At 40.3% G+C, this 65,012-nt stretch overlaps 1 protein-coding gene and 1 long non-coding RNA gene across 13 annotated transcripts; both read right to left on the bottom strand.

Annotated features, from left to right (window-relative positions):
- Window positions 1-7,418: 7,418 nt before the first annotated feature.
- Window positions 7,419-41,959, bottom strand: rnf128a (ring finger protein 128a). 2 transcript variants are annotated; one of them, XM_024011798.2, is made up of 7 exons: window positions 41,458-41,959; window positions 17,053-17,300; window positions 13,463-13,534; window positions 9,405-9,487; window positions 9,170-9,266; window positions 8,743-8,917; window positions 7,419-8,176 (listed from the first exon to the last, which is right to left on the bottom strand). In XM_024011798.2, the coding sequence occupies exons 1-7, from the start codon at window positions 41,882-41,884 to the stop codon at window positions 8,067-8,069; spliced, it is 1,212 nt and encodes a 403-aa protein (XP_023867566.1). In that variant the 5' UTR covers window positions 41,885-41,959; the 3' UTR covers window positions 7,419-8,066. The 2 variants fall into 2 exon arrangements, with proteins under 2 accessions (XP_023867566.1, XP_023867567.1); XM_024011799.2 differs by lacking the exon at window positions 41,458-41,959 and adding an exon at window positions 22,167-22,764.
- A 4,014-nt stretch (window positions 41,960-45,973) lies between these two features.
- Window positions 45,974-59,353, bottom strand: LOC111982056 (uncharacterized). 11 transcript variants are annotated; one of them, XR_011481762.1, is made up of 6 exons: window positions 58,086-59,353; window positions 57,742-57,934; window positions 57,478-57,584; window positions 56,809-57,158; window positions 52,709-56,659; window positions 45,974-52,614 (listed from the first exon to the last, which is right to left on the bottom strand). It is a non-coding gene; the product is annotated as an uncharacterized lncRNA (long non-coding RNA). The 11 variants fall into 11 exon arrangements; XR_002879655.2 differs by having other exon boundaries at window positions 52,709-53,019; window positions 56,496-56,659; window positions 56,809-57,584; XR_011481759.1 differs by having other exon boundaries at window positions 52,709-56,362; window positions 56,496-56,659; window positions 56,809-57,584.
- Window positions 59,354-65,012: the final 5,659 nt, after the last annotated feature.

Raw genomic sequence — 65,012 nt, forward strand, 5'->3', positions numbered from 1 at the left:
GTAAAACTGACTATCCTACCGATCCTCGACTTCGGCGACGTCATCTACAAAATAGCTTCCAATACTCTACTCAGCAAACTGGATGCAGTTTATCACAGTGCCATTCGTTTTGTTACTAAAGCACCTTATACGACCCACCACTGCGACCTGTATGCTCTAGTCGGCTGGCCCTCGCTGCATATTCGTCGCCAGACCCACTGGCTCCAGGTCATCTATAAGTCTATGCTAGGTAAAGCTCCACCTTATCTCTTTTCACTGGTCACGATAACAACACCCACCCGTAGCACGCGCTCCAGCAGGTATATCTCACTGGTCATCCCCAAAGCCAACACCTCCTTTGGCCGCCTTTCCTTTCAGTTCTCTGCTGCCAGTGACTGGAATGAATTGCAAAAATCGCTGAAGCTGGAGACTTACATTTCCCTCACTAACTTTAAACATCAGCTGTCTGAGCAGCTAACCGATCGCTGCAGCTGTACATAGCCCATCTGTAAATAGCCCACCCAATCTACCTACCTCATCCCCATATTGTTTTATTTACTTTTCTGTTCTTTTGCACACCAGTATCACTACTTACACACCATCATCTGCTCATCTATCACTCCAGTGTTAATTTGCTAAATTGTAATTACTTCGCTACTATGGCCTATTTATTGCCTTACCTCCTCACGCCATTTGCACACACTGTATATAGACTTTATTTTTTGTCTATTGTGTTATTAACTGTACGCTTATTTATTCTATGTGTAACTCTGTGTTGTTGTTTGTGTCGCACTGCTTTGCTTTATCTTGGCCAGGTCGCAGTTGTAAATGAGAACTTGTTCTCAACTAGCTTACCTGGTTAAATAAAGGTGAATTTTTATTTTATTTTTAACTTCAGCATTCAAGTGTGGCAAGGACAACACAGACACAGCAGCCATGGCAAGTTCTTAAAATGGGTTGATATCAGCTGCATCCCTGAACTTCCAAATCTCCACCCAGAAGCCCAGTGTGTTTTTTGTCTCATTCCATTTACTAAGATGGGTGGCACGCCATTGCTGGACAATCTTGTCTATCTCTGCAGGGGAGTAGCCAAGGAGTTTGGCTATTTTTTAAATATTTCTCCAGGGCTCTTATTGTGCTTTAGAGTTTCCACATTGAAAACTGACATGTACTGCAATGCTTTTATGTTGTCCGGCAGTCTCACCCTCAACTCATTAGTGAGGGAGATGGTGAAGGCTATACTGTTTTCGGACATTGTTTTCATCCTCAGGCGCAAGGTGGAGATCAGCTGCCTTTGACTCAAAAAGGTAACCACGGTACGGTTTGGGACTTATGTATCCATCGATTGGCCCTTTGAGTACATCAACATTTGCCAGTGGATTCAGCACCCTGCTGCTCACAGACTTGATCAGGCTGACCAAGCTGTCAAGTTGCTTCAGAGGATCTACTTGCTCTCCCTCAAAAACCTTGATGGCCAACTGTACCTCACCCAGCACTGACTTCAAAAAAGTCAGATACAATATGTTTTGAGGATCACTTTACATGGAGTATAAAACCTCAGCCATGTAGCAGTGTTCACTGGACTTGGTGACTGCGAAATGCAGCCTAAGCTCCTCCCACTGGTCCAAAATGCGTGAAACCGCGGGTTCAATGGAGAGCCAACGTGTGGCACACACCTTGGTTATCTGTAAAGGTTTCTCCCCACAGTTGATGGTCTCATATATGGCCTTGTAGGCCTCCCTGCGCTTTGGAGACACTGAAAACCAGTTATAAGTCTCTCGTACCAAGTACTCCACACTACGGGGGATGGTGTCATTGGAAGAATGACTTACAGCAAGCTGCAGAGAGTGGCACACACAGTGAATAAGAACCAGATATTTGAGGCCATACTCCTCCTTCAGCACTTTATGGACCCCATTGTTAATCCCCGTCATAACAGAGGCATTGTCAGTCCCTATCCCCAGGAGTTTCTCTTTTTTAAGACAACACTTCTCGAGGAAAGCCACAACAGCATGGGCTGTAGTTTTGGCATCTCCTCCCTCAAACTCAACAAGCCCCAGAAATGTTGATACAATTGTCTGCTTGGTGTCACTAAAGTACCTTATCACAACCCCCAGGTACTTAGAAACACTTACATCTGTGTACTCATCGAGGAGGAGGCTGAAACGCTGGTCACCCACATCTGCGACCAACTTTCTCAGAAAGTATGGTGCTAGAACACCATTAATAATTTCTGTGCACTTTGTCCTGTGCATTTTGAAGTGGGTAGCAGCAGTGGAGTCTGAGAAAGCAGCTCTACATGCTTCTCCAATGTGATCACATGCCAGCATGGAACAGTGTTCAGTGATAGCTAATGCCATTGTGGCCTCTGCCTTTTTTACAGAGTAATTTTTTTTAACCATAAATGGCAGCTTGTTTTGGGTGGAACTGTTATAAGGCTTTGCCTTTTGAGTATGTTTTTGAGTTGTCATGTGTTTTTTTTACATCACTAAGTTTGGCATAGAAATCAGCCTTACAATACAGGCAGTATGCCCATGTATCATCTCCAATAAACTGCTTCAACCAGCCATTGAATTCAGGGTTTGATTCCCACTCCTTTCTGTATTTTTGAGTATACAGTTTAGACTGAGATATGATGAGCAAGCCAGCTAGATGTTTAGCTTATGTCACAGAGAGGCACACACAGTGGATAAGGTGAGTAAGTGACTGAGGCTGTGTGAGTCAAATGCAGTGATTTATTTTTGTGCAGTGATTTATTTTAGACAAAGAACATTTTACATTTACAGGGCGGGATCAGCCAGCGGTGGCTTCCCGCATGCGCGATTCATTTGCAGTCTGGATGTGGAGGGGTGAACATCTCCTGCTCTGACTGCAGCTGGGAGGGACTGCTGCACGAAGACTGGGCCGCCTGTGAGTGCTTTGGGACGGGGGTGGGGCCCACGGCAGCACCCGCTGCTCGTTGAGAAGAGTAAGAACAATACGTGCTTTCACGTCAGAGTCTCCAAAAGTCTCCAATAACCCCGAAAAAGTCGCTATATTTGTCACTAGTCGATTGTTTTTGAAAATGTGTCGCTAGAAGGGTCTGAAAACTCGCTAAATATAGCTACTGAGTCGCTGATTCAGTCAGCGCATAAAACCAAGAACCCCTGACTGCAGTGTGCAGGTCGGGGCGGGGCTCAGTGTGGGCGGAGTCAAACTTTGACCCCGCCCACCGCTTTTTGTTGTTGTTGCAGAGTGCAGTTCGGGGCTGGGCTCAATGTGGGCCGAGTCAAACTTCTGACCCACTGGGAATGTGATAAAAGAAATAAAAGCTGAAATAAATCATTCTCTCTACTATTATTCTGACATTTCACATTCTTAAAATAAAGTGGTGATCCTAACTGACCTAAGACAGGGAATCTTTACTAGGATTAAATGTCAGGAATTGTGAAAAACTGAGTTTAAATGTATTTGGCTAAGGTGTATGTAAACTTCCGACTTCAACTGTAACTATTTGTTCAGCACTTTTGAAATGTACAGCGACAGAATTCAGAACATAGGCCATTCTTACAGTATTCTCTCTGTACACCAAGTCAGAACCGTAGGATAAATAAAGCGGGTGTCACGACCGTTATATGACGAATGAGTGGACCAAGGCGCAGCGTGAAAGAAAGCCATCTTCTTTTAATGACGAAAAACAAACACTTCCTAAACGAACAAAAAAACGTGAAGCTAAAACGAACTAAGTGCACACATGCAACATAGAACATAGACAATTACCCACAATCACCTAAAGCCTATGGCTGCCTTAAATATGGCTCCCAATCAGAGACAACAATAAACAGCTGTCTCTGATTGAGAACCAAACCAGGCAACCATAGACTTTCCTAAACCTCTCTACTGAACACAACCCCATACACTATACAAAACCCCCTAAACAATACACACACCCTAAACTAGACAAAACACACAAACATCCCATGTCACACCCTGACCTAACTAAACTAATAAAGAAAATCAATATAACAGAGGCCAGGGTGTGACAGTGGGCATATAAGCAGACAATGAAAGCTCTTACAATATTCAATGATGACATTTCTCTAAAACAGGCTATAGGCTACATGTGCACCACCAATGGTTGTGAGGGGGAGAGGGACCACATTTTTAGGGTGAGGCACATGGGCTACTAACAGCTTATTACACAACATACACTTAGTATTACTTTCTTATCTCCCTGGCATATTACATAATTTTTGCAGCAGAATACAATACATTTTTAGACTCATCTTGTTGTGCTGGGCTCACTTGAACAGGAAGGTGGTGTGGCGGTCTTTCGTGAGCAAATTTTGTCATCAAACTTTGTCCTCAAAGTCTTGCATTCTCCGGATTTATGGTGCTTTCACGACAACTGGGAACTCGGAAAAAAACAAGGTGGAATCATGACGTTAGTGATCTTCAGGTCGGAGCTCTAGAAAGAGGCCCAAGTTCCCGACTTGGAATTCCGAGTTGGATGACCGTTCATATCGTATTTACCTAGTTGGAGCGAGTTTTTTCTCAAGTTCTCAGTCGTCTTGAACTCATTGAAGTCCGAGATTTCCGAGTTTCCAGTTGTTTTGAAAGCGGCAGAAGTCATGCTGGATTGACAGCATGGCCAATGTTGAATGTTTATCCTTTAAAGCTTGGAAAAGAGACCCTGAAACCCAGACTTGGACCACACATCCACTCCACTGAATAGCAGGCTAGTGATTGCTTTGCAATGCTTGCAGTTAGCCACTGATTCCTTCCAAACCACTCATTGTTGAATTTGAGATTTCCAACTTGTTTTGTAATGTTTATCTCCAATAGCCGATGAGCAACCTATACGTTTTATCTATAATTTCTCTTCGTCATTTCTCTTCATATGACAAGGACTGAAAAGGATTTGCCAGTAGATTGTCGATTTGATTCATGATTATGACTGCTAGCTTGCTAGCTAAGATTTTGAAAGTATGATGTTGACATGATCAGTCCAATCAAAGCTACTGTAGATATAACGTGATTTGACTTCATTTTATCTGTTGCCAATGACCTTGAGCCTTCTTGGATGGGCACTTCCAATGCAACCCTATGGCAGCACCCAAGTGGCTTGAATTTTCTAGCTCTCCCCATAGATTTTGTGGTGACGTAGTGTCCCCATGAGTGACAGAACACTGAGCCAATCATGGCGCAACTAGAGAACATTACCAACCCCTACGCTCTGTATTTTCCGCTGTCTGCCCCACCACAGAAAGTGCTGAGCTAGGCTGAAACACCTACATTTTGGAGCTGCCTTACTCAAGAAAGCAAAAAAGAGACAATTTTTGTATGCGGCTTTATTAACTCAATGATTATATATATTTTTTACATTGTTTTCAAACTGATATGTGACACATATTAATGCCAAAATAACATTCAAAACAGGCCTGAATGACGAGTCGCCACTGTGTCAGTTCCACGTTAAATGCAGCGTTTCACACAAGTTAATTTCAAAGATAGCTAATAGCAAGCGCGCTGCAATAAAAAACACAGTTCCACTCACCAGATGATCATCATTTGAAACTTAACTTCTTGATTAAATTTATTCTTGAAAAGGGAGAAGCTAACAAATTAGCAACAACATCCTATTTGATAACACCTACTGCAACTGCTGCAAACTAGCCGACAACAAAAGCTAGCTAGCTAAACCGTGGGAAAACTACTGCTCGCTATTGCGCAGTGACCTGTTGGCCTTCAAGGCAGAAGTTTCCATACATTTTTGTAAAAACGGTCCCACCCATTAAGTCAAAATATGATTGGTTGATTCCAATGTCACTCTAAAATTTTGTACTAATAAAGTTGAATGGCAGATGCCTTTATCTAGCTTCTGATGGCCTAGCCAATGGCTGACTTAGCTAGCTAGATTTATCTCTCCAGAGACCAGCAAAGAAAAATCCTGATTGGATATTTTCTCTTCAGTGTTAACCCTTTCTAACAAAAACAGAAGAGATTAAATCAGATCATTGAAAATAATTTTTAAATAAACCCTTAGCCCTTCTCTGAGGTAGCAGGCCCATTGTTCCTCACTGTTTGGGTTAGTAAGAATTTGTAGAGTGGCTCTGTTGTCCCTCAGCAAGCATTGTTTTCCTATTCTGAATGTCCAAAGAATCCATGTTGTTCTGAAATATGAACACAAATACTGGACATTTTGAATTATTGTGGCGATTTGACAAATAATTCCAATCATGGTCTTGAAATGGACTCGTATTTTTCTGGTCTCGGTCTTGACTCGATTTGCTCCAGTCGTTGTCTTGAATCCATCTCGCTTTAGGTGGTCTCAAACACAACACTGACAAATATGTAGTCTGTCTACGGTGAAGTGCAGCTGATATAATTGACTGACACTATGAATATTAATAATGTCCCTAATTTTTGCATTATAATTAGAAAAATTTAATAACAGCCTACAGGGCAGCCTTACAGCAAATACCACAAAAATTCCATTACCCTTCCCTGTCCATTTGCCCAATTAACTTTTTTTCACAGAATTCCAGAGGTCTCACTGAGGTGAGCATGGCCTTTTCTAACAATTAATTGCATCACTAGTGAATGAAGATCAGATTTTTTTTATCCCCTTTACAAACAAAATGAACAAATTAGCACCAAGCAATATTTTGATCAAACAAATGTATTTACAATAAGTATTTTATTAATATATACCAGTTTAGTACATTTCCCACATAACTGAGTAAAATAAAATTAACCTTTGTCCCTTATTTAAGCAAAAATACTTAGACATTTACTCTGGAAAGGCTGAACAAGGTTAAGACCAGTTTTTTTGTTGTTGTTTAAAACCTGAGACATGTATTGACATTAAATGAACTAATTAATGTGAAGTGCATGCACAATCTAGTTGAAAATACACAGTGAACTCTATGCATTTTTCTATTAAAAGTAGGATGGCATGGAATATATCTTTCACTGCTGAATCATTTTAAGGCACACACCCAAAAAGCACAGGTAGTTACTGAAACATATGTACAAATATTTGCATGAAGCCAGGGGGTTTAAATAGATGCTCTTACTCCCATACCCAGACTCAGTATTTCCAAGTTAAAATACCACTCCTAACATGCATCAAACCCATAAGACCAAAAATTTAATAAAAAGACATGTAGCTACAGGTACAGATCAGGAAGTGCTGGGCAGGGGTGTGTGCCAGGGCACCTAAGTAATTGTAATGTCACAAGCATACAGAAGGAGGAAGCAGTCCCTCATTTTGGGATTTACCTCAAACAAGTGGCAAACCAAATTCACATGTACATTCAATTAGCAACAATGAGACAAATCTATATTTCGAAAGTGGAATGTTCCTCACATCTTATGCTCTCCTCTGCTAAGACAAGGCAAACCAAGGTATGTTCGAGACACTAACATCCTATGCTTATGATTGAAATAAAATCAATGCTTAGACACATACATACCAGAGGTAAAACTAAGCTTTGTATAGCAGTGTGCTTGCTGTCAAAGTAATTTGCCATGCAGAAAATAGCAGAATTTTCAAAGCTGTAAATCTTATCAGAAAATGCCTTACACTAACTACTGCATTATTGTACGTTTCTAAATGTAAGGGTCTTTGAAACTGAATTAGCATATCACCTCAAACTTTCATTGTCATGAGAACTGTCACCTATAATACCCCATTAACAGACACATGGAGAGTAGTCTAATCCCAGTAAACTGTGGGTGTGAAATTAGCTATAAAAAAAATGTAACTAACTGATCCATTGACTGAAGGAATTAAACCTCAAGAAACGTAATCAAATAAATCATTAAAAAGTACAATTAAATTCAAATCGGCATTAAACTGGACTTGAACAAGAGTGAAAATGACAATTTCCTAACTTAGTGGTAAGTGCATCGAAGAATTGCCTCATCAATTTAATGTTAAAATGAAATGCATAGGTAGGTTGAGGCCTCTTTTCCTATGAATAATCTCAGGCCCACATTCCTGGTTTCACTTGCTTCATGACCACAGGAAACATATTTGAATGTAATTGATTGTGGTGCTAGTCCCATTAGCCATGCTTCAGTGCTTGGAGTGAGCATGCTGTTCATGTCCGGGGTTCCAGTTGGTTTTGTGAGTCGCCCTCAAAGGCCAGGTTGTCATAATGGGGCTGGATGGCCACCTGGACTGACCCAGGGTCAGGATAGTGCTCCAACGCTGTAACACAAACATGATTACAGTCAGTCAAGCCTCATAAGTGCTGCTAGCAAACCATACAAGAACCAACCTGCTGGTCAATATTTATTTTGGCACAATGGCTCATACAGAGGTCAATGGATAAGCAAGCTAAAGAGGAGGGAAACTGAGAGGCACTTCAGCACCAGACAGTAACAATACTGGTTGTTTGATCAGGAATAGATTTTGTAGTGGACTCGTTGATATCTACTTGCAGCAATCAAACTAACTAGACAAAAAAAGTATCTGAAATTAATTAACGGGAATATCTAACCACTAGAATTTTAAAAAACATGGGTGGCAAAATTCACACTGTCTTGAGCAGGGTTGCATAGGGTTGTGGCTTCAACACATCACAGTAATGTGAAAGCCTGCATCTTCTAAAGAACATGCCCAAAGTAGTACCACTTCCAACTGAACTACAGTAGTCCCCCTTATGTCTATAGACAATGCTTATGTGAAAAAGCTCTCAAAGCTATTTGTGATGTTATAAGACTTCATCACTTCATCAAAATAATTTGCCTCCGAATGTGAATGCTGTGTCTTACTCTCAAATGTGTGGGTCTCGTCTGCTGGGCTGCTGTACTTCTCTGTGCCCTGTACGGAGGCATAGCCTGAGGAGGCTGTCTCACTGCGGGTGTCATCTGGGACGGGGACGCTAGGGTAGGACCTCATGTCTGGAGGCATGGTTACTTGATGACTGGGATGCTCCTCCTCCGGCTGCTGCTCAGGGGGATACAGGTGGACTGACTAGCATCACTTTCATAAAAACATAGCCATTTCTGGTCCCACTACAGGCGTTTCAACTTGCAATCTAGCATGTTTGCCTATTCTCCTTAAACAATGGCACTAGCAGTGTAAATATTGTTTAATCTACAACAGTATTTCAATCAAGAACTTCAGTGAATGACAAGCAAAGGTTATTTCAAAGTACAGGGTAATGCAGAGGACATGATGCAAGATACAGTTGCCTACCTCTACTCCCAAGGCCTTGAGGATGTCACATTTACACATGGGGCATGTCCTGTGCTCTAATAGCCAGGGCTCAATGCAGGTCTTGTGGAAGAAATGACTGGAAAGAAAAAACAAACAAGAATCATGATGACATCACAAAATTAAGGGAATTGTAATAGCAGGCAGGGGGGTAGGCCTACTGTACTCCATGTGACAATATTAAACTAGCAACAAACCCCTGCAGTTAGGCACTTACTTGCAGGTGAGGATGGTCAGCACGTCGCCAGACTTGTAAGCATCAATACACACTGCACAGGTGTCAGCATCAGGCCCAGTCTCCTGAAAAACATGTTCAAAAATATATTGTAGTGACTAGGGCTGTGGCGGTCATGACATTTTGTCAGCTGGTTATTGTCATGCAAAAGACTGCCGGTCTCACGGTTAAATGACCATTAATTAAACAAAGAAGTTTAGCATCTCCAGGCCTTCACGCATACAAGCTGCATTCAAGCCACTGATGTGCACCTTTGGAACAACTACATTTAAAACGTCTAATAAATCAATTTAATATACACGTTCACAATAAATCGATTACTTATTTTAGCCAGGTCTAAAGAAACATTAAGATATGAATAAAATGTATTTTAGAAGAACAGAATATAAGTTGATCTACTGCATGTTGGTATCTGTCTATGCTCCATGCCATAGGCTGTAGGTTTGTTCATTTAGCTGACAAGATATGCTTGTAAGTCCCATGCCATTATTTTATGATTTTATAGTAAGTATATAATTGAATTTAGCTGAATTAAATAGAAAGGATATTCTGGCGCAAGTGCGCATATGAAGTGGCTATGTTGAGCATAAAAGTATTCATTTGAAACAGGTCCTATATACTGCATTTAGAGTTACTTGGCAACTTTAGTTGTGAATCATACAAACCTTAGAAATCAAAACATGTATGGGCTGAATGATGCGACTATCGGCTATTGATGATTTGAGAAAGTCAGAAAAAAAGCTTTCGCTCCGTTCCATTACCTCAGGATGCACAGTTGTTCTCATCAAGTGATACTATTTTCAGCCATCAAACTATTCTCAGTTTAATCTCGCCTTTACTAATATGTTAAATTCGTTTTGGTTTACAATAGCCCATTATCAAATGGGCAGGAACAGGGGCAGGGGAAAAAGACATGTCATCCATATGCACTGGAATAGTGAATGGTGGCTGCGCTTGGTTTTATGTGCTTAATAGGAGCAGCAGAGAACTAAAACAAGAACACTTATTTCACTCCACACGTTAAACAATATTCGAGGAGCTATTACTGGGCTATTCAAAATCATATACAAATTCACTAGAATTGTAAGACACCTTGCAAAATCAATGAACCAACAGCCTCGCCTAGGGCTATACTTTCTCTCCCAGACTCATGGATAGAAAGTTTGGAGCATAGCATAAGGTAACCAGTCCATCCAGTATCGATAATAATACAGTCCACACTCATAGGTAATTTCTAACATTTGGTCTAGCCTATACTCCCAAAATTAAACAATGTGCCAAAGACATCTTAAATCAGTTTTATTTTGTGTTTTTCCTGCCATTTGTAATGGGCTATGTATTGTGTAACAGCACAATTTGGGCTCATAAGCCTATGCATAAGCTCCAATATGCATATGGGTGTTTTGAATGAATCACCACCTTAGAAAGTGTTGTCCATTTTGTAAACAGCACTGCATCCCCCACAGCAACTCGCCCAAGCCTTCCCCATTTCTCCTTCTCCAAAATCCAGTCAGCTGATGTTCTGAAAGAGCTGCAAAATCTGGACCCCTACAAATGCAGACCGGGCTAGACAGACAATCTGGACCCTTTTCTAAAATTATCTGCCGAAATTGTTGCAACCCCTATTACTAGCCTGTTCAACCTCTTTCGTGTCGTCTGAGATTCCCAAAGATTGGAAAGCAGCTGGGCGTCATCCCCTCTTTCAAAGGGGAGACGAACTCTAGACCCAAACTGCTACAGACCTATATCTATCCTACCCTGCCTTTCTAAGGTCTTCGAAAGCCAAGTCAACAAACAGATTACCGACCATTCGAATCCCACCATACCTTCTCCGCTATGCAATCTTGTTTCAGAGCTGGTCATGGGTGTACCTCAGCCACGCTCAAGGTCCTAAACGATATCCTAACCGCCATCGATAAGAAACAATACTGTGCACCGTATTCATTTGACTGCCAAGGCTTTCAACTCTGTCAAATCACCACATCCTCATCGGCAGACTTGATAGCCTGGGTTCTCAAATGATTGCCTCGCCTGGTTCACCAACTACTTCTCTGATAGAGTTCAGTGTGTCAAATCGGAGGGCCTGTTGTCCGGGTCTCTGGCAGTCTCTATGGGGGTGTCACAGGGTTCAATTCTTGGACCGACTCTCTTCTCTGTATACATCAATGATGTCGCTCTTGCTGCTGGTGAGTCTCTGATCCACCTCTACGCAGATGACACCATTCTGTATATTCTGGCCCTTCTTTGGACACTGTGTTAACAACCCTCCAGACGAGCTTCAATGCCAATACAACTCTCCTTCCGTGGCCTCCAATTGCTCTTAAATACAAAGTAAAACTAAATTGCATGCTCTCAACCGATCGCTTGCTGCACCTGCCGCCCGTCCAACATCACTACTCTGGACGGGTTTGACTTGGTATTTGTAGTTGTCCACATATTCTTAAGGTGTCTGGTTAGACTGTAACTCTTCCTTCCAGACTCACATCAAACATCTCCAGTCCCAAAGTTAAATCTAGAATTGGCTTCTATTTCGCAACAAAGCATCCTTCACTCATGCTGCAAACATACCCTTGTAAAACTGACCATCCTACCGATCCTCGATGATGTAATTGAAAAAATAGCCTCCAATACCTACTCAATAAATTGGATGCAGTCTATCACAGTGCCATCCGTTTTGTCACCAAAGCCCATATACTATCCACCACTGTGACCTGTACGCTCTCGTTGGCTGGCCCTCGCTTCATACTCGTCGCCAAACCCACTGGCTTCCAGGTCATCTACAAGACCCTGCTAGGTAAAGTCCCCCCTTATCTCAGCTCGCTGGTCACATAGCAGCACCCACCTGTAGCACGCGCACGCGCACGCGCACCAGCAGGTATATCTCTGGTCACCCCAAAACCAATTTCTTCCTTTGGCCACTCTTCCTTCCAGTTCTCTGCTGCCAATGACTGGAATGAACTACAAAAATCTCTGAAACTGAAAACACTTATCTCCCTCCCTAGCTTTAAGCACCAGCTGTCAGAGCAGCTCACAGATTACTGCACCTGTACATAGCCCATCTATAATTTAGCCAAACAACTACCTCTCCCCTACTGTATTTATTTTGCTCCTTTGCAACCGTCCATTATTTCTATCTCTACTTTGCACATTCTTCCACTGCAAATCTACCATTCCAGTGTTTTACTTGCTATATTGTATTTACTTCGCCACCATGGCCTTTTTTTGCCTTTACCTCCCTTATCTCACCTCATTTGCTCACATTGTATATAGACTTATTTTTCTACTGTATTATTGACTGTATGTTTGTTTTACTCCATGTGTAACTCTGTTGTTGTATGTGTCGAACTGCTTTGCTTTATCTTGGCCTAGTCGCAATTGTAAATGAGAACTTGTTCTCAACTTGCCTACCTGGTTAAATAAAGGTGAAAAAAAATGAAAAAAGTGTTTGGTGTGATTTTTGATCGATTTTGCATTGATGTCAGAGTGGTTAGAGGGACAATAGAGCCCTGAGTACCAGGCCATTAGGACATGATGGTCATTAGGGTACTACCAACGCATGTCCTGAGTGCATAAGAGGAGATTACCGTGACTCAATGGTCACGTGGTAATTTACTGCGGTCAAGACTGCCGGTTTGACGGTAATACATCACCCCAACAGCCCTAGTGGTAACACTGAGCATACATGTATGTAGTCTTCATAAGAGCCTGTGGTCCGAGGCAACCATTGAATTTTTCAAGAACTGAACATTGCATTTGATACTGATCACCATGGTTTTGGGGGGGGAACAAACAGACAGTCACTTCCCCATATATAGACCAACAAAGCAAAATTGTTTAAATGTGCAGTAGTCTGAGTAATGGGTTAAAACAGAAGCTTACAATACTCTGCATGTCCTCAGAACAAGAACCATACAACACACATCATTCAAAATTGCATATGCCATATGTTACCAGTTTGAAACAACCATATTTTTCAAATGATCCTCAAAGTGATGCATAATAACCATCAACACATCCGTATTGTACTTGAACATGTTTACCTCATCTCCCCGTTTCACAGTCCGGACTTGCAGCTGACCAATGGCTTTCTTGGCCTCTGCCTTGAGACGTTTCTGTTGGAGAGAAGGTGTTCAGTATTAGAACGTGAGCATGCTACTGTTTAAATTACATTCATCTGCTTCCTCTGACAATTAATTTACTTCAAACACGTTCAGCAACCCACTAAGTGGGTGGACAACAAAAACATCACTATGTAATAACTAGAATGCAACAACAAAGCAAACATTTTGCACCAACAATTAATTATTTTATTTCCTATACTGTGACCAGAAATGACTGAAATAAGAAGGAGCAGGAGAACCGTATGCGACGAGGTCATGTTAGAGAACATGGGTGATCTGGGAGAAGCAGAGCGTTCATTAGAGGAGCCCCTGCCTGTGTCATTAAGCCGTTCCTCTGAGAACATGTATTGGAAACGTTACATCAGCTTGCATATAGGATGGCAAAACAGCAGATTTACGTAGATCAGGGACTTTTCGTATTAGGCATAAATAATCCTGGAGGGACAGTCTGGCAGATTCAATTCTAAAACTAATTTGGAAAATACAATAAAAATCATGCTTTGAACATATTGTACATACACAATTAAAGACTACTCTGTGCTCATGCAGCCTCCCCATGGCAACAAGACAAAATGTGCACAATGGCACACAGGAAGAATCAACGTTATGTAAGGGGATTTAGGAGACACAGGATGAGTCAGGGACAATATTGGCTTTGAGGATTCTCTGGAAAATGTCATCATTATGTAGATGTTTTCTGTGATATACACTGAACAAAAATATACTGAGTTCCAGTTCCTAAGTAAATCAGTCAATTCATTAGGCCCATAATCTATAGATTTCACGACTGGGACTACAGATATGCATCTGTTGGTTACAGATACAAAAAAAATATAAAGTAGGGACGTGGACCCGAAAATCAGTCAGTTTCTGGTGTGAGCAACATTTGCCTCATGATCAACTCTCCTTCGCAGAGAGTTGATCAGGATGTTGATTGTGGCCTGTGGAATGTTGTCCCACTCCTCTTCAATGGCTGTAATAAGTTGCTGGATATTTGCGGGAACTGGAACACGAGGTAGTACACGTCGATCCAGAGCATCCCAAACATGCTCAATGGGTGATACAGCTTATGCCTGCCCATACCATAACCCACCACCACAGGGCACTCTGTTCACAATGTTGACATCAGCAAACCGCTCACCCACACAACACCATAAAACGCTGTCTGCCATCTGCCCGGCACAGTTAAAACCATCCACGAAGAGCACACTTCGATGGCCACTGGCACGCTGGAGGTGAGCATTTGCCCACTTAAGTTAGTTATGACGCCAAACTGCAGTCAGGTCAAGACCCTGGTGAGGACGACAAGCACGCAGATGAGCTTCCCTGAGACAGTTTCGGCAAAAATTCTTCAGTTGTGCAAACCCAGTTTTATCAGCTGTCCAGGTGGCTGGTCTCAGACGATCCCCCAGGTGTAGAAGCCGGATGTGGAGGTCCTAGGCTGGCGTGGTTACACGTTATCTGCTGTTGTGAGGCCGGTTGGACATACTGCTACATTCTCTAAAACGATGTTGGCGGCAGTTTATGGTATAGAAATGAACATTCAATTCTCTGGCAACAGCTTCGGTGAACATTCCTGCAGTCAGCATGCCAATTGCACACTCCCTCAAAACTTGAGACATCTTTGGCATTGTGTTGTGTGACAACTTTTATTGTCCCTAGCACAAGGTGTACCTGTGTAATGATCATGCTGTTTAATCAGCTTATTGATATGCCACAGCTGTCAGGTGGATGGATTATCTTGGCAAATAAGAAATGCTCACTAACAGGGATGTAAACAAATTTGTGCACAAAATGAGTAATAAGCTTTTTGTGAGTATGGAACATTTCTGAGATCTTTTATTTCAGCTGATGAAACACTGGGCCAACATTCGCAACATGAAGTGTTTTTGTTCAGCATAGAAAGAGTTTGGTTTTGGATATCAAAGACTAACATGTCACAGACGGTTTTGATGCTTGACAACATTCTTCATAATCCTTAAAGGGGCAGATATTAAAGTGAATACTGTTGCATGTTCACTTGACCGATTTGTAGATTTGAGGGACGCATGTTGCGGTCAATCTAGTTCACAGGGCGAGCACGAAGCTGGAGTTTTGCATATGATTACAGCCTGAACAATGGTGCCCTGTGCCCTCTGAGCATAAGGTCCTAGCTCAGTGGGCAAAGTCAGCTCTGCTCTAACTGCTCAGCTACCCACTCAAAAATACACTTCTCTGTATCAGTCTGTCTACCCAGTCTCCCTGCAGAATGCATTGGATAATCAGCCACATGTGAACAGACGCCCCTTAGACCACCGGGTGCTTCAGACAACACACAGCTTCACTGCTTCTGGGAGTGATCATGAAGCAAGGACAATATGTGGTACACTGCTAATAAGTTAAGAGCCTGCAAGCAAGCACTTGAGACCAGTCAGTCTTCAAAGTCAAGGTTACCCCCTATATGCAGGAGTAAACAGTGCTGAAAAAAAGTACTGTAACTTTGAAAATCATGGGCCTGTTCACGTGAGTGGTTTCACCTTGCATAACAGCCCAGATCCAATCAGATGAAGTGGAAATACTTGTTGCGCAGCAGCAGGTTCAAAGGTTTTTTATAAACGCTACCATTGAGCATTCTTCCCATAGTAAACTTTTCTCCACCATATAAGCCTGACAGTTCAGTTACACTCAGTGAATACAATCTGACAAAACCTTTGGACAAAGAAACTTTTCCTTTTTCCTGCAGGGTTCTTGTGTTAAAAGAATATAAAGAGACAATTAAACAAACTGTTTGGGACAGACACCTGCAGACAAAGAACGTGTGCAAAGCTGTAAGGGCAAAGAACTGTAAAAGACAAAACAAGGTGTGATCTGTCACCATCTGAAAGAAAACCAGTACAAGTCAGGACTCCTACCATTCCTTTCAGAAGGGAAACTCACTGCCGCTCTATCCCAACAACACAGATTTCAGAAAGAAGCTCAAGCACAAGATCCCAAAGGCAGAAAACAGGAAAACAACATCAAATATTATAATATACATTGCTGACCAGGGGTTCTCTGGTTGGCTGGATCCGTGTCATGCAACAATCAAGTGATTAACAGTATAGATGAATCACCTCTACATAGATGAGCAGTCAGACACTGACTCAACAGGAAATGTTCTCTTTATTTTAGTTTCACCTGACTCTCTCTGTGTGGGTGAGGAATGCTGACACACCCCAAACTGTGTAGCCCAACTAAGTGTTCCATAATGTTTACAGTTCGTTGAAACACACGCATAAGAGAAGGTATGTTTGACGCAGGAAAGGAAAACAACTGTTTCCAGTGGAATTTCCCCAGTCATATTGTTCTACAGATCAAAAGGCGATAGTGCTGCAGTATTCCGTATCATCACAAACCACTGAATTGTTTTATTTTACCTTTATTTAAACAGGGAGTAACCATTGAGACCAGAGTCTCTTTCATAAGGGAACCCTGCATATATAATTCAGGGTAAATAATTGTCATCATTGTTGGGGAGACTGGAGACTGACCTGTTTGCGGTTTTGTAGACGAACGCTGTTGAGGCGGCGAGCTGAGTAGAAGATGAAGTAGCCCACAGTGGCTGCTGTTACCACGAAGAAGGAGATGGAGACAAAGAAGACCGAGTAGTGGCTCATCCAGGGACCATGCTGCTTGCCCACTTCAATAGTCATCGAGACCGGAATCCCTTGCCTGATTAGCTCAACAATCTCCATGCCCCGTCGGTGACCAATCATGATAGCAACCATACCTTCTGTTCCTGTAACCAGGGGGAAAACAAAGTATGAGGAAACATCACACTATCCTCAGACACATATACAGGCTGGGCCTTAAATATGCCCCCAAGTGCCCTCAACCAAATTCCACTATAGGCCTAATGTGTCTATCAAAAATATTTAAAGAGAAATGTAAGAATATGGTGTAATTTAATGTGAAAACATATCTATTGTCTAACATCTTGGCCATGTTCTGTTATAATCTCCACCCGGCACAGCCAGAAGAGGACTGGCCACCCCTCATAGCCTGGTTCCTCTCTAGGTTTCTTCCTAGGTTTTGGCCTTTCTAGGGAGTTTTTCCCAGCCATCGTGCTTCTACACCTGCATTGCTTGCTGTTTGGGGTTTTAGGCTGTGTTTCTGTACAGCACTTCGAGATATTAGCTGATGTACGAAGGGCTATATAAAATAAACTTGATTTGAAAAAAATTAAATAAACTTGATATTGCAAAGTATCCGTGTTTCCCATAGTATTTTTTCACCCAGCAGTGGTGGCAAGGGTGGGGGGTACATTGCTTCTAGCGCAATGACATGCTAGCTGTTCCCATTGACTTCCAGTCATTGAGCAAATGACTATCCATTTAAACCCCTGTAAGTCTAAGCCCATAGCTCACAATATCTACTAAGCTAACATGGCAAATTGATACATTTTATGACCATTAGATTTTGAATTTTAGGACCCCTGTAGGCACAAAAAAAATATAACATTATATATATATATATATATATATATATATAATATATATATATATATATATATACAGTTGAAGTCAGAAGTTTACATACACCTTAGACAAATACATTTAATCCTAGTAGAAATTCCCTGTCTTAGGTCAGTTAGTCACCACTTTATTTTAAGAATGTGAAATGTCAGAATAATAGTAGAGAATGATTTCTTTCAGCTTTTATTTCTTTCATCACATTCCCAGTGGGTCAGAAGTTTAAATACACATTGCCTTTAAATTGTTTAACTTGGGTCAAACGTTTTGGGTAGCCTTCCACAAGCTTCCCATAATAAGTTGGGTGAATTTTGGCCCATTCCTCCCTGACAAGAGCTTGGTGTTAAACTGAGTCAGGTTTGTAGGCCTCCTTGCTCGCACACGCTTTTTCAGTTCTGCACACAAATGTTCTATAGGATTGAGGTCAGGGCTTTGTGATGGCCACTCCAATACCTTGATTGTTGTCCTTACGCCATTTTGCCACAACTTTGGAAGTATGCTTGGGGTCATTGTCCATTTAGAAGGCCCATTTACAACCAAGCTTTAACTTCCCCCACAACATGATGCTGCCACTCCGTGCTTCACGGTTGAGATGGTGTTCTTCGGCTTGCAAGCATCCCCCTTTTTCCTCCAAACATAACAATGTTCATTATGGCCAAACGTTCTATATTTGTTTCATCAGACCAGAGGACAATTCTCCAAAAAGTATGATCTTTGTCCCCATGTGCAGTTGCAAACCGTAGTCTGGCTTTTTTATGGTGGTTTTGGAGCAGTGGCTTCTTCCTTGCTGAGCGGCCTTTCAGGTTATGTCGATATAGGACTTGTTTTACTGTGGATATAGATACTTTTGTACCTGTTTCCTCCAGCATCTTCACAAGGTCCTTTGCTGTTGTTCTGGGATTGATAACACAGTTTTCGCACCAAAGTACATTCATCTCTAGGAGACAGAACACGTCTCCTTCCTGAGCGGTATGACGGCTGCGTGGTGCCATGGTGTTTATATTTGCGTACTATTGTTTGTATAGATGAATGTGGTACCTTCAGGTGTTTGGAAATTGCTCCCAAGGATGAACCAGACTTGTGGAGGTCTACAATTTTTTTCTGTGGTCTTGGCTGATTTCTTTTGATTTTCCCATGATGTCAAGCAAAGAGGCACTGAATTTGAAGGTAGGCCTTGAAATACATCCACAGGTACACCTACAATTGACTCAAATGATGTCAATTAGCCCATCAGAAACTTCTAAAGCCATGACATCATTTTCTGGAATGTTTAAAGGCAAGGTCAACCTAGTGTATGTAAACCTCTGACCCACTGGAATTGTGATACAGTGAATTAATCCGTCTGTAAACAATTGTTGGAAAAATGACTTGTGTCATGCACAAAGTAGATGTCCTAACCGACTTGCCAAAACTATAGTTTGTTAACAATAAGTTTGTGGAGTGGTTGAAAAACAAGTTTTAATGACTCCAACCTAAGTGTGTAAACTTCTGACTTCAACTGTGTGTGTGTCTATGTATATATATATATAAAAATGTATTTGATGAAACATTGAATTTGGCCTTCCTGTATAATTTGTTTTAATGAATCATAAGTTAAATAAAAAATATATATAAAATAAGGATAAGGTTTTGAAGTGTCTGTCCTATATCCATGAGATAAGAAAACTCAGGGGGAAAAAAATACATATTTTAGAACCATGTTTGGTCATGGTATTTGTGGCACATTTTACCCCAAATGAACTTCCTGCAATTTTTACAGCCTGCTACTGGGTTACTTTCGTGTGCATCATAGAGCAGAACAGACACCTTCGTGTTTGTGAGTCTTCCCTTTTGATATTGGTGACATGAGTTTGTAGCTCCAACGTTTTGGTCTGGGTCAGTTTTGTGAGAAGACCTCTTCGAAATGAGGACATCCGTGACAGAGTTCAGACGACTGCCTAAAGCTTGTGGATGGCATAGAGCAATGTTCGTGAGTCTCCCATCTTTAGATGGTGGTACTTATGAGTTAGTAGGTCACACGGTTAGAGTTTTACAGACGATTTCGTGATGATTCTCTTGTCTGGATCCTCATGTGTAGACAAACTCCACTTGTTATGGAATATTACAGAGTCAATGTGTATTGTTCTCTGTGAAAGCACACATCTTCACAGTTTTAAACAATAGAATGATCCATTAAACAGGATGTCATCCAGCCTGTCTCAGTAAGTGTTAGGACTTAATGTTAATTTCTAGTTGGATTCAACACAATGAAAATGATCTAATTGGAAATGACAACTGGTGCATAAAGCTTACACCAGTCAAGCACAGATGAGCGACGTTGAACAAGACCGTTGCTCAATTGTTTTAGCCAACAATGTCAACTTGGAATATTTCTGACTTTTTTAGGTTAACAAGTACTTCAGTACAATTTAATTATAATTCTGAGTACAGTACTATTTAGATGTTTACACACAGTTGGCTTCAAACCTTACTTATCACACTAAAACAGAGGCCCCTCGTTTCTGACAACCATGTGACTCATCCAAACAGAAACAACATTTCATAAATGTTGTCCGTATTCCCTAAATTAGCAGAGTCACTGTACAGTTCATAGGGACGAAATATTACAAGGTTAATTGCGGTTTCAGTTCAAATCTAAAATCATAACATCCCCCCACATGGATTAATGTACAACCTGTGTGAATTACTATTGTTTTTCAACAAGTCAATACCACTTAATTAAAGATGCACTGTGCAGAAATAGCCATTTTCTGGTCACTGAAATTCTAGTAGTTAGCTTAATTTCAGTTTGTAACCAAACAAGCAAGTATAGTGTAGAGAATCATTGTACCATCTAAACCACAAATATATTTTTCATAACCTAAAATATTGTATTTTCAGCTGTTTGAAGCTGGTGTACAAAACCAAAAGTAAAAGATGAAAGAACTAAATGTAAAAATGGGATGCATAGAAATAGTGCACATAGAAGACGTACAACTTCTTAGACTTGCTTTCAATGAGAATGACAGATATAACACATTTCTATGTGAAAGGTATTCAGTGAACATTAACATTTAACTATAAACGATGGTTTCAACCAACTTGTCTTGACCAAGTATGAGATCGTTTCATTAAAAAAATCAAATAAAGAATTGGGTGAATGAAGTGGAACACATGTAGAGTTGTTCTCCAGAACCCAAGGCATTAACAAAGCATTCTGCAATATTTAACTTTTTGGGTGAATGGAACACATTCACATAGAAGAGTGAGTTATATAATGTTTAATTCTAATTGAAAGCAAGTTAAAGAAGCTGTAGATATGTTTTATATTCGAATTTTATATGCTTCCCGTTCTTAAGTTTCGTTTTTTCGTCTTGTACTTTCGGTTTTGTACACCAGCTTCAAACAGCTGAAATTACAATATTTTTGCTATAAAAAATATATTTCACAGCGGTTTAGATGGTACAATAATTCTCTACACTACACTTGCATATTTTGTAAATCAGTTTGTGACAATTATAATTTTAGCAACCAGGATATTGTGGAGCGATTTTTGCATAGTGTATATTTAAGAGTTGTCAGTTATAAACACCGATTACCAGTGGGACCATGCTAACTACAATCCCGACGCTCTGTCTTAACGTTTAGAAACGTTAATAACAATCGCTTGTGATGTCACAAGAAATATAGGCGAGAAATAATAAGTAAAAAGGTACACTGTAACATGTTTCCACAGATCCATACACAAAGCTGACGAACTACACTTCCTCCCCAGTTACCCTTACACACGTGTTCGATCATGCTAGGTAATTAGCACAGGTGCGCTCTGTTTTCCGCCTGTTTTACGTAAACAAGCGCTGTAAACTGAGATATGACCGGGTGGAACAATAACCCTATAAAAAGGTGTGTAGTCATTTAACCGTCTTTTTGTATTATTATTTCTCACTTAAATGAAATATACATTCCATATGTTTCCAAAACCGTACCGCAAGCGATGCATGTTAACTTCCAGAACGAGTGTCGGGGCTCTTAATAACAAAACTCCTCCGGCCAGAAAGATACCTTCGTGAAGACGCTAAAGGTAGTTAATAACGTCTATGGTCTAACATAACTAGAAATATTACGAGTTGCCAATCTTGATGTAGGCTACATACCTGGGTGCGACATTTGGATGACTCGATTGTCTGTACCAAGATCATTAAAAATTACAGCAGCAATAGCTCCTTTACTGGCCGCAACATTGATCTTCTCTGAAAAAGAACATAGTTGGCCGCGTTGAATTAAGGCGATCCAGCCCTTCGACCCACTGGGTACATCATAAAAAGTATTACTTTCGCAACTGTAAATCGGATCAGGTAAATACACGTCGCCCATCACTGTGACTTTGGGAGATTGTTGTCCATATAGTCCGCTTTCCTCTTGTCGCCATACGGTTTCGTTGTTTACAGAATCAATAAACGACACATTCAGGTAGGCTGTACATATGTAAGTCGCCTCCGCAAAATGCAAACTCGTCACCTGAAGACTTGAAGCCACAAACAGCCATGACAATAGATACCGTTTCGCTAAAGGTTCCATAATCCTGTTTACGACGTGGGTTTATATAGTGCCTCTCCGCGTTCAACAGTCGATAAAGGTTTGAGACTTTAAAAAACCAAAAAGTTGCAGTGTAACTAGAAATATTACGTCAGACGCCGCTGACAGGTGAACTAGTTTGAAGTCGAACAGTCCTCTTCGTCGAGGTCAAATTGAGTAGTATACGCCCATCTTCATGCATTAAAGGAGAAGTACACATTTAAACCAAACCTCGATGTTATTTACGGCGAAATAACACGGAGCCATAATAACAATGTTAACGATAAAATGCTTGCAAATTTGTTGATGTTAGGCTAGGCAGTAGCCTATGTTGCTGAAAGGACAGTAATTGATTGAACAGTGCAATAATAGGTAGGTTTCCATTGACCCACGTTTATTCGACAAAAGCAACAACAACAAAAAAACATGGTGACATTTGTAATGAAACGACAGAAAGGAGATATGTTCTTAATAAGATCGACAACATTTTTATTCGTTCGACAGGAGTGCATATTTATTTTGTCGAACTTTCTTAATTGCGACAAATTGATGGAAACTGTGTTTTCGAATAAATGATGATTGCCAAATAATTGATGTCATCACATAACTATAAAGCTTCACTCAACATTTAATTATAAATACCAACTGCTTGAAAAATACATTTTTGTTTGTAATGACTTTCAATAATGCCTGAATTGCTTCGTCTTGCTTTTCTGGTTGGCTGGCAAGTTTAACTATCAAATTCTTTCAGATCTACAGGAGTACAAGATTCAACATGGCACAGGCCGTTGGCACATGATAATTATTAGAATATGGCAAATATTAGTCCATTATTGTATTCTGTCCATGCTGACTTTCGCGTGCTAGGCCTACCTGAGACAGATAGGTGGGAGGGGCAAACAGGTAGGGATGTTATGTTTTATTTTGATTTTTATTAACAAATATCAACAAACAAGAGGAATAGTCACATGCAAACAAGCATACATACAAAACAATTACATTGCCAGGAATCCTAAACAAACAAATCATATTCATTAATTATACAACAAGTTATATGCCTCGCAGCGCCTTTTTGTTTTTCATTTTAGTTAAAGTAGTGTCATATTAGGGATGTTATGTTTGACACCAAAGGCGCTCCGAGGCATGCGTCTAATGCTATAGTGCAGAGGGTGTCATATGCTGAGGCAGTGAAGAAAGTAGAAGATGGGTCAAGGGGGAGGGATCCTAAGAGGATTCGTGTGAGTAGTAGATCCAGTAGCAATTTTAGCATGTACATCTTGGTTGGGTAAACTCCCCAAAATGTTTTTTTTAATGCATACCAGCAAAGCCATTACACAACACTAAACAATACATTAATTGCACTATAACGGGCACCACAAACTGTTAGGGCCTACATAAAGCTGTCCCAACAGCAGAGATTTATTTTCAGCACCATGGAGTGAATCCTTATCACTGACCTGGCTATCAGCAGAGCCTTGTTTGGCAGCGAAACAGTTCATTCAGACTCATTTACTGCCTTTTTAAAAAACATTGCTGATATGGATGACTTGCTTAAAAACTTATTGACGCACGGATCCCTTTAGCGGGATCATTTTCGTAAACAACCGCTGAATTACAGAGCGCCAAATAATAAAAAATACTAAAAATATTTATAATCATGAAATCACAAGTGAAATATACCAAAACACAGCTTAGCTTGTTGTTAATCCACCTATCGTGTCAGATTTTGAAAATATGCTTTACAGCGAAAGCAATCTAAGCGTTTGTGAGTTTATCAATCACTAGACAAAACAATAAGAACAGCTAGCCGCAAATTAGCTTGGTCACGAAAGTCAGAAAAGCAATAAAATGAATCGCTTACCTTTGATGATCTTCGGATGTTTGCACTCACGAGACTCCCAGTTACACAATAAATGTTATTTTTGTTCGATAAAGATTATTTTTATACCCAAAAACCTCCATTTGATTTGCGCGTTATGTTCAGAAAACCACAGGCTCGTGCCGGGCCTGAAGGGCAGACGAGGGCAGACGAAAATTCCAAAAAGTATCCGTAATGTTCGTAGGAACATGTCAAACGTTTTCTATAATCAAACCTCAGGTTGTTTTTAACATACGTAATCGATAATATTTCAACCGGACGGTAAACTATTCAATACTACAGAGAAAGAAAATGTCGAGCTACAACTCTCGGGCGCATGAACTAATCAAAGGACACCTGACGCGTTTTGATAAATCTCGCTAATTAAAAAAAAGAAAAGCTTGAAACTATGTCTAAAGCCTGGTCACAGCCTGAGGAAGCAATTGGAAAATTGAATCTGGTTTGATACCCCTTTAAATGGAGGATGGGCAAGCAATGGAACAGGGATTTTTCCAAATAAAAAACACTTCCGGGTTGGATTTCCTCAGGTTTTCGCCTGCAAAATCAGTTCTGTTATACTCACAGACAATATTTTTGACCGTTTTGGAAACTTTAGAGTGTTTTCTATCCTAATCTGTCAATTATATGCATATTCTAGCATCTGGGCCTGAGAAATAGTCTGTTTACCTTGGGAACGTTATTTTTCCAAACATAAAAATAGTGACCCCTAGCTGAAAGAGGTTTTAAACAAATTTGGTTTCTACTGACAATTGAGATGTACAAACTATGGCATAAGGGGACGACGAGCGGATAAGAGGCAATCCATAATTTCGATTAAGATAGCGAGCTAGGACCGACGTAGTCGTAGTATTTGTTCAGCACTTTTGAAAATGTACAGAGACAGAATTCAGAACATGGGCCGTTCTTACAGTATTCTCCCTGTACACCAAGTCAGAACCGTAGGATAAATAAAGGGGGCATATAAGCAGACAATGAAAGCTCTTACAATATTCGATGATGACATTTCTCTAAAACAGGCTATAGGCTACATGTGCACCACCAAGTCAGAGCAGTAAGCAAAATTAAGATGGGAAAATAGACCAAATTATTAGGGTGGGCTACTAACAGCTTACTACACAACATACACTTAATATGACTTTCTTATCTACAGTATACATATCTCCCTGGCAAATTACTGTCACGCCCTGGCCATAGAGAGGCTTTTATTCTCTATTTTGGTTAGGCCAGGGTGTGACTAGGGTGGGCATTCTAGTTTCTTTACTTCTATGTTTTCTGTTTCTATGTTTTAGCCGGGTATGGTTCTCAATCAGGGACAGCTGTCTATCGTTGTCTCTGATTGGGAATCATACTTAGGCAGCCTGTTTTTCCACCTTAGTTGTGGGTAGTTGACTTTGTTAGTGGCCTGTATAGCCCTAGTAAGCTTCACGTTCGTTTTTGTTGTTGTTTGTTGGCGACATTCATAATAAAAGGAAATGTACGCTCACCACGCTGCACCTTGGTCCGGTCATTTCCCTGACGACGTTCGTGACAATTACATAATTTATGCAGCAGCATATAAGACATTTTTGGACTCACCTTGTTGTGCTGTGCTCACTTGAACAGGAAGGTGCTGCGGCGGTCTTTCTTGAGGGAAAATTTTGTCATCAAAGTCTGGCATTCTCTGGATTTATGGTGCTTTCAAGACAACCGGGAACTCGGAAAAAAACAAGGTTGAATCATAACATCAGTGATCTTCCGGTCGGAGCTCTAAAAAGAGGCCCGAGTTCCTGACTTGGAATTCCGAGTTGGATGACTGTTCAAAATTATTTTCCCAGTCAGCCTCGTTTTTTTTCAGAGTTTTTCCGAACTCACTGAATTCTGAGATTTTAGTTTCCAGTTGTTTTGAAAGCGGCAGAAGTCATGCTGGATTGGTCCGTGCGAATGTTTATCCTTTTAAGCTTGGAAAAAAGGCAATTTCTGACAAATGTTTTAAATCCCTAAACCCAGACTTGGACCACACCCCCTATCCACTGAATAGCAGGCAGGGGAAGCAAAATAGTGATTGCTTTGCAACGTTTTCCATTAGCCACTGATTCCTACCAAACCACTCGTTGGGCTCCCGAGTGGCGCAGTGGTCTAACATACTACATCTCTGTACAAGAGGTGTCACTGCAGTACCTGGTTAGATCCAGGCTGCATCACATATGGCGGCGCACAATTGGCCCAGCGTCGTCTGGGTTTGGCCCGGGGTAGGCCGTCATTGTAAATAAGAATTTGTTATTAACTGACTTGCCTAGTTAAATTAAGGTTAAATAAAAAAATATATAAATAAATGTAATAAAAAAGAAATAATTTAATTTCCGACTTGTGAAATGTTTACGTCCAATGGCCGCTGAGCACCGATACGTTTTATCTATGATTTCTCTTCATATGACAAGGATTGAAAAGGATTTGCCAGCAGATTGTCAACGTGATTCATGATGATGACTGCTTGTCGAGCTAAGATTCTGAAAGTATGACTTTGACATGATCAGTCCAATCAAAGCTAAGGTAGATATAACAGGAGGTACCAGTGACTCGCTCAGTAAGGAAGTGGTCAGATGACGCAGATGCTAAACTGCAGGACTGTTTTGCTAGCACAGACTGGAATATCAGCTGTGCTAGCATTGTCTGTAACCAGTGCAAATACTCTATACCAGGCGGTGTCAGAGGAAGGCCCTAAAAATTGTCAAAGACTCCAGCCACCCTAGTCATAGACTGTTCTCTCTGTTACCGCACGGCAGGAGGTACCGGACAGCCAAGTCTAGGTCCAAAAGGCTTCTTAACAGCTTCAACCCCCAAGCCATAAGACTCCTGAACAGCTAATCAAATGGCTACCCGGACTATTTGCACCCCCCCCCCACTCCCATTTTGTCACTGCTGCTACTCTGTTTATTATCCATGCATAGTCACTTTACCTCTACCTACATGTACATATTACGTCAATTCCCTCGACTAACCTGTGCCCCCGCTCATTGACTCTGTACCGGTACCCCCTGTATATAGCCTCGCCACTGTTATTTTATTGTTGCTCCTTAATGATGTTATTTTTCTTTATTTTAATTTAGTATTTAATTTAATAACTTTTTACTTATGTTAATTTGAGGAAATACTTGAGGAGATCCCTCAGGAGACCATCCGCCACCTCAGCAGGAGCATGCCCAGGCGTTGTAGGGAGGTCATACAGGCACGTGGAGGCCACACACACTACTGAGCCTCATTTTGACTTGTTTTAAGGACATTACATCAAAGTTGGATCAGCCTGTAGTGTGGTTTTCCACTTTAATTTTGAGTGTGACTCCAAATCCAGACCTCCATGGGTTGATAAATTTGATTTACATTGATAATTTTTGTGTGATTTTGTTGTCAGCACATTCAACTATGTAAAGAAAAAAGTATTTAATAAGAATATTTCATTCATTCAGATCTAGGATGTGTTATTTTAGTGTTCCCTTTATTTTTTTGAGCAGTGTATATACAGTACCAGTCAAAAGTTTGGACACATCTACTCATTCAAGGGTTTTTCTTTATTTTTAATATTTTCTCCATTGTAGAATAATAGTGAAGACATCAAAACTATGAAATAACACATTTGGAATCATGTAGTTACCAAAAGTGTTTAAAAAAATCTAAATACATTTTATATTTGAGATTCTTCTATTAGCCACCCTTTGCCTTGATAACACCTTTGCACACTCTTGGCATTCTCTCAACCAGCTTCACCTGGAATGCTTTTCCAACAGTTTTGACGGAGTTCCCACATATGTTGAGCACTTGTTGGCTGCTTTTCCTTCCCTCTGCGGTCCGACAAATCCCAAACCATCTCGATTTGGTTGAGGTCGGGGGATTGTGAAGGCCAGGTCAACTGATGCAGCACTCCATCACTCTCCTTCTTGGTAAAATAGCCCTTACACAGCCTGGAGGTGTGTTGGGTCATTGTCCTGTTGAAAAACAAACGATAGTCCCACTAAGCCCAAACCTGATGGGATGGAGTATCGCTGCAGAATGCTGTGGTAGCCATGCTGGTTAAGTGTGCATTGAATTCTAAATAAATCACAGACCGTATCACCAGCAAAGCACCTCCACACCATAACACCTTCTCCATGCTTTACGGTGGGAAATACACATGCTGAGATCATCCGTTCAACCACACCACGTCTCACAAAGACACGGCGGTTGGAACCAAAAATCTCAAATTTGGACTCCAGACCAAAGGACAAATTTTCACTGATCTAATGTCCATTGCTCGTGTATCTTGGCTTAAGCAAGTCTCTTCTTCTTATTGGTGTCCTTTAGTAGTGGTTTCTTTGCAGAAATTTGATTAGACTATTTGGCCTGATTCACAATGTCTCCTCTGAACAGTTGATGTTGAGATGGGTCTGTTACTTAAACTCTGAAGCATTTATTTGGGCTGCAATTTCTGAGGCTGGTAACTCTAATGAACTTATCCTCTGCAGCAGAGGTAACTCTGGGTCTTCTTTTCCTGTGGCGGTCCTCATGAGAGCCAGTTTCATCATAGAGCTTGATGGTTTTTGCGACTGTACTTGAAGAAACTTTAGTTTATTGAAAAAGTTCTTGAAATTTCCCGTATTGACTGATCTTCATGTCTTAAGTAATGATGGACTGTCATTTCTTTTTGCCTATTTGAGCTGTTCTTGACATAATATGGACTTGTTCTTTTACCAAATAGGGCTATCTTCTGTATACCACCCCTACCTTGTCACAACACAACTGATTAACTCAAACGCTTTAAGAAGGAAAGAAATTCCACAAATTAACTTTTAACAAGGCACACCTGTTAATTGAAATGCATTCATGGTGGCTATTTGAAGAAGCTCAAATATAAAATATAATTTGATATGTTTAACACTTTTTTGGGGGTTACTATATGATTCCATATGTGTTATTTCATAGTTATGTCTTCACTATTATTCTACAATGTAGAAAATAGTAAAAATAAAGAAAAACCCTTGAATAGGTGTGTATGTCACGTTCTGACCATAGTTCTTGTGTGTTTTGCTTGTTTTAGTGTTGGTCAGGACGTGAGCTGGGTGGGCATTCTATGTTGTGTGTCTAGTTTGTCTGTTTCTATGTTTGGCCTAATATGGTTCTCAATCAGAGGCAGATGTTTTGTGTTGTCTCTGATTGGGAATCATATATAGGTGGCTTGTTTTGTGTTGGGGTTTGTGGGTGGTTGTTTCCTGTCTCTGTGTTTTCTCTGCACCAGCTAGGACTGTATCGGTTTGCCACACGTTTGTTATTTTGTTATTTGTAAGTGTTCACAGTTTCGTCTTGTTTATTAAAAACATGTTGAACACGAGCTACGCTGCGTCTTGGTCCGATCCCTGCTACACCTCCTCTTCAGACGAAGAGGAGGAAGACTGCCGTTACAGAACCACCCACCAATCTCGGACCAAACAGCGTAGCAACGGGCAGCAGCAGCAGCAGCAGCCATTACACAGGACTCCTGGACACGGGAGGAAATTCTGGAGGGTAAGGGACCCTGGGCTAAGGTTGGAGAATATCGCCGCTCTCGTGAAGAGCTGGAGGCAGCTAAAGCCGAGGAGCGGTGGTATGAGGAGGCAGCACGGAAGCGTGGCTGGAAGCCCGAGAAGAAACCCCAAAAATGTATTGGGGGGGGGGCTAAAGGGGGGTGTGGCGAAGTCAGGTAGGAGACCTGCGCCAACTTCCCGGGCTTACCGTGGAAAGCTAGAGTACGGTCAGACACCGTGTTGTGCGGAAGAGCGCACGGTGTCTCCTGTACGTATGCATAGCCCGGTGCGGTACATCCCAGCTCCACGTATCGGCCGGGCTAGATTGAGCATTGAGCCAGGTGTCATGAAGCCGGCTCAACACATCTGGTCTCCAGTGTGTCTCCTCGGGCCGGTGTACATGGCACCAGCCTTACGCATGGTGTCCCCGGTTCGCCTGCACAGCCCAGTGCGGGTTATTCCACCTCCCCGCACTGGTCGGGCTACGGGGATCATTCAACCAGGTAAGGTTGGGCAGGCTCGGTGCTCAAGGGAGCCAGTACGCTTTCACGGTCCGGTATATCTGGCGCCACCTCCTCGCCCCAGCTCAGTAACACCAGTGCCTACACCACGCACCAGGCCTACTGTGCGCCTCAGCCGGCCAGAGTCTGCCGTCTGCCCAGCGCCGTCTGCGCTGTCCGTCTGCCCAGCGCCGTTTGACCCGCCCGCCTGCACAGCGTCGTCTGAGCCGCCCGTCTGCCCAGCGCCATCTGAGCCGCCCGCCTGTCCCAGTGCCATCTGAGCCGTCCGTCTGTCCCGAGCCGTCAGAGCCGTCCGTCTGTCCCGAGCCGTCAGAGCCGTCCGTCTGTCCCGAGCCGCCAGAGCCGTCCGTCAGTCAGGAGCCACCAGAGCCGCCCGCCAGACAGGAGCCGCCAGAGCCGCCCGCCAACAGGAGCGCAGAGCCGCCCGCCAGACAGGAGCCGCCAGAGCCGCCCGCCAGTCAGGAGCCGCCAGAGCCGCCCGCCAGTCAGGAGCCGCCAGAGCCGCCCCGCCAGTCAGGAGCTGCCAGAGCCGCCCGCCAGTCAGGAGCTGCCAGAGCCGCCCGCCAGTCAGGAGCTGCCAGAGCCGCCCGCCATCAGGAGCTGCAGAGCCGCCCGCCAGTCAGAGCCGCCGCCAGTCAGGAGCCGCCCTTCAGTCATGAGCCGCCTCCAGTCATGAGCCGCCCTCCAGTCATGAGCCGCCCTCCAGTCATGAGCCGCCCTCCAGTCATGAGCCGCCCTACAGTCATGAGCCGCCATTCAGTCCGGAGCTGCCATTCAGTCCGGAGCTGCCATTCAGTCCGGAGCTGCCATTCGTCCGGAGCTATCTCTCTGTCCTGAGCTACCTCTCTGTCCTAAGCTGTCTCCTCAGTCTGATGGGGCCCTTTGTGAGGGTTCCTAGGCCAAGGTAGGCGCGAGGGTCGCCACTCAAAGGACGCTAAGGAGGGGGACAAGACAATGGTGGAGTGGTGTCCTCGTCCAGCGCCGAACCACCGCGGACAGATGCCCACCCAGACCCTCCCCTAGAGTTTTAGGGGGTGCGTTCGGAGTCCGCACCTCGGGAGGGGGTACTGTCACGTTCTGACCATAGTTCTTGTGTGTTTTGCTTGTTTTAGTGTTGGTCAGGACGTGAGCTTGGTGGGCATTCTATGTTGTGTGTCTAGTTTGTCTGTTTCTATGTTTGGCCTAATATGGTTCTCAATCAGAGGCAGATGTTTTGTGTTGTCTCTGATTGGGAATCATATATAGGTGGCTTGTTTTGTGTTGGGGTTTGTGGGTGGTTGTTTCCTGTCTCTGTGTTTTCTCTGCACCTGCTAGGACTGTATCGGTTTGCCACACGTTTGTTATTTTGTTATTTGTAAGTGTTCACAGTTTCGTCTTGTTTATTAACCATATACATGGCTGAACGCTTCTCTCTCTCTGTCACGGATGCCATGGCTGCCTTTAGTTTGAAGATGTAATCCGGAGACAGGTGTTCTATAACACAGCCTTCTATGTGTTCTCTTTTCGACTCCCTCCGCATATTTGCAATCAAACAGCATTATTTTCTCCATCTCCTTAACTATCATACTTTGCTTCGCCCGGGCATTCCACTGATTTCAAAACTCGGTCAACTTCTTCCGTGACAACAACACTGATGATCGCCGTTTTAGAAGACTCCACAACGTCAGGTTCAATGAAAATGTTTCTACCTAAAATCAGGGATTGCCTCATCATCAGATTAAGTTGTTGAAAGTGGAGAGCATTAGCAACACTTTTGCAGTTCTTTGTGATATCTTTCAAAAAAGCCACGTTAGAAAGGATTACCTAGACATACTGAGCAGCTCATGTTATAGACAGAAGCATGGCAGACCAATCCAAACTCATCTCTCAGCATGTCTAGCCCATCCATTATCTCAGCCAATCATGGCTAGCGGGAATGTTCCTGTCTTTTTCCGTGGCTAAACCAACTAGGCTCGTAATTTAACGATTAAATTTGTATTTACAGATGGCATACACGTTTGTTATTAAGGCACATGAAAGTTCACATGTTCCAGAATGCTTCTGGAAAAAATCATTTTGATCAAAAATAAATGTTTACATTCAAATGCCTCTCCTGGGAAGTAGTGACGTGCGACATACGACCAATTTACTGAAACGAATCCCAAATATGGTTGTAGTGTAAAAAGTATTAGTAGTATCAAAAAATATATTTACAAGCATGCTGACCAGTGGCGGTCTGGACGTTTAAAAGTAGTTTTGGTGTTGGTAGCTTTTACAGTTTTGGCGCTACAGGTGGCAGCAAATAATAATAAAATATGAAAACACATCTAGGTTGTGCTTTGCTTTCCATGAGTGCATTGTGAAGTTTAATTTAATACAAAAATAAAGCAAACTGGATGGAAAATGGTGAATGCGCAAAATTTCTTGAATCTTCAACATAGAAATGCTATGAAAAATAATTTACAGATACTCATTACAAATTATGGAGTAATCCATGATTCAGCAAATTATATTTTGAATGAGGAAGCTAAATATTTTAAGCAGATGTTTTATTTCCAGTCTCCTTCATCTCCACTGAATGATAACAGTAAGGATTTTTTCCCTAGTAATAATGTAAAATTAACAAATTGTACAGAAAGACCTGTGCGAAGACCAACTTACAGAGTAGGAACTTCGAGGCAATTAAATCCTTTCAGTCTGGAAAAACCCCAGGGCTTGATTGCATACCAGCAGAGGTACAGTACCAATCAAAAGTGTAGCAGGGATCGGACGGAGACGCAGCGTAGCTCGTGTTCAACATGTTTTTAAGAGTGTCTAGCTTAGCTACATTTTCAGATATTATAAGTTTCTAATTTTGTCAAAGTCGTTTTCATTGCAATTTAAAGTGTACTGTTAGCTAGCTAGCTAACATTCGCTGGCTGGCTCGCTAGCTAACGTACGTGTATGATCTGTGTAGTAATATTATTTGTATCTCTGAAAGCAATTTGCATTGCTAGTTAGCTAGCTAGCTAACATTAGGCTCTAACATTGAACCTAGTTGGTTAGCGTTAGCTACCTGCAGATTCATGCATGGTTGTAAAGTTATGAGTTGGGATTATGGTTCATTGTTTAGCTAGCTAACTAGTTACATTTCTAAACAAAAGACTCCACTATGCAAGTAACTATTTCACTGTACCGTTTACACCTTCTGTATCCTGTGCATGTGACAAATAAACAGATTTTATTTGATATAGTGTGTGTTTACCAGAGACGGTAATGTGAAGAACAACATGACCTGCACCAAAGTCAAATTAGGATATAACGTTAGGTCAACGAGACAGTGTCCAAGTTAAAAAATTATCGGGTAGAATGCCCTGCTTTTATTTTGTCACACTCACAATCGTTAGCTATATTTTGTAATTAGCTTGCCATTAACTTTTAAATAATACTATTGTTGTGAGTTCATTTTCCTGTAATAATCAATAAAAATATGCTGAAGTTAAGACTTTGTCAGCTATGATATGGTCATTATTTGAACTTCCTAGCCAGCTAACTTAACGTTTGCTAGCTAACAAGCCAAAAACGAACCAAAACATTGTTTAGAAAGTTGCTTCTAGTTGCCTGGTTTGCTAGATTGACAAATACTAAATTCATTTTTAAACAGATGGGTTTATTGGTGTTAAAATACAACATTAAAGCTATTTTGGACCACCAGGCTGCTGATGTCATGCAGTCTGTCGTATTTGGGTTTATACTTTTTTATAACGATCACGACAAGTTTGATAACAGACAACAATAGATGTCACTGCGACTGTCTACAGACATGTGTATAATGTAGACGTATTATAAAACAGTCTTTAGTCTTGAAATCTTTGGTTGTTTATTACACTACCGTACTCACTCTGTTTAGCACATGGCCTCACATATGAATCCTTAAAGAGATTGGTGGGGTTTAGGCTTAAGAGGGTGTGAACGATGCTGAATGGGCGTAGACCAGTGGTTCCTCAACTTTTATAGTCCCGTACCCATTCAAACGTTCAACCTCCAGCTGCATACCCCCTCCAGCACCAGGGTCAGCGCACTCTCAAATGTTGTTTTTTGCCATCCTTGTAAGCCTGCCATACACAAACTGTACGATACATTTATTAAACATAAGAATGAGTGTGAGTTTTTGTCACAACCTGGCTTGTGGGACGTAACAGCTCTTATAGGACCAGGGCACAAATAATAATATTATAATAATCAATCATTTTGCTCTTTATTTAGCAATCGTACATATAAAACCTTATTTGTTCATCAAAAATTGTGAATAACTCACCACAGCTAAATGAGAAGGGTGTGCTTGAAAGGATGCACATAACTCTGCAATGTTGGGTTGTATTGGAGAGAGTCTCAGTCTTAAATCATTTTCCACACACAGTCTGTGCCTGTATTTAGTTTTCATGCTAATGAGGGCCGAGAATCCACTCTCACATAGGTACGTGGTTGCAAAGGGCATCAGTGTCTTAACAGCGAGATTTGCCAAGGCAAGAAACTCTGAGCACAGCCCTATCCAGAAATATGGCAGTGGCTTCTAATTCAATTCCATTTTCACAGAACTGTTTGTTGCAATTTCGATGAGTCTCTCTTGTTCAGATATCCGTAAGTGGACTGGAGGCAGGGCATGAAAGGGATAACGAATCCAGTTGTTTAAGTGATTAGGTGATTTATTATATCACATTTGACATTGTCAGTAAGCTTGTTCATTTGCACACAAAAAATTATACAATGATGGAAAGACGTGTGTGTTGTCCTTGTTAATGCAAACAGAAAAGAGCTGCAACTTCTTAATCATAGCCTCAATTTTGTCCCGCACATTAAATATAGTTGCGGAGAGTCCCTGTAATCCTAGATTCAGATCATTCAGGAGAGAAAAAACATCACCCAGATAGGCCAGTCGTGTGAGAAACTCGTTGTCATGCAAGTGGCCAGACAAGTGAAAAAAAACTTTAAGCTCATCTCTCAATTTAAAATTTTTTTTGTCAATACTTTGCCCCTTGATAACCAGCGCACTTCTGTATGTTGTAAAAGCGTTACATGGTCGCTGCCCATATCATTGCATAATGCAGAAAATACATGAGAGTTCAGGGGCCTTGCTTTAACAAAGCCCCACAATAGTTTGGGGCTTGCCTGTACTAGCCACTCGGTAGCTTACCATATAAGACGCTTCTAGACCCTTCTTATTAATGGTATCTGTTGCTTTTATACATGTTTAACTACTCAAAAGTCGTCTTTATTCTAGCTCAAAAATCTCCCGTGGCTTATTTTTCAAATTGTCATGTGTTGTTTCTAAATGTCTCCGCAAGAGTGAAGGTTTCCCGCGAAAGAGTAACGGTTAATGTGATTGGATGTTCATTATTTGACTAGACTACCTGTATTTGACATTGTGTTGTTATTTCGCTGAACACTAGATGGTTTAAATTTATTTTTGGCAGTGAACGAGGCTACTCAGGCGAGAAGAAAACCTCATCCAAATGTATACCCCCGTAGGAAAATATAAATGTACTGTTTGAAAATGTGAATCACATTTTTATCTGACGTATCCCCGACAGCATTGCGCATACCCCTGGGGGTACACTTACCCCAGTTTTGGAATACCTGGTGTTGACAAAAAAGAGCTCTCCAGTAGGTGTGCTGTACCAAAATATTCAAGGGACATTTTCTCAAAAGTGGGGTAACAAGTTTATCAACTATCAAAGCAGAATTACTTTACCATTGTTCCTCAACTGTAGTGTATTATATACCATTTTCTATCTGAGTCTCTACTTTTATCCAATGTAAAAAACACAATTACAAATTTTGCTACGTACGACCGAATCGAGACGGTCGGTAACATTTGCATAAATCCCAATCCCAATGTGTTTACAGACATATTCAATCTCTCCCTATCCCAGTCTGCTCTCCCCACATACTTCAAGATGGCCACCATTGTTCCTGTACCCAAGAAGGCAAAGATAACTGAACTAAATGATTATCACCCTGTAGCACTCTCTTCTGTCATTATGAAGTGCTTTGAGAGACTAGTCAAGGATCATATCACCTCCACCTTACCTGTCACTCTAGACCCACTTCAATTTGCTTACCGCCCCAATAGGTGCAATCGCCATCACACTGCACACTGCCCTATACCATCTGGACAAGAGGAATACCTATGTAAGTTCATTGACTATAGCTCAGCATTCAACACCATAGTACCCTCCGAGCTCATCATTAAGCTTGAGGCCCTGGGTCTCAACCCCGCCCTGTGCAATTGGGTTCTGGAATTCCTGACAGGCCGCCCCCAGGTGGTGAAGGTAGGAAACAACACCTCCACTTCGCTGATCCTCAACATAGGGGCCCCACAAGGTTGCGTGCTCAGCTCCCTCCTGTATTCCTTGTTCACCCATGACTGCGTGGCCATGCACGCCTCCAACTCAATCATCAAGTTTGCAGACGACACAACAATAGTGGGCTTGATTACCAACAACGACGAGACGGCCTACAGGGAGGAGGTGAGGGCACTCGGAGTGTGGTGTCAGGAAAACAACCTCTCACTCAACGTCAAAAAAACAAAGGAGATTATCGTGGACTTCAGGAAACAGCAGAGGGAGCACCCCCCTATCCATATCGACGGGACAGCAGTGGAGAAGGTGGAAAGTTTTAAGTTCCTCAGCATACACATCACGTACAAACTGAAATGGTAAGAAGGCCAAACAGCGCCTCTTCAACCTCAGGAAGCTGAAGAAATTTGGCTTGTCACCCAAAACCCTGACAAACTTTTACAGATGCACAATCGAGAGCATCCTGTCGGGCCATCTCACCACCTGGTACGGCAACTGCACCGCCTACAATCGCAAGGCTCTCCAGAGGGTGGTGCGGTCTGCACAATGCATTACCGGGGCCAAACTACCTGCCCTCCAGGACACCTGCAGCACCCAATGTCACAGGAAGGCCAAAAAGATCATCAAGGACAACAACCACCCAAGCCACTGCCTGTTCACCCCGCTACCATCCAGAAGGCGAGGTCAGTACAGGTGCATCAAAGCTGGGACCAAGAGACTGAAAAACAGCTTCTATCGCAAGGCCATCAGAGTGTTAAACAGCCATCACTAACACAGAGAGGCTGCTGCCTACATACAGACTTGAAATCATTGGCCACTTTAATAAATGGATCACTAGTCACTTTAATAAATCTAATTTTATTTGTCACTTGCGCCGAATACAACAGGTGTAGACCTTACAGTGAAATGATTACACACAAGCCCTTAACCAACAATGCAGTTAAGAAAAATACCAAAATAAAATAAAATAAAGTAACAAATAATGAAAGAGCAGCAGTAAAATAACAATTGCGAGGCTTTATAAATGCCACTTTAATGTTTACATATCTTGCATCACTCACATATGTATATACTGTATTTTATACCATGAATTGCATCTTGCCTATGCCGCTCTTTCATTGCTCATCCATATATTTATATATATTCTTATTCCATTCCTTTACTTTACTTAGATTTGTGTGTATTAGGTAGTAGTTGTGGAATTGTTAGATTACATGTTAGATATTGCTGCACTGTCGGAACTAGAAGCACAAACATTTCGCTACACTCGCAATAACATCTGCTAGCCATGTGTATGTGACCAATAAAATTGGATTTGATTTCAATGGCCATAGACTTGAATGGGAAAAAGTATGGGTAAAACTAGTCAGTTTAAGCTAGAAACACCATTTGAACTTTAAAAGGTGCAGACTGGTCTCAAAAAGGTTTCTTGTATACAGCTTTTTGATACTATTTATACTTGAACTATAACTGTTTAAATATGCATAAAATAGCTCTTGGCTTGAATGGGAAGTATTTGGATACGCCACTGGTCTTTAACCGTTCAAGCTACCAAAACAACTTTAAAATGTGCAGACTGGCACTGTTGCTTGACAAACTCTTTGATACTACTTATATTTTTCACACTACCGCGGTATTTGCATAAATCCCAATGCATTTCAGGGACTTAAATGGTAAAAACTCTGGTCACTACTAGTCTTCCACCGTTTAACCTGAAAGTCTAAGCCTTTGTGAATTATTTTAAGATGGTCATACCATGGATCATTTAGCTATTTGATTTAGAATTTTAGGACCCCTATAGGTATCCCCGAAAAAATTGTACCTTTACTACTATTGCCCATAGAAACACATTAAATAACACATTCATAAATGGCAAAAAGACAGTCAAATTGTCTGTCCTATATCTAGGATAAGAAAGCTCAGGAAATATTTCAGTTTCTTTGGACACATATTTAACCAATTTTTTTGTTGATAACAAAACTACCTCCATTTTTCTTTTTTACTCACCACAGGTTAACTTTTACTTGGTACTCATCCCGGATCCGGGAGCACCCCCCACAGTAAAAAAGCTGACTAGCATAGCCTAGCATAGCGTCACAAGTAAATACAAGCATCTAAATATCATTAAATCACAAGTCCAAGACACCAGATGAAAGATACAGATCTTGTGAATCCAGCCATCATTTCTGATTTTTACAGGGAAGACACAATATGTAAATCTATTAGCTAACCACGTTAGCAAAAGACACCACTTTTTTTACTCCACCAGTTTTTTACTCCATCAGTAGCTATCACTAATTRGACTAAATAAAGATATATATAGCCACTATCCAAGAAACAACTTCATAAGATGACAGTCTGATAACATATTTATGGTATAGGATATGTTTTTTTAGAAAAATGTGCATTTTTCAGGTATAAATCACAGTTGTACATTGCAGCTGCAATCTGAAATAGCGTTGGAAGCAGCCGGAATAATTACAGAGACCGCTGTATTTATGACGTTGTTTTTGGTTAAGTGGTATATTGATATTTTTATTCTCGTAGGTGCGATTAAGTGAGTAGCTGTGCATCCGTCAATTTTACCAACAATTACTCATCCTAAACATGTTCTGAAACATACACAGGCCTACAGCAATTGGAAAGACAAAGAATCTTTGTGAATCCAGACAATTATTTCAGATTCTTCTAAGTGTTTACAGGGAAGACACAATATAGTAAATCTATTAGCTAACCACGATAGCAAAAGACACAACTTTTTTCTCCACCATTTTTTTCCTGCATCAGTAGCATCACACTAATTCGACTAAATAAAGATATATATAGCCACTAACCAAGAAACAACTTCATAAGATGACAGTCTGATAAAATTATTTATGGTAATAGGATATGTTTTTTAGAAAAATGTGATTTTTTTCAGGTATAGATCACAGTTGTAATTGCAGCTGCAATCTGAAATAGCGTTGGAAGCACCGGAATAATTACAAGACCGACGTCAATTACAATACTACCATCCCTAAAACATTTCTGAAAAATAACACAGCCTACAGCAATCGAAAGACACAGATCTGTGAATCCAGACAATATTTCAGATTTTCAAAGTGTTTTACAGCGAAAACACAATATATCGTTATATTAGCATACCACATGAGCTAAAATCACACCAGCATTAAATCAAGGCAAAAGGGGCGATAAGTTATCGCCACCAAAATAATATAAATTTTTTCACTAACCTTCTCAGAATTCTCCAGATGACAGTCCTGTAACATCATATTAACACATGCATATAGAGTTTGTTCGAAAATGTGCTATATTTAGCATCAAAAATCGTGGTTTATGCAATGTAATCTGTCAAAACATGGCATGCATTCGGGCCGGCGCCATCTTGGAAGGCACCTATGTTTACGATTATTTATCGATTAGATTGACAAAAAAAATACAGGTTGGACAGCTAATGAAAGATGCTTGGTTATTAATGCAACGCTGATTTAGATTTTTAAATTTACGTTACTAGACATAACTTGTGAGTTACAGCCAGACTAGTGCCGCAAAAAATGGCTGACAACTGCGTTTACATTTTTCCACATAAATACGGAATAAAATCATAAATAACTCTTACTTTGGACGAGCTTCCATCAGTATCTTGGCAATGTGTCTTTGTCCAAAAGAATCGTGCTTTGTTGTAAAACGACCTCCTCAACTTCGGAACTAGCAGCTAACGATAGCTACACGGCACACACATGCCCAAATCCTCAAACGCAATACTAAGGAAATTCAGAAAAATAGCAATATACTCTCATAAACTGATATAAATCGGTTTCAAATAACTTCGTTATGATGTTTCTAACACCCATATCGAATTAAATCACAGACGGATATATCTTTGATCAATAACGAGAGCTTTTGAGCATGCGATTCTGATGTCCTCCCTTGCGTCCTGGCGAGCGTCGAAAAGAAGGGTCATCTCACTCCATTCCTTTTATAAACTCTGAGAAACCACTAGAGACACATTCCACTTCTCATTGGTTACTGACATCCAGGGGAAGGCGGTTGCAGTTCATGTAAGCCATAGGGCACACACAGAGTTTTAACTGATCCGAGATCAGAGACTATTTTTCAGAGCTTCGCATGTCCTGTCATGAGTTTCGCTGTAGAAAGAGTTCTGGTTCACCACAGACATAATTCAAACGGTTTTAGAAACTAGAGATTGTTTTTCTATCCAATAGTAATAATAATATGCATATTGTACGAGCAAGAATTGAGTACGAGGCAGTTTAATTTGGAAATGTAAAAAAAAAAAGAAATGCTAACAGCTCCCCCTATTGACAAAAGGTTATTGAGAAGGGGTGTGCTTGAAAGGATGCACATAACTCTGCAATGTTGGGTTGTATTGGAGAGTCTCAGTCTTAAATAATTTTCCACACACAGTCTGTGCCTGCATTTAGTTTTCATGCTAGTGAGGACCGAGAATCCACTCTCACATAGGTACGTGGTTGCAAATGTGCATCATTGTCACCACATTTAATTCAGTTTACTTAAGTAAATGGCCTTTTCTAGTTAGTTATTAAGCTTGCAATTCTGTAAGGAATAGAAAAACAAAAAGGCTGAAGCACTACCAATTGGAAGGTAACCGAATCACTCACCATGGTGCACCATGGGGGTTACCTCGTCGCCTGAACCAGGAAGGTTGTAAATAACCACACCAGTGGCTCCACTTTCAGCAGCAGTCTTGATCTTCTCAGCGAAGGTGCAGTTCCCCCTCTGAATAAGGGCGATCCACAGCTCTGAGCTGTTAAAGCCTATCTGGAGACCACAGGCTAAGGGATCTGAATTAGGAAGAATCACCTCTCCGGAAACCGAGGTGACAGAAGAGTGGAGCCCATATAATCCACACTCACAGCTCTGTAACACCGTTTGGTTGTCACTTGTGTTAAAGTAACGCGTTTGAACGATAGCTTTCGTAAATACCATGTCCGCCCCAGCATGTTGAGCAGTTATCAGGCAGAGCAATGTGAAAAATCCCAAGCCGAATCCATGTGTGCCTTTCTTCTCCATTTTCCTCTCAAACATACTCGCAACTCCTGTAGTTCAGTCGAGCCCCGTCTTCCTGATCAACGGCTGCCCGGAGCGCTGTACTGTAGGGCAGTAAACTGATACCTCCCTTCTCTGTAACATAAACCAAGTCTACGTCAGTTGTGGTCTCTCTTATCTCAGTGGACCTTGCTCACTAGCTTTAAGTTCAGGTTTACCTGTGAGTGTTAGCCTGTTGATTTGACACATGCTTTTGTTTGCAATATTGCAGTGTTGTATTCCAAAACATGATCTGTCTTCATTAGTTTCGAGCCAGTGTGCTATTAAAAGTGTATAGGAGGAAATGTTCTAGCAGGATTTAAAATGAGCAGTGTCAACAAACGCATTAAATGTCAATACAATACTGCTGCCATAAAAGTGCACAAGATAATGTGATACCGTAGCCTTAAAACACAGATCTAGCAAAATAACTTTGGCAATTCCTTTGTACATATTTGCAGCAGCATCACAAATTGAAAAGTTAATCCCAATGTGAAACCAGTTTAGGTGGTTTACTCTAAACATTTGAGCCATAAACTATATCCTCTTTATCAGGATGTTTACTCAACTATTCTACCTTCTGTATAGTTCTATGTACTTTTTCCAGAGCCCATGTAGCTTGTCTTTATGCTGTGGCATAAGGACACATTAAGCATGTGCATATGGAAGACGAGTTGACATAAATATTGAAGTAAAAACCCCTGCAATTTAAAAAAAATCCTCTTTAAAATGTGATTATTTTATTTAATGGTTTAATTATACTTAAAGTAAAATTCCACCCTGAAACTATATTTTGGTATTAATTTCATTAGTCCATTGTTGATATTGTCCCAAAATGTGTTGCTTTTCAGCAATAAAATATTCAAGATATATAACTTTAAAAATACAGAAATACTGCCGGTATGATTCATGCCTGCTGTATTTCTGTATTTTGGAAGTTATATATCTTACACTTGATTGCTGACATGCAGCTCAGAACAGCTGAATATGGATTTTAAAGAACTGATTGGGTCTCTGCTTGACACCAACAAACGCCCCAAAACATCTGGCTATGTGCCCCCCTAAATTGTGGCATTATACGTTTCAGGAGACTTTTAGCCCTCCATAATTGGCTATGAGACTATTCCAGCTCTGTGGGTGTAAAATGTATTGACAGTTTTGATACCTTCTGGAAACAAAGCTTGTTTCATAAGGAGTATGGGATCCACCCAAATAATTTTGGTTCCTGGATCCTTTCACAGCCTTTCACAGCCAGACAATGACTTATCAATGACCCAAGCCCAGCTCAGTTAATCCCTACCATTGTGTCACTGAGTTGTCATAATGCTTCAGACAATGTACATTTTCCCAGGGGCATTGGAAGACACAATGTAAGTAACTTAATTTATGTCCCTCTAACTGCCCTGAATGCCCCTGCTGGTCCTGCAGGAATCATTTGCCTATGAACCAGTTATACTGTTAGCACTGAGGCGGTGTGCCCTAGCAGGAAGTCCACTGTATGCAGCTCACCCTGCACTAACATAAATCACATGAGCATGTCTACTTCTGCTTCTCTTCCCAGTAAAGCAATGAAAACAATCAAGCATCCCAGAAAAGTTCTAAAAATAGCCCACGTTAACATACAGTTGATGTCGGAAGTTTACATACACTTAGGTTGAGAGTCATTAAAACTCGTTTTTCAACCACGCCACAAATTTCTTGTAAACAATTTACAGTTTTGGCAAGTTGGTTAGGATATCTACTTTGTGCATGACGCAAGTCATTTTTACAACAATTGTTTACAGACAGATTATTTCACTTATAATTCACTGTATCACAATTCCAGTGGGTTAGAAGTTTACAGACACTAAATTGACTGTGCCTTTAAACAGCTTGGAAAATTCCAGAAAATTATGTTATGGCTTTAGAAGCTTCTGATAGGCTAATTGACATAATTTGAGTCAATTGGAGTGCGGATGTATTTCAAGGCCTACATTCAAATTCAGTGCCTCTTTGCTTGACATCATGGGAAAATCAAAAGAAATCAGCCAAGACCTCAGAAAACAAATTGTAGACCTCCACAAGTCTGGTTCATCCTTGGGAGCAAGTTCCAAACGCCTGAAGGTACCACGTTCATCTGTACAAACAATAGTACGCAAGTATAAACACCATGGGACCACGCAGCCGTCATACCGCTCAGGAAGGAGACGCATTCTGTCTCCTAGAGATGAACGTACTTTGGTGCGAAAAGTGCAAATGAATCCCAGAACAACAGCAAAGGACCTTGTGAAGATGCTAGAGGAAACAGGTACAAAAGTATCTATATCCACAGTAAAACGAGTCCTATATCGACACAACCTGAAAAGCCGCTCAGTAAGGAAGAAGCCACTGCTCTAAAACCGCCATAAAAAAGCCAGACTACGGTTTTCAACTGCACATGGGGACAAAGATCGTACTTTTTGGAGAAATGTCCTCTGGTCTGATGAAACAAAAATAGAACTGTTTGGCCATAAAGACCACCGTTATGTTTGGAGGAAAAAGGGGAGGCTTGCAAGCCGAAGAACACCATTCCAACCATGAAGCACGGGGGTGGCAGCATCATGTTGTGGGGGTGCTTTGCTGCAGGAGGGACTGGTGCACTTCACAAAATAGATGGCATCATGAGGAAGTAAAATGATGTGGATATATTGAAGCAACATCTCAAGACATCAGTCTGGAAGTTAAATCTTGGTCGCAAATGGGTCTTCCAAATGGACAATGACCACAAGCATACTTCCAAAGTTGTGGCAAAATGGCTTAAGGACAACAAAGTCAAGGTATTGGAGTGGCCATCACAAAGCCCTGACCTCAATCCCATAGAACATTTGTGGGCAGAACTGAAAAAGTGTGTGCGAGTAAGGAGACCTACAAACCTGACTCAGTTACACAAGCTCTGTCAGGAGGAATGCGCCAACATTCACCCAACTTATTGTAGGAAGCTTGTGGAAGGCTACCCGAAACGTTTGCCCCAAGTTAAACAATTTAAAGGCAATGCTACCAAATACTAATTGAGTGTATGTAAACTTCTGACCCACTGGGAATGTGATGAAAGAATTATAAGCTGAAATAAATCATTCTCTCTATTATTCTGACATGTCACATTCTTAAAATAAAGTGGTGATCCTAACTGACCTAAAACAGGGAATTTTTTGGGATTGGATTAAATGTCAGGAATTGTGAAAAAACTGAGTTTAAATGTATTTGGCTAAGGTGTATGTAGACTTCCGACTTCAACTGTATGTAGCATAAGAAACAAGGTTCATGAAATCAAAAATGTACTAGTAACAGATGACATTCATATTCTGACAATCTCTGAACCTCACTTAGATAATACCTTTGATGATAGTGGTAGCAATACGTTTATAACATGTACAGAAAAGACAGAAATGCCAAAGGTGGAGGTGTTTATATTCAGAACCACATTCCTGTAAAGCTTAGAGAGGACCTCATGTTAAATACTGTTGAAGTGATATGGTTATAGGTTAATCTGCCTCACCTAAAGCCGGTTCTAGTGGGAAGCTGCTATACTAAGTGCTAACAGTCAGTATCTGGATAACATGTGTGAAATGCTTGATAAAGTATGTGATATCAACAGAGAGGTACATTTTCTGGGTGATTTAAATATTGACTGGCTTTCATCAGGCTGCCCACTCAAGAGAAAACTTCAAACTGTAACCAGTGCCTGCAACCTGGTTCAGGTTATCAGTCAACTTACCAGGGTGGTTACAAACAGCACAGGAATGAAATCATCAACATGTATTGATCACATCTTTACTAATGCTGCAGAAATTATCTTTAAAGCAGTATCCAAATCCAGCGCATGTAGTGATCACAATATAGTAGCCATATCTAGGAAAACCAAAGTTCCAAAGCCTGCGCCTAATATAGTGTATAAGAGGTCATAGAATACATTTTGTAGCGATTCCTATGTTGTTGCTGTAAAGAAAATTTGTTGGTCTGTGGTGTGTAATGAAGAGCAACTAAACGCTGCTCTTAACACATTTATGAAATTGCTTATTCCAGTTACTAATAAGCAGTGGTGTAAAGTACTTCAGTAAAAATACTTTAAAATACTACTTAAGTCTGTACTTTACTATTTATATTTTTGACAACTTATACTACATTCCTAAAGAAAATAATGTACTTTTTACTCCATACATTTTCCCTGACACCCAAAAGTACTCATTACATTTTGAATGCTTAACAGGACAGGAAAATGATCCAATTCACACACTTATCAAGAGAACATCCCTGGTCATCCCTACGGCCTCTGATCTGGCAGACTCAGTGTGTTGGAGTGTGCCCCTGACTATCCATAAAATAAAATAAACAAGAAAATGGTGCCCTCTGGTTTGCCTAATATAAGGATTTTGAAATGATTTATAGTTTTACTTTTGATACTTAAGTATATTTTTGAAATAACATTTACTTTTGATACTTAAGTATATTTAAAATCAAATACTTTTAGACTTTTACTCAAGTAGTATTTTACTGGGTGACTTTCACTTTTACTTGAGTCATTCTCTTATCTTTACTTTTACTCAAGTTTGGCAATTGGGTACTTTTTCCACCACTGCTAATAAGCATGCACCCATTAAGAAAATGACTGTAAAAACTGTCAAATCCCTGTGGATTGATGAGGAATTGAAAATGTTTATGGTTGAGAGGGATGAGGCTAAAGGAATGGCAAATAAGTCTGGCTGCAGAACCGATTGGTAAACGTACTGCAAATTGAGAAATCATGTGACTAAACTGAATAAAAAGAAGAAACTATACTATGAAACAAAGACAAATGACAGAATGATAGTAAAAAGCTTTGGAGCACCTTAAATGAAATTTTGGGCAGAAAGGCAAACTCTGCTCCATCATTCATTGAATCAGATGGCTCATTCATCACAAAACCCAGTGATATTGCCAATTACTTTTATGATTTTTTCATTGGCAATATTAGCAAACTTAGGCATGACATGTCAGCAACAAATGCTGACACTACACCAGTATAACTGATCAAATTATGAAAGACAAGCATTGTACATTTTGAATTCCCTACCGGGGTCTGACAACTTGGATGGAAAATTACTGAGGATAATAGCGGAAAATATTGCCACTCCTCTTTGCCATATCTTCAATCTAAGCCTACTAGAAAATGTGTGCCCTCTGGCCTGGAGGGAATCAAAAGTAACACCGCTACCAAAGAATAGTAAAGCCCCCTTGACTGGCTCAAATAGCCTTTGGAAAAAATTGTGTTTGACCAGATACAATGCTTTTTCACTGTAAACAAATTGAAGAGACTTTCAGCACGCTTATAGGGGAGGACATTCAACAAGTACAGCACTTACACAAATGACTGATGATTGACTGAGAGAAATTGATGATAAAAAGATTGTGGGAGCTGTTTTGACATTATCTGCTGATGGAAAAATGTATGTGTTATGGCTTTACACCCCCTGCTATATTGTAGATAAAGAGTTACCTGTCAAACAGAACACAGAGGGTGTTCTTTAATGGAAGCCTCCAACATAATCCAGGTAGAATCAGGAATTCCCCTGGGCAGCTGTCTAGGCCCCTTGCTTTTTCAATCTTTACTACTGACGTGCCACTGGCCTTGAGTAAAGCCAGTGTGGCTATGAATGTGGATGACTCAACACTATACACATCAGCTACTACAGTGAGTGAAATCACTGCAACACTTAACAAAGAGCTGCAGTTAGTGTTTCAGAACTGGTGGCAATGAATAAATTAGTCCCCCAAAAAATAAAAAAATAAGAGCATTGTATTTGGGAACACACTAAATGTATTGGGTAAATGAAATGAAGTGTAATATTTTTAACTGTATATAAATCTCTTAATGTTGCTGGACCCCAGGAAGAGTAGCTGCTTCATTGGCAGCAGCTAATAAGGATCCATAATAAATACAAATACAAAACATTTTGGGACTATATCAGCAATGGACTAATGAAACAAAAACCAAAAGTTTTCCTTTTTCTCCAGATACTCAAACCCCCAGTTTAAAAAAACAGAAAATTGCCACAAACAATATCTACAAAAATATTTCCAGAATTGAACAATAAAACGTGATTGCCTAATCATGTTAACAAAGAACAAATTCATTTCATACATATTGTGGTCCAATATATTATCCAAAGCGATGTCTGTCATTCTATGATGAGAACCTCTTCTTTCTCTCCTCCCAGATGACAGAGGTCAGGGATACACACAAAATGAGTGTCTTTCAGCTCCGCAGCAGTTGACAAAATCTCTTCTGAAAGAACAAAAAAGAAAAACCAGCATACACAAATTAAAAAATATTTAAAGTAACTGTCCAGTTAAAATCTCACTTTTAAAAGTTGATAAACTGTTAACTCCATACCCAAATAATGTTGTTGACGCATCCTATACTCATATGTGGCCAAAGCATAAATTGGAGGGAAAAAAACACCTCAAAAACACCACCTCAACCTTGTATCTCAAACAGACCGTTTCAAAAATGCTTGCCATTTCCTCAGAGGATGATGTCATCCTCCTGTGGAGGATGAGCTGGCCAATCAGTGGTCTACTCGCATTAGTATTTTTAATGACCGCTATACACCCACACCATTCTGTTGTTGGGGTACGCTAACACCATTCTAATACATAAAATCTGCTTTTTAACATCCTTTATTACACTTTTTTTGGAAGGAAAACTATTCTACTCTTATTGTAATTAATTATATGTCATATTTCATAGAAATCTGGAAACACTGGACAGTTACTTTAAGTTGTAGAAACATTATGCATACAGCCCTCCTGAATACAGTGTCTACATTTTACATAATTAATGAATCGATGCTTAATATTATGTGTAGACAGAATGTACCATGAAAATCATGTTTGATTCGACCCTACACTGTACCATGTAATCAATACTCAGTCTAACCTCAGGAATGGACAGCATATTTGCCATAACTGCTCTCTTAAGTGGACTCGAGTTTTAAAGTTGAAAGCCCCACTTGAAGGTCAACATTAGGAAATTTGATATTGTAAATATGCTTGTGAGCAGGTCATGAACCACGAATAGTTGTCCGCTTGAAAATAGCCAGGGTCTTCCGCCTCAGCTAAAAGCAGTGCCCCATGACTGGCTCCCAGGGGTGTGTCTTTATCCTCCCCTCCTGTCCCCCTCTTCCCGGTGTGTTACCGGGTTCAGGGAGAGCAGCTTCACTCAGGCTCAGGGGGTCTGCGAGAGGTCAGAGGAAGCCTCCAGACAGGCAAGACAGAAGTGTGTTGTCATGGGGGTCTTGAGACAGACCTAAGGACCTGCGGTCCCCAGATGGCATCACAGGAACAAAAGCAGCATTGATGGCCATCAACTGGTTTATAGAGAGAGAGAGAGAGAGAGAGAGAGAGAGAGAGAGAGAGAGAGAGAGAGAGAGAGAGAGAGACATGGTAGTGTGTGCAACTCCTGTACTCACAAACAATACAGTGAGTATAACATACAAAATTATACATTCATGCATGTCCTATTTCAACAAAGGGAGATGTATAATGAATCAAATCAAACTATTTTAAGTGCATTTAAAATAGTATACAATCAACACATTTTAGAGTAAAACAATGAAAGAAGTAAAAGCAAATAAGCAATAAAGTATTAATAAAACAAAAACACTAAGGATGTATAAAACAAAATCCCTGATTAACTCGAGTCAAATGAAAGAAATGCAAATAAATGATGAACAGGAGCCTCTACATTACCAAATATTGTGGTCTTATAGTATCCTTTGCAGGCTACTGGTGAGAAGGTGTCTGTGGTTTGCTCTAGCATCCACCTGACAGCATGGAGGTTACTCTGCTGCAGCAGAAGGGTCTTGTCGACAAATCTGAATATCTGAGAAAGGCACTCTGGGTAAACACAACTAGAATTTAAATGTGTCAATGGCTTGATGTGCATATTTTGGTGTCCGAATGAAATATTTTCCCAAAATCAACAACCAATATATACACATTTTATGTTATGAAACTATGCTCTTTCTCTTTTACTTTGTCCTAAAAGAGTTAATGGTTAGATGTGAAAAAATTGTCACTTTTTCATTCTGTGCACCTGTCCAAAAACGAAATACAATCTATATAAGTGTTAATAAAACATCTTAAATCATAACAAAACTGTCAAAAGATTATTCTGGCATGATTTTCTAATGGTCTACACTTTTATATGGGTAAGACAGTTTAGGCAGAAAGGTTTTAAATACTTGAAATACTTTTGTCCGGAAAATTAGCCTTCATGATTATCATTCGGTGCAACTGACATGAAGTCACCATTTTGGATCAAATCACATGATGATACTAGTGACAATATGTGACATCATTAAGATGCCTGTGAGGCAGCCTTTGGTTAAGAAGAAATGTTAGGAAGTTGCTCGTAAATGTTTAATAAGTTCACATTTCCACTCCCTGTCAGGTTTTACCCCCCCAGAAAATGCTAAAAAACAATACAAATTTTGAATTATCTGAAAAGCTTGTATTTTATTTTGATACTCAAGATGCATACTTAAAGGTAAAAGTCAAGTTCTCACATGGGTGCACAAGCAGTTGCCTGTAAAACATGTTTACGTGAGAACAAGGCATTTATTAACCCACTATTCCTGGGTAGGCTGTCATTGCAAATAAGAATTTGTTCTTAACTGACTTGCCTGATTAAATAAAATAATAAAAATAACTGTTTGTATGCAATATTTGCTTTGTGGCCTTCACCACAGATATTGCTCTCCAGTTTTGTGATGAAACAAACGTATGTGTAGTTGAATTTATTCCGTGACTGTTGTTTTTTTGTTGTCACGGCCTTATTGTATATCACGGTGGCGAATGAACGAATGGGTTTGAGCAAACAACCTAATTATCACAACATAGGTTATAATATGACTTTTTTTACTGGCTTGGCTTTCTCAGTGATTTTACTCACTTACGGCTACCGCCCCTTTGTAGGCCAGGTACTGAAGGTGGTTGGGGAGGAAGTGCTGATCACTTCTATGCAGCAGTATGGAGTGAGGAATGTTTTTGTCTGGTCATCTGTGCCAGACATTACCTTGTACTATGAAAGAGATGTGAAGGCAATGATCAGTGAGCCCAAGCCCTTGAGCTTAAGAGCATCTCGGCTGTCCGACACAGACTGGGCTGCTTTCTTGTCACGAGTGCAACATCATCAAACAAACTGAGGAATGCAAGTTTGATAATTGTCAACTTGAGTTTCTGTTACAACTTTTGCTGCAATGAAATCATTTGTATTTAATGGTTGAACCTCATAAATTGCTTTCACATTTATAATTGTTTTAATCTTGCACTGTTCTGCAGAAACTTAAACATATCTGTGGATGTTTTAATGTTACATTAATGTTTTTACAAGACATTGCACAGAGCAATTTCATTAGTTTTTAATCAAATGAGTAATTGATGTAATGTAGAACACTTTCTTAAACGTTTTGTATTTTAATGTTTGAATGTCATTACTGTACTTCAAGAACTTTACTATGTATGTATTACATTGATTCTTAACTGTTTTAACATTGTTTGAAAAATGTATCATAGTGCAGAATTTTAATCATTTTTAGAAATTCATTGCCATGTTCATGATGAAATGTTTCTGCGTGATAAACATTTGAGTCACATTTCTTGTAATTTATTAAGCATTAAAGGCATCATTGTAGTTGAATAAGAAACCATACTGTTTATGTATGTGTGTGTTTCTGTAAGAGGGAAAGAGATCTGCCTAAAAAAAATTACACTGTAAAATAGTCATTCGGTGCAACCAGCAATGATTATTCGGTACTTAATGGTTAAAAACAATAACATGATTATATTGTCTAATAAAATGCAGAGAAGCTCAGTCTATAAGAGAAAAATGAATTTTTGTAAAATTGTATATGGTTTTAATTTCTCTAACAGAAGTTTTAGTTGACAGTCATTCAAAATGTGGGGTCGTCCAGTGAAAAGTAAAAAAAAAATTATACCGTAATTTTTAACTTCTTTGATATTGAATAACTGAGACCATGTTTATATTCATATTTTACTCTTCTTTGCTAGAAATAATGGTCAGAAAACATTTTTTATATAAAAAAATGTATGGTCAGACAGGATGACTTTTTTTAGGAAGTAAATTTAACTTGCATAAAAAGCGACAAATCCTGAATGTGCAAACACATTGTAGGTAACACTCAAGGGAACATAAAAAATGTTTCGAAATTAATATTTTTCCCTTTTAAAATGTTTTTGAAAACCTTATTCGTCATTGACCCAAATATTCTGACACTTCTCGTCTCTGCTTCAGCCACGAGCTGCTTTAAAAAAAATCCATCACAGTCCGTAACCACTCTCTCTTGGAGCGCCGTCACTCTGTGGAATATCTTAGAAACAAAATATAGTAGGCATATCAGTGTCACTAGCCTTGTTGCAACACCCCTCATTAATGGCAAGCAGTTTCCATGGTTCCAGACAGACAGCATAGTTAATTTCTCAGGCTAGCCATGCTTAGTTCATAAACAGAGTAATAGAAGCTAGGCCACAGATAAATGTTGAGATAGTATGTTCATGTGGCACAGCACTCTTATACCTGATGGACTTTGTTGTCCACTGGCTCTGGTTTGGTCTGGGTTTCTATCTAGTGGACCAACTTCTTCCTCTGATTCAGAATCACTCTCTCTTCCAGCTCCACTAGCTCCTATTCTGTAAAGCCACGGCCAGCTTCTCTGTGAACAGACAAAGCTCTCATAACCTGAGCTACTGGGTGGGTCCCTGATGGGCATAGAGAACTGATTATGGCAGATAAAGTTGATTCAGTACCTTTTCTCTTGCATCCTGGCCCGAGTGATGTAGCATTGCTTTATCACTCTAAAAGACAAAATACAATTATTCTAAAACACGCAAGTGACGTCATCATGACAATGTAAAATATACAAATACAATTTCAAATGCCGTAGTAAAGGGGAGTTACAAGTACAATTTTAAATGTTTAGTAATGTTTTATAGCCCACCTGTGTTTTGAAACTCACCTCACTTGGGTTGTTTTTCCCCCGTCTGCTGAGCTCTGAACACCAGAGGGCGCTGTTTCCCTGTTTTTCTGTGTTTCAGTTACGTCTACAGTTTTCTGATCACTGTGGGTTAGGTACAGCCACAACAGTCTCACCCACAGACTGAATCGTATTCTAAACTTGACTTACCAACAGCAAATCATTCCTGTACAGGTAACAGTTATTTTTTTTGTCTTTCAATGTATCCTGTCCTGTTCTTGTAAAAAAAAAACAATGCACCGACTTTAGAAAAAGAGAATTAGTGTGTTAAAATAACATGAAATGTGTTATATACACTGAGTATAGCAAACATTAGGAACACCTTCCTAATATTGAGGTGCACAACTCTACAAGGCGTCAAAACCATTCCACAGGGATGCTGGCCCATGTTAACTCCAGTTGTGTTAAGTTGGCTTGAAGTCCATTAGGTAGTGGACCATTCTTGATAAACATGGGAAACTGTTGAGCGTGAAAAACCCAGCAGTGTTGCAGTTCTTGACACAAACCGGTGTGCCTGGCACCTACTTCCATACCCCGTTCAAAGGCACTTCTATCTTTTGTCTTTCCCATTCACCCCCCTGAATGGCACACATGCACAGCACACCACCCTAATGGCTTGCCAGATGCTGCTGGAAGGAGGCACTCTTTCCTTTGGTCAAAAAAACAAACAACAAATATCCCAATGCCCCAGGGCAGTGATTAGGGACATTGCCCTGAGTAGGATGCCGTCTTTCAGGTGGGACGTCAAATGGGTGTCCTGACTCTCTGTGGTCACTAAAGATCCCATGGCACTTATTGGAAAGCTGCCGTGGTCATCCCCCTCTTCAAAGGGGGAGACACCCTGGACCCAAACTGTTACAGACCTATATCCATCCTGCCCTGCCTATCTAAGGTCTTCGAAAGCCAAGTTAATAAACAGATCACTGACCATCTCGAATCCCACCGTACCTTCTCCGCCGTGCAATCCGGTTTCCGAGCCGGTCACGGGTGCACCTCAGCCACGCTCAAGGTACTAAATGATATCATAACCGCCATCGATAAAAGACAGTACTGTGCAGCTGTCTTCATCGACCTGGCCAATGCTTTCGACTCTGTCAATCACCATATTCTTATCGGCAGACTCAGTAGCCTCGGTTTTTCTGATGACTGCCTCGCCTGGTTCACCAACTACTTTGCAGACAGAGTTCAGTGTGTCAAATCGGAGGGCATGTTGTCCGGTCCTCTGGCAGTCTCTATGGGGGAACCACAGGGTTCAATTCTCGGGCCGACTCTTTTCTCTGTATATATCAATAATGTTGCTCTTGCTGCGGGCGATTCCCTGATCCACCTCTACGCAGACGACACCATTCTGTATACTTCTGGCCCTTCCTTGGACACTGTGCTATCTAACCTCCAAACGAGCTTCAATGCCATACAACACTCCTTCCGTGGCCTCCAACTGCTCTTAAACGCTAGTAAAACCAAATGCACGCTGCCTGCACCCGCCCGCCCGACTAGCATCACCACCCTGGACGGTTCCGACCTAGAATATGTGGACATCTATAAATACCTAGGTGTCTGGCTAGACTGTAAACTCTCCTTCCAGACTCATATTAAACATCTCCAATCCAAAATCAAATCAAGAATCGGCTTTCTATTTCGCAACAAAGCCTCCTTCACTCACGCCGCCAAACTTACCCTAGTAAAACTGACTATCCTACCGATCCTCGACTTCGGCGATGTCATCTACAAAATAGCTTCCAATACTCTACTCAGCAAACCAGATGCAGTTTATCATAGCGCCATCCGTTTTGTTACTAAAACACCTTATACCACCCACCACTGCGACCTGTATGCTCTAGTCGGCTGGCCCTCGCTACATATTCGTCGCCAGACCCACTGGCTCCAGGTCATCTATAAGTCCATGCTAGGTAAAGCTCRGCCTTATCTCAGTTCARTGYTCCCGATAACAACACCCACCCGTAGCACGCGCTCCAGCAGGTATATCTCACTGATCATCCCAAAAGCCAACACCTCATTTGGCCGCCTTTCCTTCCAGTTCTCTGCTGCCTGTGACTGGAACGAATTGCAAAAATCGCTGAAGTTGGAGACTTTTATTTCCCTCACCAACTTTAAACATCTGCTATCTGAGCAGCTAACCGATCGCTGCAGCTGTACATAGTCCATCTGTAAACAGCCCACCCAATTTACCTACCTCATCCCCTTACTGTTTTTATTTATTTACTTTTCTGCTCTTTTGCACACCAGTATCTCTACTTGCACATGATCATCTGATGATTTATCACTCCATCTGCTAAATTGTAATTATTCGCTCCTATGGCTTATTTATTGCCTACCTCCTCATGCCTTTTGCACACAATGTATATAGACTCATTCCCCCCCCTACTGTGTTATTGACTTGTTTATTCCATGTGTAACTCTGTGTTGTTTCTGTCGCACTGCTTTGCTTTATCTTGGCCAGGTCGCAGTTGTAAATGAGAACTTGTTCTCAACTAGCCTACTTGGTTAAATAAAGGTGAAATAAAAAATAAAAATAAAAGTAAGAGTAGAGGCGTTAACCCTGGTGTCCTGGCTAAATTCCCAATCTGGCCTTCATACCATCATGGCCACCAAATCATCCCCAGCTTCTAATTGGCTCATTTATCTCCCCTGTAACTATTCTCCAGGTCGTTGCTGTAAATGAGAATGTGTTCTCAGTCAACTTACCTGGTAAAATAAGGGTTAAAAATAAAATGTCTCAAAGCTTAAAAATATTTTTTGAACCACCGCTTCCTATTCATTGATTGAAGTGGATTTAAGAAGTGACATCAATAAGGGATCATTGCATTCACCTGGTCAGTCTGTCATGGACAGAGCATGTGTTCTTAGTTTTTTGTGTACTCAGTGTATCTAGAGTTAGAAAAATGTATTGACGTGTCACTCCACAATGATACTATAATACTTTAAAAAAAAAATTTAAACACATTGTGGACCACTCAAACTGAGTTTTGAAACACTAAAAACAATCATCGGCAAACATGGTACAGGCGTAATATATAATGCCTTACATAACCTATACACATTTATGCATAAAGTACAGCGGCTAAAGGGTCAATTAGGCTCTTATAAAAATAAAGTATCCGTTGGAGGATAAGGTGGCAGGCTTTGGCACTTACATTATTGTTACCTGATAAAATGTCACATAATCAAGACTGTTAAAATTTAGATTTTGGCAGGGCAGCTGACCAAAAGATCCTCCTTAAATTCATTGTATAACCCACAGTAAAGCAATCAATAAAGCCTAACTGGTCTGACAGTGCCTCCTCTGGCCATGCCACATACTGCACAGCAATGATCTGACCTTGGATTGCCAGCTGCTTGTGCTAATGATAATGCAGACCCTCCATCTCCCTCTTTAGGTAATTTGCAGCAACCAAAAGAACTTAAGCTGGTGGATGGGAAATAAATATGAAAATGATTAAATGGTGATGTCTGCTGTGGTTAAAAAACAACAAACATACAAAAACCAGTGTTGCATATTACAGACATCTTTCCTTCTTGAAAAGGTTCACCTCACTCACCTGAGCCATCTGCCACTGACTGTGTGAATATCTGAGGGGTGTGAGGGAAGCAATAATGGCCACCAACAATAGTCTTCTTCAGCATAATGCTGTCCTTCAGTCTTGGTCCACTGGACGAAGCTTCACCCTGGGGTCTGACAGGTAGGGCTGGCCCTTGTGATACCCTGAGGGAAAACTACATCAATCAAGTTAATCAATACATACTAGATTATATTAACATAATGTTGCATTGTGTCCATATATTCTTTTTTAAGTAAAACAGTTGTACTGTTTATATTTTCTTTTTTTCTTCGCAAATGACAGCTGCACTTACTGGTACAAAATATATGTGTCTTGCAGCTGCTGGTGAGGTAAGGCAGTGAGTCTTGCTCTTAACACTTTCTCATCTGAGTGCACACCAGGTATGTTACTGCAATGTGATATGGGGAGGGTGCAGAGCAGGGAGACAATAAGTACAATTAGAAGAGTTCTGTTGCCGTTTACCTATTGAATTGTTTGTATTATAGCTAATAACTGTTATAGCTAGTACTATAGTAAAAATATTTGCTTGGGTATATCCCATGGTATATTTCTGGTTGTGAAGAAGCAGAAAGCTCCAAAATAAAAGGACTATTGGATGTTACACTGCATGGACCCAGTGGTAAGTCCAGTATTTTTCTGGGCCTGCAAAAGACGGAAAAAAATCACGAGCATTTGTGTTACATTTTCAGAATAAATGACTAGTCCAAGTCTAACGAACACCTCTGACCCTTACTCTTGACTCTCTCCACCCGACCCACAAAAGTTACCAAGCCAATGACATCACATGCAGAATTGTTCTTCAATTCTTATCTAGAAGAAAAACACTTATAAGAAGCAAGGAATGAGTAGTTCATGCAGATGATAAAGACTGCTTAGTAATGTTGTAAATGTTACGCAGGGAAAGGCCTTTTGTTTTTACATACAATCTCATTTAAACTGCTTAATGTGGTTGTGAACTTACCTGGTGGTGAACTGGTAGGAAACCTTAGGCAAGCCCCATTGAGACTGCACACTTGGCTGGAACCACAGTAAGGAGTGCAGTGGGATTCCAAGGATTCAGACAGATTCCTACAAGGCCATGCATAGTAAAAATGAAGAGTTTCACAGTATTCAGTATTCAGACAGAATATTATTTCAAAATTACCAATCAGGAGTGTCTGCCTGGCAATGTACTGTATTTTGATTTGCTAAGTTGTGAATCACTAAGTTAGGTTGAGTTCAGTACCTACTGAGTGAAAGCTCTTCATTCTGTGGTTGTCTATGTCAGGTCGAGACCTGTTTGGATTACTCTGCTTGAGGGTGTAGTTTTTGAAGTAAAGCACAGTTCCAACATTCAGTCTCTGGTACCACTCTGGCCACAGCTCATTCTACATGACAAGGGGCATGGTGACACTTTGGTCTGCGACCTCAAAGTAAGTCTGGAGCATGGAGAAATACACAAAGAGCGCCAATCCTGATGAGACACTTCATACAGACAACATTCAAAGAAACGTTAATTATATTGTCAGGGTTGAGTAGAGAAGAGATGGTATATGTGTAAAGTGTTATTATGATATAGATACTACTCACCTGGTTCAGGTAATCACCATTGTAATTCTCACAATAGTTAGCAACTGAAATTATAATGTTACCATCTAGAACCTATACTCTGCCTTCAGGACCCTCATTATTCCAAAGAGACAGGTAATGTTTGTGACCCAACTGCAGGGGTGCATCACTTTGCAATGCCACAATGTTTCTAAATCCATCCTTGGTAACCATGGGGAGGGAATCCAAGTCCTTAATCTTGCGCAAAACATTAGACTTCTTTGAACCATGTGACCCAACTGCAGGGGTGCATCACTTTGCAATGCCACAATGTTTCTAAATCCATCCTTGGTAACCATGGGGAGGGAATCCAAGTCCTTAATCTTGCGCAAAACATTAGACTTCTTTGAACCATGTTCAATCTTCTCAGTGTAAACACAACCCTGACCAAATAATTTCTCATTGTAAATGAGCACTGGGTAATGTTATTATAAATTCCACTGCGAATAAGGTTTTTGTGGACCAGATCATTTAAACTACGGTCAGATTGCAAGTGGCTTGCCAGACTCACTCCATCAGTCACGGTCGTGTCTTAGCTGTAAGGTTGTTGTTGTGTCAAATATCTCTGAAGGCAAATAACAGCATCAGTTTTGTCAATTTGAAGTGTAACGTTATGAGTTTTTGCTGTAAAGAACTGTCCCAAAGTAGTGTGTAAGAAATATGTCAAATTCGATGTTTTCAACTTCTTCAGGTATGGTTCATTAATGTGCATAACAGACCGTGCACTGGGCGAAATGGGTTTGTTTACAACAAGTTAGCTAACGTTAGCATAGCTGGCTAAAAAAAGTACCTAGGTAACTATGTAAACACAGTTTTTAAACAGCCATTTGCTGACTACTGTACAGCAGCTGACCACGCAAACAAGGGTTACCGTTAACCATCAACCCAGTGTTAGCTGTATATGTATTGCCAAATCAAATCGTGCACAAAAACGCGACTGTAGTAACTAACTTTAGCTACGGAGCTAACTCAGCTGTTAGCCAGCCAGATAGCTGGCATGCTGATGTTACTGATATGATAATTGTTCTTCCGGTGTATGACTAGCTAGCTAGCTAACGTTGGCTACTTTTTGACTTACGAAAATCACGACAAGTTGGTTGGAAAATTGTAGCTACAGTATACTTTCTGATAGTAGGCCGAATTTTTCAGAGTTCAGCTTTTGCTTCGGCGCCAGTGGATTTGAATATAGGAAGCTGTCATTCCAAACATAAACGCTGCAGCACTGACTACGTAGCCTACTACACACATACACTGACGTTACAGGACCAAAAGTATGTGACACCTGCCCGTCGAACATCTCATTCCAAAATCATGGGCATTAATATGGAGTTCGTACCCCCTTTGCTGCTACAACAGCCTCCACTCTTCTGGGAAGGGTTTTCACTAGATGTTGGAACATTGCTGCAGGGACTTCCTTCCATTCAGCCACAAGAGCATTAGTGGGGTTGGGTGATTAGGTCTGGCTCGCAGTCAACGTTCCAATTAATCCCAAAGGTGTTCGATGGGGTTGAGGTCAGGGCTCTGTGCAGGCCAGTCAAGTTCTTACACACCAATCTCGACAAACCATTTCTGTATGGAGCTCACTTTGTGCCATGGGGCATTGTCATGCTGAAAAAGGAAAGGGCTTTCCCCAAACTGTTGCCACAAAGTTGAAAGCACAGAATCGTCTAGAATGTCACTGTTTGCTGTAGTGTTAAGATTTCCCTTCACTGGAACTAAGGTGCCTAGCCCAAACCATGAAAACAGCCCCAGACCATTATTCCTCATTCACCAAACTTTACAGTTGGTACTATGTATTCGGGCAGGTAGAATTCTCCTGGCATCCGCCAAACCCAGATTCGTCTGTTGGACTGCCAGATGGTGAAGGGTGATTCATCACTCCAGAGAGTTTAATGGCGGGCGAGCAATACACCACTCCAGCCGACGCTTGGCATTGTGTATGGTGATCTTAGGCTTGTGTGTGGCTGCTTGGCCATGGAAACCCATTTCATGAAGCTCCTGACGAACAGTTCTTGTGCTGATGTTGCTTCCAGAGACAGTTTGGTGTTGCAACCGATGGCAGATAATTTTTACACGCTTCAGCGCTTGGCGGTCCCTTCTTTGAGCTTGTGCGGCCTACCACTTCGTGACTGAGCCGTTGTTGCTCCTAGACGTTTCCACTTCACAATAACAGCACTTACAGTTCAAGAGGCAGCTCTAGCAGGGTAGAAATTTGACGAACTGACTTGTTGTAAAGGTGGCATCCTATGACAGTGCCACGTTGAAAGTCACTGAGTTATTCAATAAGGCCATTCTACTGACAATGTTTGTCTATGGAGATTGCATGGCTGTGTGCTCGATTTTATATACCTGTCAGTAACGGTTGTGGCTGAAATAACAAAATCCTTTAATTTGAAGGTGTGTCCACATACTTTTGTATATATAGTGTATTTTAACTGGACTGGACTCCTTTCAGAGTTACATCAGAGAGAATAAACTTCAGCTACACATGAATGAAAACACGCAGAATAAAGTGCACCAAATGCATGTTTTTTTAAATATTTATTTTTAAAGATACCACATTATCAAGATTAATTGATTTATAAATAATTCAATATCACATAATTCATATCCAAGCTGTTTCAGAATGTAAACTTTTTATTAATTTATTTTAAAACAATATTAACAATATGTTAAAGCTTATTTTTGATGGTATATACAGACAGAAAAAAACAAGCCATACAATAGACTGTGAAACACCATAACACCAGCTTGCTGAACTGAAGAAAATAATAACCTCACCTCCCCAAATAAGACACTTCAATAATCTGTTACAAAATACTTCTGTTTGTTTTACTTTAAAATCATGTAACATATATTCAATCTATTTGACATCTCATAAAATAAACAACTATATAATCCCAACATGTTTTGTACATTCTATAATACAATATTCTCAATTAGTTTTCTGCAATGCAATGGCTAATATGTACCAGGTTCTGTTTTTGTTTGTCTTACTTTTTCCTGGCAAATGTTTTACAGTATGCATTGATTGACCTTCCATCCCATATACTGCAATGATGCACAGTTCACTCTAAAGGTCACAAATGCAAAAGTCAAAGTAACATGATGCCTCTAAAAAAAGAATGACACTTGATGAAGAATTCATGAACATAAAAATATAGTCTGAAACGGTGAAACAAAAAGTGCATAATCTACTGCTGGGGGAGACAGATTAAACAGAACCATAGAAAGAGTCAGTACCATTTGATCTAGCGCAGCAATCCCAATGAAGAAACACATACCAATATAAACTGAAGCAATACACAGCAAACACACAATGGCTCTCAGCATGACCTTAAATGTAGGAAATCATCTGTGGCACTGGGTTAATGGAAATTAATAACTGTCTCTGGTTTCAAATGGGGGCAACTAATGCAAATTCTTTACATACGATGGTTAGCTAGAGAGTACACTGGACACTTGTGAGAACATGGTTTACTGTTATTCTATGAGCTTGATAATTAAACATACACTACATGTTCCTTCAACCAGCTTCAAAAGGCAGTTTACCTTATGATTGGACATTGAGCACACTGAACCAACAACAGTTTTTTTTATGATAAGGTTGAGTGGAGGCCAACCTAGGGAGTCATTTTGCTGACAATCAACAAACAGTATTTTAAAACGATGCAGCATTAACAGGACAGTTGTCTAAACAAATCTGCATGTAGGTCTTGAATAGAGTCAATGTTGTGTCTTTAGAGTAATAACAAACTGACACAGTAATGATGTTGAAACAATGTGTTGCTCATATCACTTAAAACAATGTTTACGTTGCGCTGACCCCAGCAAGAGGCCAACACAAGCTCTACTGAAAAATAGAATGGCTCCCTTTTCCCTCATGCCAGCATCATTCTCAGACCAGTTGACCTGAGTCTTTAGTGTGGATTAGTCATTCTAACAAAGTCTTTAGCAGATACAAGCTGAACCTCAGTAAAGATACTGCTTATATTTATGGTTGAAGGAATGTTAAAGATATTTTAATACAAAAATATTTCCATTTCATTCACATAGTACATTGGTTTATAGTATACAACTATATCTCTATTTTACATGAGTACATACCTGCCTTTTATTTTCAAAATTGACATTGCACATAGTAAAAGGGTAAAACAGCACATACTTTAAGCATTCTACAACTTTCTTTAAGCATCTCTTCAACCTAAATGAACAGCACCAGTCTTCATGAGAGTGACTGTGACAGATGAAGTGATAGTGACTCAATGTACACAGCAGAGATTGCTAGGATTGTCATAAACACTGTACAATTAAAGATTCGTATTACTCCACAATGCATTTCAACCTTCACTTCATGTCAAAGGGCACATTTAGTTTGATTAGAATTCCAATATGTTGTTACATTTTGTTATGGCTATTGACTTAATCATGTAGAGTAAAGGAATTTTGAGGCATACATACAGTAGGTCTGTTTGTTTGACGGATGTTTCACAGAAGGACTTTCCCATTCAAATATTACAATATCTAATGAACGTGGGGGAACTCAAATCAGATACCTAATGATGTAGTTATTTAGCTAATGTAACTTTACAGAAAATAATAAGAAATATGTAGTATTATTTGATTGTCATTTATATTAGCAGGTAATTTATCTCTGGTTAGTATTTTGTTATTACACAGTTTTCCTGAAATCACCAGAGTGTATGGACATAATAACTCATACATGGATAAATCCACTAATAGACTCCCTGCTACCAATATATATATATATATATATTAACCGACTAGCAAATATAAACCATGTAAACAGAAAATTATGACAAGTTGTTAATGTAATACTGAGAATAAATGTGTGATTATTAATAATGTGTGGTTATTTCCACATATAACCTGAGAAGAAAATTGCGTTACGAAAGCATACATAATCAATGTATGACAATTACAATATATTAGTGACATCTTCTTAATCATTGCAGCATCTGTTATATTTGATACAAAACAATAAGTAAAATAGTCCTTGGTTAGTAGTTTATGGTTGTGAGCCATTTAAGGCATTAGGACCCTACCCACTGGGCACAAACTGGTTGAATCAACGTTGTTTCAATGTAATTTGTCAACGTATTGTGATGTGGACTCTACATGGAAATAACATTGGATTTGTAAAAAGTCAAAAAGTCATCAAACTGTTGTTCAGAGGCTGAAATTCCAACCACAGGATTATGTCATCATTGTAAGCAATTTTCAACATAGAAACCTTGTATAAAATGTCGAACATGTACCTTTGACACAACATCAGATCTTCAACGTTATATCCACTATAAAAAAATATATAAAAAATAGGCTGGGCAGCAACTCCTACTGGAGCTATTCATTTGGTCTCCCATGCAGGGTTTTAACCAAGCCCAGCTTTGATATTTGTCACTGACTACTACCAATGTGCTATCGTGAGAATGATTATTGAGACCTCTTAATAACTAAATATATTCACTGTTGCTATCGAAGTCATTCCAATGGGTAGGTTTAACAGAGCAAATTAAATGTAACCATACTTTATAAGTCATGCAGTATATCATCAATGATACTAGTTAAGCATATATATCATTTAAAAACTCATCAACAGCTATTGTTTCAATTCAACCCAAGGTTCAACAAAATATAGACAATACATATAGGCCTATGGTTTCAAGTTTGGTTGATTTAAAATGTAATCTTCATGTTAATCATTAATATGTTGGATTCACGTCTCCATCTCAACCAAAAATGTAAGTTAAAGAATGGGACTAAATCAAATCAAAAACTTTAAATGCACCTAAAATACAGTTTTGCGTCTTGGTTGAGATGGAGATGTGAATCCAACATATTCATTATTCATTTGTAGACATACTGGAATTGAAGCCAGACTAAGTCAGTGGCACCACTTTTGCAATAGAGTAAATAGCCTATTAACTTGTCGACAACTTAACAAATTATATGTTGGATTGACGACTCCAACTAAACCAAAAATAAAAGTTAAAGAATAGGATTAAGCCAGTGGCTCAGATGAAACCATCCACGCGTTAGATATCCTTTAAATGTTGATATTTGGTCGTTGTCCACCAAACACAATTCAATATTACTTTTGTAATACAGTAAATAGCCTAAAGTTAAGGCTATTTTACAAACTAATGTAACAGTATTTATTCAACCTAAATGAGTAATGCATCCATGGACACATTTTGAGATTAGCCTACTGTAACTCTAAATGTCTTATGTAATCATAGAAAGCGTGCATGTTCAAAATAGCATGCAAAGGTCGCAGGTCTGTAGAGATTGCTATAATAATTGCTCTAATAATCTGTGCAGAATCTTGAACAGAATTGATCACTTTCACTATGTACTTTTAAATGTAACCTCAACTGCAATCCAGGTCATTGGGTTGTGCTATGAGATGAAGCACAGTGATAACACATTAAGTTGTTGTATAAATACAAAATATCTGACATTCTATTCCCATTTGAACTTTGTGCTTTTAAATGGTTGAAATCGCAGTGATAACATATTTAGATGACAACTGAACCAAAAATCAGACATTGTTTTTCCATTGGAATTTGGTTGTGCTTTGAGATGGTTGAAAGCATAGTGATAACACATTGGGAATTCAACAAACTTCTGGTTGTCTTTTTGAGTGGGTGAATAAATGTTGAAATCTCATTGATCAACGTCTCAACCAAATATGACCCACATTTCCACATTAAAATGACGTGGTGTGCCCAGTAGGTATTGTTTTATATTTAAATGCCTGAATAAAAATGCACACAGTAGAACAGCAAGACATAAAAATAATGGCTGCCTGCTTACACTTGTTTTTAAATATATGGTAAATTAACAAATATGCCCTGGTAGTCTACTAATAAGGTTTGCTCTGTCCAT

The sequence above is a fragment of the Salvelinus sp. IW2-2015 genome, linkage group LG20 (genome assembly GCF_002910315.2).
Source record: "Salvelinus sp. IW2-2015 linkage group LG20, ASM291031v2, whole genome shotgun sequence".
NCBI lineage: Eukaryota > Metazoa > Chordata > Actinopteri > Salmoniformes > Salmonidae > Salvelinus > Salvelinus sp. IW2-2015.

Coding starts and splice junctions, on each gene's coding strand:
- rnf128a (XM_024011798.2), bottom strand. CDS start 41,884: ATGTTTGAGAGGAAAATGGAGAAGAAAGGCACACATGGATTCGGCTTG. Junction 9,488..13,462: donor CTGTGAAACGGGGAGATGAG/GTAAACATGTTC, acceptor CATGTTTTTCAG/GAGACTGGGCCTGATGCTGA. Junction 8,177..8,742: donor CGAGACCCACACATTTGAGA/GTAAGACACAGC, acceptor TTTGTGTTACAG/CGTTGGAGCACTATCCTGAC.